Consider the following 69,462-nt stretch of genomic DNA (forward strand, 5'->3'; position numbering starts at 1 on the left):
GCTGCCAAGAGGCCAGACCCAGGAGACAGTCGGGCTTCTCCGCAGGGGCAGCAGCAACGATTTCCTATCGGTGCACTTGGCTAAGCAGGATCAGATTCCCATTTTCCCAAGGGAGCTGCCCATGAGCGTCTTGACCGTAGGCGGCCGGGAATTGCAGGAGGGTGAGGTCACGCAACAGACCCCCTCTCGGAAGATGACAGTGAACAAGCACGCAGAAGTGCTAGCTTTGGACTTAATGGACAATGACCCTGTGGGCAGCCAGCGCCGGGGAGATCTCACCTTTGGAGATGCAGACGGCAAGGAGCACTGCAGGAAAGAAGGAGAATCCTCAGGATCGCACCACATCAGCTCCCCAGGCGGATGGAACGACGCAGAGGCGGGGATGCAGGAAGAGAAACTGAGCCAACTCACCAAAGAGGACACTTTTACCCAGAACATACGGAGGGACTTGAGGGAGAAAAAGGGGGCAGGGGAAGGGCTTGCCGAGAAAGAGGGGTTACTCTTTAGCAATGATGCCCGGTATATGCCCCAGGACTCCCTCAGAGGGAAGATTCTCAGGCAATATCATGACAACCCCACGGAGGGGCATGCAGTACATGTCTTCACGAGGCTCACACCCAGTAAGGCCAGTCTTGGGCGAAACCCCAGAGCCTTCCCAGAGCAGGGGGAGGGGGAGATTGGGGGACCACCTATTGAGGCATGGGGTGAGAGGAGGGAGACAGTACACCAACAACTGGATGGAGACGTGGCAAGGAGCAATGAGGCTTACAAGGAGGGGGCAGACCATCACGGGGGACTGGAGAAGGTCTTCCACGGAGGGGACAGGGTCTGGCTGTGGTCAGAAGGCCTTCCCATGGGGGGAAGGGGGAAGAAGCTGGCACCCAGAAGGCTGGGGCCCTTCAAGGTTCTGACACTGATCAACCCTGTCACCTTCAGGGGGGAAGCACCTACAGCGAGAAAGGTCCATCCCGTGGGTCACAGGTCTTTGCTCTCACACTTTAGGGAAAGCCCAAGGTTCAGAGGACGTGACACACATCCAACACAAGACGCTGACAGGAGGGAGGGGGAGGAAATCACACAAAAGACACTAGAGAGAAGGGTGGAGGGAGAAGGCAGCCAAGAGGTTCCAGAAAGAAAGGAAGAGGAGGAGGTCTACAGTGCCACAGCGAGCCCGGGCTCCCGGTGGGGGGAGGGGGGGGGTTAAAATGTCTGATGGCCAGGCAGGGCACTCCTGCTTCCCAAAACGCGGAGGCAACCACGCACACCATGCAAGGGGAGGACCGCACACTGGAACTGCACGCTCCTTTCTCCCACAGACCCAAACCACCACACGTCAGTAGCACAGGGAACACAGAGGGGGAGGGCGATCCCAGGTGGGGAGCAGGGGAGACGCAGACCCAAGGAGCCCTCCGGGAATCGGAAGCAATTTTCCAGAGGGAGGAGGAGGATGACAACGGAAGGAACTACACGGACCAGCCACACAGCACCGACTGGGAACAGGATTTTACACACACTACAGAGGAGGAAGACCTGTCAGGCTTCCAGCCCTCTTTACAGACATCAGACCAGGCAAACCAGGCCTCAGAAAGGGGGGGGGGAGCCTGGAGGGGGGGTGGATGTAAGAGAGAGGGCTTGCAGAGAGCAGCCCACTCTGCTTACTTCCATCCGATGGGAGAGCAGCAGCAAGTCTGGGAGTTCAAATCAGGAACAGGAAGGGTTAAGACGGGTCCAGGGCTCTGCAGAGTCCTGGTGGCTCAGCTCCAGGTTGGTAGCAGGGAAGCAGGGGAGGAGCTAGCTTCAGCAGGGGCTGGAAAGGAGGGAGGAGAGGGAACGGCACATCAGGAGCCTGGTTTGGGACCACGGAGGACCCATAGAGCAAGGAGGAGGGGCGTTTGGAGTCTTAAAAGGGGGGTCAGAGCCCACGAGACGCCATTGTGGGCTTCTGCCCCATGCAGAGCAGACATGATTTGAGACATCTCACCACTGTATATAGCATGCACAATAAAACTATGAAAATCCAGAGGATGTGTGGAGTGCTTACTCAGGAGTAGCCAACACCCCATCTGTGACAGGATGCAATCTCAAAAATGACAGAATGATCTCAATACGAATCCAAGGCAGACCTTTTAACATCACAGTAATCCAAGTTTATGCACCAACTACCGGTGCTGAAGAAAGTGAAATTGACCAATTCTATGAAGACCTACAACACCTTCTAGAAATGACACCAAAGAAGGATGTTCTTCTCATTACAGGGGACTGGAATGCTAAAGTAGGGAATCAAGAGATAAAAGGAACAACTGGCAAGTTTGGCCTTGGAGTTCAAAATGAAGCAGGGCAAAGGCTAATAGAGTTCTGTCAAGAGAACAAGCTGGTCATCACAAACACTCTCTTCCAACAACACAAGAGACGACTCTACACATGGATATCACCAAATGGACAGCATCGAAATCAGATTGATTATATTCTCTGCAGCCAAAGATGGAGAAGCTCTATACAGTCAGCAAAAACAAGACCTGGAGCGGACTGTAACTCAGATCATCAGCTTCTTATAGCAAAATTCCAGCTTAAACTGAAGAAAGTAGGAAAAACCACTGGGCCAGTAAGATACAATCTGAATCAAATCCCTTATGAATACACAGTGGAAGTGAGGAACAGGTTTAAGGATTTAGATTTGGTGGACAGAGTGCCTGAAGAACTATGGATGGAGGCTCGTAACATTATACAGGAGGCAGCAATGAAAACCATCCCAAGGAAAAGGAAATGCAAGAAAGCAAAATGGCTGTCCAACGAGGCCTTACAAATAGCGGAGGAGAGGAGGCAAGCAAAATGCAAGGGAGATAGGGAAAGATACAGGAAACTGAATGCAGATTTCCAAAAAACAGCAAGGAGAGACAAGAGGGTCTTCTTAAATGAGCAATGCAAAGAAATAGAGGAAAACAATAGAATGGGGAAAACCAGAGATCTGTTCAAGAAAATTGGAGATATGAAAGGAACATTTCGTACAAAGATTACCATAATAAAGGACAAAACTGGTAAGGACCTAACAGAAGCAGAAGACATCAAGAAGAGGTGGCAAGAATACACAGAGGAATTATACCAGAAAGATATGGAGGTCTCGTACACCTCAGGTAGTGTGGTTGCTGACCTTGAGCCAGACATCTTGGAGAGTGAAGTCAAATGGGCCTTAGAAAGCATTGCTAATAACAAGGCCAGTGGAAGTGATGATATTCCAGCTGAACTGTTTAAAATTTTAAAAGATGATGCTGTTAAGGTGCTACACCCAATATGCCAGCAAGTTTGGAAAACTCAGCAATGGCCAGAGGATTGGAGAAGATCAGTCTACATCCCAATTCCAAAGAAGGGCAGTGCCAAAGAATGCTGCAACTACCGCACAATTGCGCTCATTTCACACGCTAGCAAGGTTATGCTTAAAATTCTACAAGGCAGGCTTAGGCAGTATGTGGACCGAGAACTCCCAGAAGTGCAAGCTGGATTTCGAAAGGGCAGAGGAACCAGAGACCAAATAGCAAACATGCGCTGGATTATGGAGAAAGCTAGAGAGTTCCAGAAAAACGTCTACTTCTGCTTCATTGACTATGCAAAAGCCTTTGACTGTGTCGACCACAGCAAACTATGGCAAGTTCTTAAAGAAATGGGAGTGCCTGATCACCTCATCTGTCTCCTGAGAAATCTCTATGTGGGACAAGAAGCTACAGTTAGAACTGGATATGGAACAACTGATTGGTTCAAAATTGGGAAAGGAGTACGACAAGGTTGTATATTGTCTCCCTGCTTATTTAACTTATATGCAGAATTCATCATGCGAAAGGCTGGACTAGATGAATCCCAAGCCGGAATTAAGATTGCCGGAAGAAATATCAACAACCTCAGATATGCAGATGACACAACCTTGATGGCAGAAAGCGAGGAGGAATTAAAGAACCTTTTAATGAGGGTGAAAGAGGAGAGCGCAAAATATGGTCTGAAGCTCAACATCAAAAAAACCAAGATCATGGCCACTGGTCCCATCACCTCCTGGCAAATAGAAGGGGAAGAAATGGAGGCAGTGAGAGATTTTACTTTCTTGGGCTCCTTGATCACTGCAGATGGTGACAGCAGTCACGAAATTAAAAGACGCCTGCTTCTTGGGAGAAAAGCAATGACAAACCTAGACAGCATCTTAAAAAGCAGAGACATCACCTTGCCGACAAAGGTCCGTATAGTTAAAGCTATGGTTTTCCCAGTAGTGATGTATGGAAGTGAGAGTTGGACCATAAAGAAGGCTGATCGCCGAAGAATTGATGCTTTCGAATTATGGTGCTGGAGGAGACTCTTGAGAGTCCCATGGACTGCAAGAAGATCAAACCTATCCATTCTTAAGGAAATCAGCCCTGAGTGCTCCCTGGAAGGACAGATCGTGAAGCTGAGGCTCCAATACTTTGGCCACCTCATGAGAAGAGAAGAATCCTTGGAAAAGACCCTGATGTTGGGAAAGATGGAGGGCACTAGGAGAAGGGGACGACAGAGGACAAGATGGTTGGACAGTGTTCTCGAAGCTACGAACATGAGTTTGACCAAACTGCGGGAGGCAGTGCAAGACAGGAGTGCCTGGCGTGCTCTGGTCCATGGGGTCACGAAGAGTCGGACACGACTAAACGACTAAACAACAACAACATGCATACTTTGGGACCTTCTCTGGTAGTGACTGCAATTTGTTTTAAGCTGATTTATCTACATTGTTACCATCCTGGGACTTGGGGGGAATTATTATTTAAACTGTTTTTTAGAACTGCTCCTTGTTTTTAGCTGCTGTTGGTTTCATGTGCTAGTTTGTTTCATTTTTAGGTTACATTTTTGACTTATTTTGTGTTGTGTGGACTTTGTGAAAGCAGCCCTGTGTACTTTTGTAGAAAAAATGTTATCATCATTAGCAGAGTTGACAAATTGTAAGAACATGGTGTGATAGTTAGTGCCAGAACAGGGCTCTGGAGGTCCAGATTCAAATTTCCACTCAGCCAAGAAGCAGACTGAGTGAGCTTGGGCTACTTGCAGGGTTATTATGAAGTGCAAAAAGTGGGAAGGATTGCCTTGTGCCCCTTCGATAAAAGGAGGGATAGGAATGCAATGAATCCATAAATACTGTATAAAGAGTAGCTGGTATTGTGATAAATTGCACCTGAACATCAAAGCTCCATTCAACTTGTCCTGGTTGACGCAGCCCCCAATGATTTCTCTCCCCCCACCTCGAATCTAGCTAATCTTTCTTTCCAAGCTTCTCTTTCACATGCAGGGGAAGTCCCAATCTCACCGAGGGTTTGAGCCCCATCATCGGCTACCCTCCCCTGGTTTAGCCAGCCCATCAAAGCCGTTCCTGGGGTGTGGCTGCTGTCCCATGTCAGGAGCCACGGGTGAGAGCTAAGTGCAAGGTGGGGGACCAAAGGGAGGATGATGTGTGCCCCCCCCACCAGAGGTACTACCCCTGCAACACTCCACACACTGGCCTTCAATTGCAATTAGAATCAGAATTATAGTCAGAATGGCACACCCAGGGGTCATCTAGTCCAACCCCCTGCAATGCAGGAACAAAGCATCGGATTCAAAAAATTAAAGGGATTAAAAAAGTTGCTAGCAATAAGCAGGGGGAAATAAACAAAACAAAAGCAGGGCCAGATTTAGGTTTGATGAGGCCCTAAGCCAGGCATCCCCAAACTTCGGCCCTCCAGATGTTTTGGACTACAATTCCCATCATCCCTGATCACTGGTCCTGTTAGCTAGGGATCTGGGAGTTGTAGGCCAAAACATCTGGAGGGCCACAGTTTGGGGATGCCTGCCCTAAGCTACTGAAGGTAATGGGGCCCTTTATATGTCCAGCTGTGCTTTGCCAGCAACAAATTGTGACTTTTTTGTGTTGAATATATGCTATATGGTAATAGGTATCTAAAGCCATTTGCACATAACAAAATCCTCTCTTTTTTCTTTAAATATTTTTGGGGGGCCCCAAGAGAGTGGGGCCCTAAACCAGTGTTTCTCAACCACTGTTCCCTGGTGTGCCGTGGGAGAATTACTTTATATATAGTCAATATAGGCACAGAGTTAATTTTTTTAACATTTTCTAATGGTGGTGTGCCTCGTGATTTTTTTCATGAAACAAGTGTGCCTTTGCCCAAAAAAGGTTGAGAAACACTGCCCTAAACTATAGCTTGTTTAGCTTTCGCCTCAGCCTGCCTAATACGATAGGACCGGCCCTGCTCCTCCTGCCCGTCCTGCAGCTAGGTTGTGAAATCGGCGCCTCTTGACCCTTCGGGGACCCGCTCAGTCCCCCGTCCTTCCCTTGGGAAGGCGAAGGCGGAGCCACCGCGCAGCAGCAGAACCAGAAAGGGCCATGGCTCGGCTGGGAAACGGAGGAGGGCTCTTGCTGCGGCGCCTTCTCTCGCAGCTCTCCCGCTCCGCGCAGGGGGCGACGCTGCGGGTCTCCCAGGCGCCGGCTGCAACCTACGGGTAAATTCCCTTTTGAGACGGGGCGGACAGGGGAAGCGGGGGAGGCGGACGAGCTCTGCAGCCTCAGCGACTTAGAGAAGGGAAGGCGGGGGAGGGATGTGCGCGCGCGCAGTCGGTGGCTCCTGAGCACCGGGCGGTGGGCAGAGCGTTGAAGGACGTTGGGGGAGAAGCGTGCGTGCCTAACGTGGAAGGTTATAGAGGATAGCGCGCAGCCCAGTGGTTCCCAAACTATTTTTCTCTGGGCCACACTTTCACCATAAAGATTTACTCGCGCCACACCGATATTATTATTATTATTATTATTATTATTATTATTATTATTATTATTATTATTATTATTATTATATTTATTTATAAGAAATACACCGGAAAACAAAGAGAAATAACTCCTAGCTATAAATAAATAAAAATACTTGCAGATAGGTGCATAAATCCTGGCCACGCCCATGCTCCTAACAGTGCACTGCTAGTTTTATCAAATGATCACAGGACATCCAGAAAGTACCATGGAAAACAGCTCAGTTGCAGAAGAACAGGAATCCTTACCAAAATTTGATTATAAACAAGCCTCTTACATATGCACCATAAGTGACTCAAGGAGAGGTGTGAGCTTGCAGTATTGCTTGATGCTGTTGCTCTCCTTTTGAGCGTGCCTCTGAGCAGGCGATGTGCTTCCAAAGGCTACAGAACTACATGAGGATCAATGAAAATCAGAACATTTGTTTCCTCTTCCTGCTCTGGCATCTGGCAAGGACAGGGGTCTGCAACCTTTAAGACAAAAAGGAGGGATCCGGCGCTCCACGGCGCCAGGGACGCTTAAGATGGCCCTGTGGCTGAGGGCCCCCAAGTTACTCATATACGTTGTTAACAGAGGTTACCTTTGAAATGTGGCATTGTGGAATTCTGGTATTTTGGTTTGTTCCACTATTTCCACTCTTCATTTCTCCTACCTCCTGATTAAAGTTTGATTAGAGCAAACAGGGTCTAACGCTACCAAGTGAAATGTCAAGCAGTTCCCCTAAATCTCAAAGCCACACTCTTTCCTTTCCTACACTTCCTTCCATTTGTGGGGGGATGCACTCAACCACTCTCCGCCCCCCAACATCATCATCCAGTTAAGCTGGAATTGACCAGAGAAAAGCTCTGGAATGGGGTATTTCAAAGTGGATTTTCCAAGTAACTCTTTGTAGGATTGGGCTACCACTGTCCACAAGACTGTTGTTCTTGCTACAATATTCTAATGTAGCCACCCTTTTGGAATATGGGTTGAAGACAAATATTTTACAGTGTTTTTGCAATTCTAAAATGGCAAGGGTCACAAGACACTTGGACAAAAAAATGTCCAAAGTCCTTTCGTGGCGAAGCACTGACAAAAATCTAGTCCCTATCTTATCAATGTGCAGCGCTATCCAATTGTTGCCCCTATTTTGTGTGATTTGGTTTTCCTTCCCAAATAAACACATGAACGCTGGTTCAATTGCTGGTATCACACTTCCCCGCTCCCCAGACCAATGTCTAGATTAGTGGAGCCGTTATCTTTTTGTGCCTTTGTTAGTCATTAACTCAACAGATTGGTTTCCAGCTACATAGAAGCAAAACAGCAGATACTGACTAAAAGAAGGGAATTGGGGGAAGCAAGGCCATGTTGAGCATTTTATTGGAAGCTCAGGATAATATTATGCATTCTGGGTTCCATTCCTTAAAGAGGTATGACTCCAGAACAGGTGAGTTGGAGTCCAACATTTATCTGTCAGGTGAGCATGACAGAACCCTGGAAGCGAAGTTTTAATATAATTCGAAATGGTTGTGCCGTTCCTTTAAGAGCATCATATCTCAGTTTTACTTTTTTTTCCCTGTACGTATACGCCTATTTAATAACTAAAATACCAGCATGCAATTAGCAAGTGACATTACTTGCTTCACAATGGGGTGCAATTGATAGTTCTGAATTTGGATTGTAAGGAGATCTGTGTGGGAGAAGAAACTCAGATCAAATGAGCTGAAGGATTTGGTTTACGAATGTTGCAATAACGCACTGCTGTTCCTCATCTTTTGTAGAGGACCCGATTTCAAGTCAACAATCCCGGCAGTTAAATCTGTTCTGGAATTCTCCTCTGACCCCCCTCTGGAGCAGAGTTGTGGTGGGGGTGGGGGATGCACAGAGAAAGGAGAGGGAGGGGGGTGTCCACTGCAAAAATCCTTTTTGCAAAATCCTTGCACTTACAGAACCACTTCGCTGGATAGCAGCACTCTGTGTTTCCATATGGGAGGTTGCTTCATTTGTTTATTGCCCAGCAGCTGAAGGCCCATCCTCCTTTAAAAGTTGGCAAAGCAATGAGTAAATCTTTCACAGTCTGCTAAAAGAACAGCCTCAGAGCACAATTCTGTTTTTTCTAATTTTGGGCAACTTCACTCCTATCGTACAGGACAAAAAAATTCCTTCCGTACCTAAAGTGCAAACAACCACACTTTAGCCTTCTTTCATTAACAGCATCAGTCTTAAGAGTAAGACTGGGCAGTCTGAGCTCCAATTTAGGTGTTATAAAGCTAAAATGTTGTGTTTTTTGGGGGGGGCTGATATTTCCACTAGCACTTCAGTAACCTCAGCTAAAGTCGAAGTGAATGGCGTCCGACTACATTATCAGCAAACGGGAAGTGGAAGCCATGCTGTCTTGCTTCTCCCTGGAATGTTAGGTTTGGATCTTTTTGTCTTACCTCTTTGGTCTGTGTCTTATGCTTGTGGTCTTTCTCAGTGATGTTCTTTTCCTCGGTAAGATATACAGTATACACAACAGCCAGGCTTATTCATACCATTCACACTCTTACAGAGTGGCAATGATTTTTTAAAAAATCTTGTAAGGAACTAAGACAACTCAGTCCACCAACTTTTTCTCACAGTGGTCACCTAGACCAGCTGGACTCAAGTACAATTTCCCCCACTTTTGATCCTCACAAACAGGTATTCAGAGTCATCCTGCCTCAGACAGTGGAGATTGGGCATAGCCATTATACAGAAGTAATCCATTTTGTAGCTAAGATATAAAACTCCTTCTGTGCCATTTGTTTAACTCAGGAGCGTTCATGGACTTCTACATGTTTGTTTACCTATATAGGCTAAATATGCAGTTTTTAAGAATGTAGAACTAGAAATGGATTTGAGAGAGGCATTGCTTGCCTGGGTGTAGAGACAATTTTCTTGCCTCTGGTCAAACAGGTGTTTGCAAGGATGCCAAAGGTGAAAAGAGGATGACAGGTGTGCAGGTGAGGAGCAGCACCCCTTAATTCCAAGCTGCTTTCAATTATCCGCAAAAGCTATTGCCTCATCTCTTATTTCAACATAGAGAGGAGCCATAGAAGAGAAGGCCTTTGATGGTTGTTAGCTATTGCTCTGCCCCCCACAGTTAGAGACACTAACGCTTCTGTGCTGAGAACCACAGGAGGGGGGAGGGCTCTTGTGCTCGGGTCCTCAATGTGAGCATCCCATGGGCATCTGTTTGTCCCCTATGAGAACAAGATGTTGGCCGTGATGGGCCATTGGGCTCTTCTTATGCTCGTATTCCACCATGTCTTAGCTGCCAAGTATCCCGTTTTTCGCGGGAAACCCCTGGATTGTAATCTGTTTCCCGCTGTTCTCCCGAATGGAGAAAAATCCTGGAAATCTCCCGGATTTCCTACCTGCCACAGAGCCTCCATTTTGGGTGCTGCTCTGACCATGTGTGGGCACCGGAAATAGGGCAGAGCGGCACCAGAAGTCGCTTCTACGCATGCCCGGCGACCATCACCAAGATGGCCGTTGCCATGCGGCCACCACCAAGATGGCCGCCTCCATGCAGCCACCACCAAGATGGTCACTGCCATGCGGCCACCAAGATGGCTGCCGGGCATGCGTAGAAGCGACTTCCGGTGCCATTCTGCCCTATTTCCGGTGCCCACACATGGTCAGAGCGGCCCCGGAAGTTGCTTCTATGCAACTTCCAGTGCCACGCCCCTGCTGATCCCACAGTTTTCAGCGGAAGACTAGGGAGGTATGCACTATGTGGTCTTCCTTGGTGATGAGAGTTATCACGCAAGCTACACCTGTTCAATTTCCCCCTTTTCTGCAACTGTCAAATGAGTCCTGACCTCTCTTGCACCAAGCCACTACCGTGTAACCAAGGACAATCCTTAGAATGAGTCTGGTGCATTGGGGGGACATTTCCCTGGTCAAAAGGTGTCCTCACACCATTGATTGTAAGCATATGGAGCATAGATATTAAGTACAGTGGTACCTCGGGTTACAAACACTTCGGGTTACAGACTCCGCTAACCTGGAAGTAGTACCTTGGGTCGTTAAGAACTTTGCCCAGGATGAGAACAGAAATCACGCGGCGGTGGTGCGGTGGCAGCGGGAGGCCCCATTAGCTAAAGTGGTACGTCAGGTTAAGAACAGTTTCAGGTTAAGAATGGACCTCCGGAACGAATTAAGTTCGTAACCAGAGGTACCACTGTAAATATAATTGTTGGGGCTTAATTTCCAATTGCTCATCATTGTAAGAGAGTATCTGTGGCTGTGGCCTGTAGTTGTAGGATATTATGTCAGATTTGTAACTCCTTGAGCAGAAAAATAAAGACACAAGGTTGGTTTATTGGGTGGTACCCATAAGGCAGAGTTTCCTTTTAAACTTAAAATGTGCATACCAGTGCTATTTTTCTAGAAAAAGAGGAGCTGGAACTCACCACTGTTCTCTTACAATGGCAATGGTGCCCGTCTGAGAGGTGATGGAACTGAGTTCCGGCTGAAAACAGCCCTGGGCATAACGACTGTCTGTTTTGGTGCAATTCTTTCACTTTTTTTTGTAGGGAGTGGCCAGACCGATTTTGGACCACAGCTGAAGTCTATGAACAAGCAGCAATTCACAGTTGTAGCCTGGGATCCTCGGGGGTATGGAAAGTCAATCCCCCCACTTCGAGATTTCCCTGAAGATTTTTTTGAGAGAGATGCAAAAGATGCCGTGGACTTGATGCAGGTAAATTTGTCCTTCTAAGGAACACCCTTTGGAGAACTGAAGTGTTCCCTCCCCATAGCTGCCAAGTTATCCCTTATTTTAAAGGATTTTCCCTTATGCTGAATAGGCTTCCTCACGAGAAAAGGGAAAACTTGGCAGCTATGCCCCTCCCTGGGGTTTTAGAATGTTAGTTGTGGGAGTAAACACAGCAAGCAAAACTTTTTATTTTTTTGAGCCTCAAAGTTTGTGGCTCAGAAACTTTATGCAAATGATTAACTGTTTAGTAGCAGGATACCTCTATTGCATGGACCCAGGTGGCGCTGTGGTTAAACCACTGAGCCTAGGGCTTGCTGATCAGAAGGTTGGCGGTTCGAATCCCTGTGACGGGGTGAGCTCCCGTTGCTTGGTCCCAGCTCCTGCCAACCTAGCAGTTCGAAAGCACGTCAAAATGCAAGTAGATAAATAGGAAGGTAAACGGCGTTTCCATGTGCTGCTCTGGTTTGCCAGAAGCGGCTTTGTCATGCTGGCCACATGACCTGGAAGCTACACGCCGGCTCCCTCGGCCAATAATGTGAGATGAGCGCGCAACCCCAGAGTCTGTCATGACTGGACCTAATGGTCAGGGGTCCCTTTACCTTTACCTCTATTGCAGGATACCTCTGCCTCGTTTTTGCTTTAGCAACCTATTCCTTTCAAAGACTATTCAGCTTAATTCCTTTTTTAAAAAACTCACCATTATATATAGCCTATTCAAACACAAAAACAAGTGTAAGGTACTAGCACCCAAACTGCATGTCACTAAAACTTTCAGTTCATTTGCATGTAATTGAAGGAAACAACTTCAGGTACATGGTAGGGAGTGCTGAATCTTATTCCCTAATAACTCTTAACAGCCAGCCTTACTTCTGGAGACAAACACCTGGAGAAACACAAAGAGGATTGGGGAGAGTGAATGAGGACCAAATGGGTTGGCCTAAATGGTTAAGGCAAATAATTTTAGCCCTACACTCTGGTGACCCAATTAATCTCCCCTCCACCTCCACAATGAGCATAGTTCTTGTCCTAGCATGTGGCAATGAACCCTCATAGGATGTTCTAGTAGCCTTCATACACACCTACCATCATAGCTTGGCACCAGCCATCATGACTGAAGTGGCAGGCCTCTCAATGCTTCGCAGAAGCATTTAGCAGGATTGGCACCCTATGAGGCAAGATGTATGGGCTACTCTCACTCAAAGCACAAGGGGATGGCTGTCATCCCTACTCTATTTCACTTTTACAAAGGTTTGGATATTACTTTAGATCACGGTTTCCCAAATTTGGCTCTCCAGCTGTTTTTGGACTACATCTCCTATCATCCCTGTGGGATGATAGGAATTGTAGTCTGAAAAACAGCTGGAGACTCAAGTTTGGGAAAGACAGCTTTAGATGATCTGGAAGAAGGGAGCTGCCTACCCTTCTTGTAGGTTGTCAGGATACAGTACGGGAGTGGCTAATCTGTGACCCTCCAGATATTGCTGGACTACAACTCCCATCTTTCCTGACCATTGGCTGAGCTGGTGGATGCTCAAGACCAGGCACCCCCAAACTGCGGCCCTCCAGATGTTTTGGCCTACAACTCCCATGATCCCTAGCTAACAGGATCAGTGGTCAGGGATGATGGGAATTGTAGTCCAAAACATCTGGAGGGCCGAAGTTTGGGGATGCCTGCTCAAGACCATCAACACCTGAAGGGCCACAAGGTAGCAACCCCTGATCTAGCAAGCCTCCAGTACCATAGGTGAAATTTAGTAGGTGCAACATAGCCAAACTCCCACCACTTGTAAATTCCCTCGATTTCGGTGGGGAAGGGTTGCTTCTGAAGAGACTTGTGCCTTCAGGTAAGGCCATTCAGCTGTAAACATCAGTTATTTCCAGTCTGTTTCCCTGTACTAAACAAGGTACTGAAGTTTAAGAAGTTCTCCTTGCTGGGATGGAGTGACGGGGGAATAACAGCACTCATTGCTGCTGCAAAGAATCCAAATCTTATCCACAAAATGGTGGTTTGGGGAGCCAATTCCACTGTTTCAGAGGAGGACGTGAAACTTTACAATGGTATGTATCAGATGAATGTAGAAAGGGTACGCTGAAGTTTTTCTTTAATTTTCTTTTCTAAACAATCATAAACATTTCAAAAATTGAAGTAATGTAAGCTCGACGAATTCACGATTCAGCTATATTCCTAGCTGTCAGAAAGGAAGTTTGGTTACTAGTTGTGAAACTTAATACTCCAATATAGCAAAAATGCATTACTATGAAAATATTATAAAGGTCTATTATAAGAAAATCTTTCTCCACTGCACTCATAATGTATGTGAGGAGAAAATGGATTATCCACCTTTTTAGCTCCTGACAATACTTGCTGTTTTCCCATTAAATAGTTAGCGATAAATCATAAAAATATTGTTTTGCACCAGCTGAATAAGCAGCAAATAGAATTAAAAGCCTTATTGAATGAAGTATCATGGATTGTGATTACAGAAAAGAAAAAAAATGTTTTAAGGAACAGTTGAATCGCTCTTGAACAGAAATGAGGGGGGCTTTTCTAGATTTCAAATCTGCTTTCGATTTAATACCAAGGGATAGCCTTTGGGGAAAGCTTGGCACCACAAGCATATAAAGACGCTTATTGCGCCTTATCCGTAGTCTATATGAAAACACTAGGATCAGGGTAAGATGTGATCGACAGGAAATTCAAACTTATCACGGGGTTAAACAAGGGTGCGCTCTTGCACCAACACTATTTAATTTCTATATTAATTCTTTAGCAGGAAATATGGCGAAAGAAAATGCCCTCCCACCCAAACTAGCAGGTATGCCCCTCCCGGTCCTCTTGTATGTGGACGATGCAGTCCTACTTTCTTTTTCCTGCGTTGGTTTAAGGAAACTTCTGAGATCACTTGCTAATTATTGTCAAGCTGAACAGTTATCAATTAATTACAGTAAATCTAAAATTATGGTGTTTTCAAAAGAAAAGAAGAAAACATAAATGGAGAATTGATAGTCATCCAATGAGCAGGTAGCAACCTTCAAATACCTGGGAATAATACTTCCGCAACTTATCTATGGATCCCAGGTTTGCAGTTTCAAAAATTTCGCTCCCCTGGAGGCATTTCAAACTACATTTTTTTGTTGCCTACTAGGGGTCCCCCCCTGCATTTCCAATATACCTGTCAGTGCACGGCTGTGGACTCGAAAGATAGACTATTGGCTAAAACTCATTCCCCCCCCCCCGACTGGGCTGGCTCCACTAACATTACTAGATACCTATCATTCCAATTGGAAAGACACTCTGTATGAAAAGTTAAGAAGCCACAGACCTTGATAGCGGCGGGATATGAGAGAGCCAGAAACCAAGTGCGCCGACGAATCAGGGACGTGGAGCTGCAATGTCATATGGGCAAAATGGACAAACACGCTGAAATAAGAGATTATGGGAGAGGGTTCTCTACTGCAAATTATCTGACAAAATTAAAAATACCTAAGTATAGACATTCCTTCTCCATGGCCAGATTTAATGTAATAATAATAATAATAATAATAATAATAATAATAATAATAATAATAATAATTTATTTATACCCCGCCCATCTGGCCGGGTTCCCCCAACCACTCTGGGCGGCTTCCAACAAAACATTAAAATACAGAAATAAAACATTAAAAGCTTCCCTAAACAGGGCTGCCTTGAGATGCCTTCTAAAGGTCTGGTAATTGTTGTTCTCTTTGACCTCTGGTGGGAGGGCATTCCACAGGGTGGGTGCCACTACCAAGAAGGCCCTCTGCCTGGTTCCCTGTAACTTGGCTTCTCGTAGCGAGGGAACCGCCAGAAGACCCTCGGTGCTGGACCTCAGTGTCCGGGCAGAACAATAGGGGTGGAGACGCTCCTTCAGGTATACTGGACCGAGGCCATTTAGGGCTTTAAAGATCAACACCAACACTTTGAATTGTGCTCGGAAACGTACTGGGAGCCAATGTAGGTCTTTCAAGACGAGTGTTATGTGGTCTCGGTGGCCGCTCCCAGTCACCAGTCTAGCTGCCGCATTCTGGGTTAGTTGTAGTTTCCGGGTCACCTTCAAAGGTAGCCCCACGTAGAGCGCATTGCAGTACTCCAAGCGAGAGATAACTAGAGCATGCACCACTCTGGCAAGACAGTCCGCGGGCAGGTAGGGACTCAGCCTGTGTACCAGATGGAGCTGATAAACAGCTGTCCTGGACACAGAATTGACCTGTGCCTCCATGGACAGCTGTGAGTCCAAAATGACTCCCAGGCTGCACACCTGGTCCTTCAGGGGCACAGTTACCCCATTCAGAACCAGGGAATCCTTCACACCTGCCCGCCTCCTGTCCCCCACAAACAGTACCTCTGTCTTGTCAAGATTCAAACTCAAGCTGTTAGCCGCCATCCATCCTCCAACTGCCTCCAGACACTCACACAGGACCTTCACCGCCTTCACTGGTTCTGATTTGAAAGAGAGATAGAGCTGGGTATCATCCGCATACTGATGAACACCCAGCCCAAACCCCCTGATGATCTCTCCCAGCGGCTGCATATAGATATTAAAAAGCATGGGGGAGAGAACGGAACCCTGAGGCACCCCACAAGTGAGTGCCCAGGGGTCTGAACACTCATCCCCCACCACCACTTTCTGAACACGGCCCAGAAGGAAGGAGCGGAACCACTGCATGACAGTGCCCCTAGCTCCCAAGCCCTCAGTCCAGAAGGATGTTATGGTCGATGATGTCAAAAGCCGCTGAGAGATCCAGCAGAACTAGGAAACAGCTCTCACCTTTGTCCCTAGCCCGCCGGAGATCATCGACCAGTGCAACCAAGGCAGTTTCAGTCCCATGATGAGGCCTGAATCCCGACTGGAAGGGATCCAAATGGTCCGCTTCTTCCAGGCGTGCCTGGAGTTGTTCAGCAACCACTCGCTCAATCACCTTGCCCAGGAATGGAAGATTTGAGACTGGGCGATAGTTGGCCATATTGGCCGCATCTAAAGACGGTTTTTAAAGAAGTGGTTTAATAACCGCCTCTTTCAGCGGGTCTGGGAAGGCTCCCTCACAGAGAGAAGCATTCACCAACCCGCGAAGCCCATCGCCCAGCCCTTCCCGGCTAGCTTTTATAAAAGCCAGGATGGACAAGGGTCAAGGAGACAGGTGGTTGGTTTCACTCGTCCAAGCAGCCTGTCCACATCCTCGGAGGTAACAGGTTGTACTCCCCTCTGCCATGTTGCAAGGCAGGTACGAGGGTAAACCTTATGAGACACGTATTTGCCCATGTGGCTCATTGGAAGTAGAAACAAATACACATGGATTGCTATACTGCAGCCTCTACGAGGATTTACATTTGTCCTTTATTGCCCCAGTTTTACAAAAGTTTAAGTATGAACCAGAACCCCAACACCTGCGAGCCCTGTTAGAGGACAAGGACCCACGAAATCACGACCAATGTTGTAAAATTTTGTGTATCTGCTATTAGACGCAGGAAACAAGAGTTTCCCAATAGCAATTCCCAGGGGAATGCTAACATTTAATCTTATTATGTTTTTTAACTCTAAAGTGTAATTGTTGTTCAATTTGTACTGAAATTGTCCATGGTAACTTTTTATGTTATGCTCTGCCGACTCGCCACATGAGTCGAATTGGTCTGTGACCGTTCAATAAACTTTGATTTGATTTGAAATGAGGGGGTGGGGAGCTACTATAATTAACAACCCTGCAGAAAAAGAATTCAATTTAAAACTAAACATTTGCACATTTTGCTGCTACATTTTTTTTTAAAAAAAAGAAACAACTCTGTAAAAACTTAAATGTGAGAGCTTCTAGCAGTGAGATGAGATCTTAGGATACTGCTGTATTGTTGCTGGTACTTTTAGCTTATTCATAAACGACCAAGCTGAGCAGTGAGGCGGCCAATATGCTAATGACCCCCAATTATTCAGGGTAGGAAAGACAAAAGAAAGGATTGCAAAGAGCTAGAACTGTATTTATCCAAAATGGATGAATGGATGAGAAAATGCCAAGTGCAGTTCAGAGTAAGGGTAAAATGAAGTACTGTACTGTGGAACAAAATATCCTAACTTCACATTATACTGGGATTGCCACACGTCCAGAAATTCTAGGACATGTTCTCTATGGCCACCTGGAGGGAAATTTACATTTTAAAGCAAATGTCTGGGATTTTTAAAAAATAAAATAAAATGGGCACAGGTGGCTCTGATTCAGGCTGTGGCACAGCTTGGGTTCTGTTGTAGCCACGGGTGGTTTGGGCTTGGCAGCGGCAGACAGCATGGGGGCTATTAGGTGAATGCCCCCCCTCAAATCTCAACAACTATTTATGTCTGTATTTTTACCAACCCTACTATACACTGGTGGGGCCCGAGCTAATAGTTACTGACCAAGAAAGGGATTGAAGGAGGTGAGGGAAAGCTCAATTTAAATGCTGATCCAGTGTTTTAAGTGCTGTGGAAATGGCAAAATTCTAGTTCGCAAGATAGGATACAGTAGAGTTCGAAAAAGTGAAACAAAAATGATTAAGGGCGGGGCTAAATCCAGTCTATTATGGGAAAAGGTTATGATGTTTGGTGCCTTTTAGCCTAGAAAAAGGTGAGTATTGGGGGCATAATAACGATGTATTAAAATTATCTGGAGAAAGTGGGTAGAAGTTCTCTCTCTCTCTCAAAATACTAGAATAGAGCTGGATTTGTGTTTAATTATGTGAATCAATTTGCATTGACCCTGCCCACTGTTGGCATGAAGCTCTGAAAAGTTAGGCATGGAAGGGGATCGAGGCCCTTGGGCTGCAAAAGGTTCCCCGCTCCTCCATAATGGACAGGATTTTGATACTTCTTTTAATATGCACATTTCATTCCCTTGTCCTCAGCTATCCGTGATGTTTCAAACTGGAGTGAAAGAGCCAGGCAGCCAATGGAAGAAATGTACGGCCACGATTACTTTAGCAAAACCTGCGCAGCCTGGGTGGATGGAATCTCCCAGTTTGCACAAAAGCCAAATGGTAAGAAATCCTGCAGCTAAAAAGAGATAGAGAAGCCAGCAATGATAAGGCCCTGTTTTGTTGCCTTTCAGATCACTATTGTCCATCGCTGTATCTCAGAAGCATCTTTATCCACAAACGTTCTTCCCAAGAGTCTGCCAGCATTTAAAAATCAATGCTGACTTTGTGTGATTAGAGGGAAAAGGTGGGATACAAATGCAATCATTTAAAAATAAGTGAAATATTACAATGGGTCAGATTTAACTAATTCCTTCCATTAGTGGCAGTGCTGGATTTACGTATAAGATGAAACAAACTATCGCTTAGGGCCCCACTCTCTTGGGGGTCCCCAAAAAAATTAAGAAAAAAAAACTGGATGTACATTTCCAAAATATAAGATAAAAAACAAATAAAATAAAACCTACATACAGCAACAGTGTTTTGTGTTGTGTAGGCTCCTATGACATAAGTAATGGGCCCTTTATATGTGATATTTTAGGAAGCAGGCTAGCAGGCGGGGCCCATTACATACCTCATAGGAAAACCCCCAGAGCAGCACTAAGGAGTGGGCAGAATGTCCTGTCAGAGCTGAAATGTTTGCACTGATTCACCTCCTCCCATAGATTATAGCCGCTTTCTGATTATTTAGATCAGAGCTGAGGCTCTCCCTTTAGCAGCTATGAATGAACTTTCCCTCCCAATTCTGTGTCCCTTTGGGATGCGGGTGGCGCTGTGGTCTAAACCACTGAGCCTCTTGGGCTTGCCAATCAGAAGGTTGGCGGTTCAAATCCCCGCAATGGAGTGAGCTCCCGTTGCTCTGTCCCAGCTCCTGCCAACCTAGCAGTTCGAAAGCATGCCAGTGAAAGCAGATAAATAGGTACCGCTGTAGCGGGAGGGTAAACGGCGTTTCCGTGCGCTCTGGTTTCCGTCATGGTGTCCTGTTGCACCAGAAGTGATTTAGTCATGCTGGCCACATGACCTGGAAATCTGTCTGTGGACAAACGTCGGCTCCCTCAGCCTAAAAGCGAGATGAGCACTGCACCCTATAAGTTACCTTTGACTGGACTTAACCGTCCAGGGGTCCTGTACCTTTTACCTTTTGACACAGGGCCGCCATGGGATAAACATTTTGAGTGCAGACTGTTTCTCCAGCTGTCATTTTACCTTCTTTGTCATACGAAGTTTGTTTTTTACTAGTGGCAGTGGTTGGAAAAGCACCATGCTACCTGCAAGGCGAAAGAGGCTTCTGAGCTGCTGAGAGTAGGAATTGGTAGGGGGCGGGGAGAGATTGCTGGATTCACGACAATCTCTCTCTTAAGATTTGGATTGGCAATCCACCTGCAAATGAGGAACTGCCATTTGAACAGTTCTGCAACCTTGAAATAACCGTCATGCTCGCCAGATCCCTACATTTTGCTCGTGGTTCTGCTTTTTTAAGTAAGCAAGCTTGTTGGAACGTCTCACTGGGGAAATGACACACTGCCTAATTGCACACAAGGTATTTCTTCTTTTCTACTCCAGCTTTCAGGGGAAAAAAATTAACGTTCCCTGCTTACACTTCTCTGCTTAAGTCAATCATTGCCAGTCTTGGTTTAAAAAAGCAATAATCGTTTGAGACTAATTTCCAGGAGCTTTTTAAAAAACCGAGCTTTTTAAAAAAGAAAAGCCTTCTGAATGCTAATGGCTGTTCAGTACATCAAGGACAAAGCAGTCAAATCACTTGGAGGGCACAAAATGGGCAGCAAGGCTGGGCAAAGCAACTCTGGCTGCAATCTCCTACCCACATATCCTGGGAGCAGACCCCAATGAACTCAGTGAGACTGACTTCTGGGTAGACCTAGAGCTGCATTATCCCAGTCCCAGCTGGGGAGAAGTAGAGTGGCATATCAGCCACTGCATCCCAGGTTCTGACAACCAGGAGAGAAGAGGTGGAAAAATAAAATTTTTGCTGCACCAGTTCCAGGCCGGCCTAGCTGAGGGATCTGAGAATTGGTTCCTTTGGGGAAACCTGATACCATTTCTGGCCTTTCTGCCAGCTACCACCACCAGAACTTCCAGTTGCTGCTTTCCACACCCACCCCACTAACAGATTTCCACCTTCACCATAGCCTAACACACACACACACACACACACACACACACACACACACACACACCCCTAGCAGTGCAGGAGATTAGGGCTGCTCGGATTATTATTAGCCACTGTTTAATTTCCTGAAGACACTTTCTCAGTGTTCCCAGGCCTTGCCAGGACATATTTTAAACTCTTGTAATGTTGTCCTTTTCTTTGTAAACTGTATATGCTTTCAGGGTGGCGTACAGGTCACAGAACTCAGTAAATTGGGTTATTTGGAACCTAATTTATTTTGTGCGCACAGAACACACAACATCCTACCGGCATTAGCCGAGTCGACATATTCAACTCAAGATTTATAAGTGCCGACACTTGTGATGGGTAATAAAAGGAAACACAGAAGCAAACTGCCCATAAAAGCAAAATAAAATTCCGACACATATTTTTAAGTACAAAAGCTCTTCGATGCAGTTATCAGTACATGCTTGAACAGGTTGTCTAAGAATTCAGAACTACGGGAAATGCTGAGAGGAGGAGGAAGAAAACCCTAGCAATTTTGTCTGAATCAGACTGGCACTCAAGGAATTGTTCTCATTGTGGTAATTCCTGTTCCTGATCCAGTTGCTACTAAACAATTTTCTTGCAGCCAGAATCAACTATTTCATTTCCTTTGCAAGGAGGAAGTAGGTGGTGTTATGCTTCACTGGGGAAATGTGATGCTATTACCAATTCAAAGTAAACGAATAAGGAAATTATCTTGACATTTTTCCCACTTCCCACCCCCAGGTAGTATCTGTGAGTCTTTGCTGCCTCATATTAACTGCCCAACGTTAATAATCCACGGAGAGAAAGATCCCTTGGTTCCACGCTTTCATCCTGAATATCTTCACAAACATATCAAGGGTTCACAGTAAGTCAGTTTTTCTTGGGGAGGTGGGCAGGAGAAACTAAAGCTAAAATTTATGTGAATACAGTGGTACCTTGGGTTAAGAACTTAATTTGTTCTGGAGGTCCGTTCTTAACCCGAGGTAGCACTTTAGCAAATGGGGCCTCTCGCTGCTGTGCGATTTCTGTTCTCATCCTGAAGCAAAGTTCTTAACCTGAGGTACTATTCCTGGGTTAGCAGAGTCTGTAACCTGAAGCGTCTGTAACCCAAGGTACCACTGTAGATTAAAAAGCTTCTCCAGCTGCTCAGAACAAACCACTTTGTAGGCTTCTAGAAGCTACGATCATTTGAAAGAATGCGTCCAGCCACGATATTGTAGAAATACTCACATACAGATCCATCCCACAGGAAAGATTTGGGCGCAGTAGATGCAATTTCTGAGCGCAAGTAGAAAGTGCAACTTGAACAAACCAGCACAAAATTCATTTCGCAATTTCCCGCAATTCAGCAAAGCATCCAGGGTCAGTAACTTGAGATGAAAGCTCAGGGACCTGCTTCCAAAATTAGACACCAGCATTAGGAAGTTAGAAACTGCTAGCAACAGTTTCAGAACTCTAAATGCTGCAAGTCTTTAATGGGACATGGTACAATGGAGGCAATCTATTCTGTAGCAGCTACAAAATAGCTGTCTTGAACGCCCTGCAGTGAATAGCACAGTAATGTTGTCAAGAGTTCAAATGAACCACCTTGCTAAAACAATCCTTAAGGGATCCTTTTTAAAAGGGATCCTTTAAGACTGCGAGCTCAAGTTTCACTGAAACTTGTTTCTAAATTTGCCCACGTCTTGACAGGCACATAAGCCTGCCAATTCAGTGTTTGCTTCGAATGTTGAAATGGCCACAGCAGCTCATAACACTTACATGTGGTGTAGTGGTTAAGAGCGGTAGACTTGTAATCTGGGGAACCGGGTTCGCGTCTCCGCTCCTCCACGTGCAGCTGCTGGGCGACCTTGGGCGAATCACACTTCTCTGAAGTCTCACAGCCCCACTCACCTCAGAGTGTTTGTTGTGGGGGAGGAAGGGAAAGGAGAATGTTAGCCGCTTTGAGACTCCTTCGGGTAGTGATAAAGGGGGATATCAAATCCAAACTCCTCCTCTTCTTCTCTTGCTATGACATGACTCCTCTGCAGTCATGTCCTGCCGATTATGTTGCTCGTTTTCATAAATATATGTATTTTTTGTTTGTTTTTTGAGACATGTCCATTTGAAAAAGATGAGCATGGACTGGGAAATAATTGTAGCATGACCAAAGTCGGACACCTCCATTACTGTCCCTAAATTATGACACAGATGCTTTGAGATGTCAATTCCAAATATGAAAATACAAATCTTTCTAGCAAGCTGGCTTCTTACATGCACTTGGGCAGAGTGTAGGTTTAAGTAATAAATGCTTGCCTTGTTTTCTGTACACCTAGAATTTATCCAATGTTTTGTTGTTTCAGGTTGCATTTGATGCCGGAAGGAAAACATAATTTGCACCTACGCTTTGCAGAGGAATTTAACAGAGTGGTGGAAAAATTTCTTCTATGAAATGTTGCCAGTTGTTACTGAACCACCCTTAGATCTATGGGTATAGCGCAGTACACAAATGTAATAAATAATAATAATTGATGAGCAAATTTTTTTGCTGTTCCTACTCCTGGGGTGGATAGGATGATAAGTCCACTTTAATCAGCTTCATCTGGTATGTGGGAAGAGAAAGGGAATCAATTTTTTTCCTGTTATATATGTATTGCACCAAAGTTGTAACATGCTTCTCATGTCAACAGTTCGGCTGTATCTTAACCTTTCGGGGGTTTTACACTTAAATGAGCATTAAAGTCTGCCTTTTGGCTATTAAGGACTGCTCGTGTTTCTTAGCAACTTTAAAAGGAACATTAGGGAAGTACATTAGTTTTAATAGATGTACAATATGATCTGTCTTGAAGAAAACGGAGTCATTATTCAGAACACATGCCTTTATAGAGTCCTCAATATTTAACACCACACAAAAACCATGGAACAGTTTGCGTTCATGACAAATTCTTAATGTTTACACAAAAATGCCACAAAAAACGTACTTGATCACTGCTCTATTTGCAGTCTACTTGCTGCTTCCATGCCCCCTCATCATCAAGCTTTTTATTCTCTTAAAATGGAAAGGTTTAAAAGCCAGCTTGTTTTCCTTTATAGGGAACATGGGACATACATCATTGCGGAAATAATACCCCATTATAATCTAACTACAGAACCGACGATAAACGGTACAACTCAGTGGCAAAGTCCTCCCTCTAAAGAAAAAGTTCTCCCATGATTCAGTTATGATTTAAGTACCCCTTTGCGGTACGCAGTGCAACAGCAGCAAATGTTGCAATTAAAATTTAAACAGTCGAACATCTAACACACAATTCAGGTTGCAAATTTCTATACTGTGTATTGTGGCAATACAATGACATTTTTTTGAGGGCAGGGAATATCCAAAATTAGCTGAGCATACACTTCTAGAATTCTGTAGAGCGTCCTTCAAATGGTTTGGGCAACGAGGGAATTCAACAGTGAAAGCACCAAGTTGAACTGAAAAAGCATGCATCAGAAGAGCTAAACCGACTGTACCCCAAAATACTACACGAAACCCCCACGATCCTAAGCCTCATCTTCCTCGCCTTCCTCTTCAAACTCTCCCTGCTCATCCGCTGTGGCGTCTTGGTATTGCTGGTATTCGGAGACCAGGTCATTCATGTTGCTCTCGGCCTCGGTGAACTCCATCTCATCCATGCCCTCTCCGGTGTACCAGTGCAGGAAGGCCTTGCGGCGGAACATGGCTGTGAACTGCTCGGAGATCCTCTTGAAGAGCTCCTGGATGGCCGTGCTGTTGCCAATGAAGGTGGCGGACATCTTGAGGCCTCGCGGAGGGATGTCGCACACGGCCGTCTTGACGTTGTTGGGGATCCACTCCACGAAGTAGGAGGAGTTCTTGTTCTGGACGTTGAGCATCTGCTCGTCCACTTCCTTCATGGACATTCTGCCCCGGAAAATGGCCGCCACCGTCAGGTAGCGCCCGTGGCGCGGGTCGCAGGCCGCCATCATGTTCTTCGAATCAAACAATTGCTGGGTCAGCTCTGGCACCGACACGGCCCGGTACTGCTGGCTTCCGCGGCTCGTGAGGGGAGCAAAGCCCGGCATGAAGAAGTGCAGGCGAGGGAATGGCACCATGTTGACCGCCAGCTTGCGGAGGTCGGCATTCAGTTGGCCAGGGAAGCGCAGGCAGGTGGTGACACCGCTCATGGTGGCCGACACCAAGTGGTTGAGGTCCCCGTACGTCGGAGTTGTGAGTTTGAGTGTGCGGAAGCAGATATCGTACAAGGCTTCATTGTCAATACAGAAGGTTTCATCCGTGTTCTCCACTAGCTGGTGGACGGACAGTGTGGCATTGTAGGGCTCCACCACCGTGTCCGACACCTTAGGGGACGGCATCACGCTGAACGTATTCATGATCCGGTCTGGATACTCCTCCCGAATCTTGCTGATGAGGAGTGTTCCCATCCCGGAGCCCGTGCCACCGCCCAGGGAATGGGTCAACTGGAAGCCCTGCAAGCAGTCACAGCTCTCTGATTCCTTCCTTACCACATCCAGCACAGAGTCCACCAGCTCAGCTCCCTCTGTGTAGTGGCCCTTGGCCCAGTTGTTCCCAGCACCGCTCTGGCCTAGAGGAAGAAGCAGAAAGACAAGGATACAGAAACAAATTTAGTAACTATTGATTTCTATCCACTAATGGCATCATGATCTGGTCCAACTGTTCCTCTTATAAGCCACGCCCAGACCCAGACCACAAAACAGTTTTAGTCTGGTTCTCAAATATGGTGTTCAAAGACCCAGCTCTGAAAAAGTACATTGGATCAAATATCGTGAGCTTTCGTACCTTTGGCAATTTGAGGGTAGGGGATGATGAAACTGACTCAGAGGAAGGGGAGATCTTTGTACCACATCACCTATTTTGCATGCCTGGAGATGTGCCACCTTTCTGCCACCTGGCATAACTAGCCTTGCCCTTGTTTCAGTACATGATCAAAAGTTACAGGGAGAATGTATAGGATTAGTCAAACATTCCTCATAGTTGAATTCAAGTGTCTCCCAGGACAGGCAGAAGAGTCAGCGGTTTTGCATAGGGATGAGATTTGCAGAACATTTGGAATGAGAAGGTATGAGCAATCAAGCAGCTGCTTCAAGATACATTGCGCCCCTGTCAAGAAGGGAGACTACAGTCACCGAAAGAATATTACATACCAAAGACAAAATTGTCAGGTCGAAAGATCTGGCCGAATGGTCCAGACCGGACAGAATCCATTGTGCCAGGCTCCAAATCCACAAGGACGGCACGGGGGACATACTTGTTGCCTGCAGGAAGAACAAAACAAAGATTTATGGATGCAGTGACCTCACTAAATTATCTGCAGTCTACTGGGCTCCCGGCAAACCTCAGTGTTACTCAGAAAAGAATTTTATATCAAGTAGCAGCGCTTATTGTAAACAGATCTTCAATGACAATCGCTATTCTCCAAAGTCAGTAAAATCAACAAAACAAAGAAAGCAAGTTTCTGGCATCAGCTTCAGAAAAAAGGGCTTCATCATGCTCTAGCCTTGGTCCCCAGGCGGGGTATAAATAAATAATAATTATTATTTTTTACTACTACTACTACGGTACTGACACCCGGTGATTGGCAGGTGATACGTCCTGCTCACCTGTCAAGGTTGGCCTGCATGTGCGTGTACATGTGTGCATAGAGACCACAGCAGCCAGAGTCACTTCCCCACCTGTACTTCATAGGTACCCATGGAAAATTTTGTCTGCAAAGTTTTATTATTATGAGGTCATTCACTTTCAATTACAGAAATCAAATAATCTTCAACATTCAGAAAACACATAATTAGGGAGCTTATGGCTGGCAGGCTCCATCTTAGAACAAAGAAATTCTTCCTATTGCCCTCACACAGAGAAAAAATTCTTCTAAGGTGGGGCACAGACATAAAAAATGGGAATACCATCTGTTTATAAAAATAAAAAAGGCTCTCTGCAAGAACTACATATTTATCTGCAGATTTAACTAGTTGGAAGCTGTGCAATCTATCAATCAAGATTTCTGTAAATGGGCAACACACTTCTTCAGAAGCAGTTCCTTAAAAAGACAAGCACTCCATTTTTACCAGCAGCTTCATTGTAGTAAACGTTGATCCTCTCAAGCTGCAAGTCGCTGTCTCCATGGTAGCTGCCTGTCGGGTCAATGCCATGCTCATCGCTGATGACCTCCCAGAACTGAAATGGGAATTTTGGAGAGCTATTTAGCAAGTGCGACAAGAAAGAATGACGAAACACGTGCAGCTGCCGCGGCCACACCTTAGCCACCATGCTGCAAGCACATGACCCACTGCGCCATGACGAGACAGATTCCCTTCACACAAAGCAATGCCAACAGGGCATTAAGAAGGCAGGATTGTTAAATTTCACGGGTGGACATACAGTTGGAGGGGGGGGGCTATTTTAACAAAGAAAGAAGCCAATTGGCTTCCGGCTTTGCACAATCACGCACACACTCAACCAGCTTGAACGCAGCTCTAAATACAGGCTGCATCCTCTGCAGAAGGGCGAGGCAACATAAAAGCTTACCGTTATAACTGGATTGATTCTATTTCTAGCTGGTTAAGGAAGGGGAAATACACTGTGTGAGACGGATGTGGCCACGATGGAAAGCGAAGGCCTTTATTGTTTCCCGCAAGATCTGCCCTATCATGAAGCGGCAGGGAGGGGCAGGGAAAGATGGTCGGCGCATCCGAAGCTTTGCAAAAGAGGGGGCGCATCGTAGACATAACCCCGGGGAGGGTTTTCCTAGTGCTTTGTCCTCCCCCTTCCCCCCTCCTTCAGCTTAATTCTTAGGTGGCGATTAATGCGTTTCATTGGAGACGCAAGAAAAGGAAACGACACTGCTGGTCCCCGCGCAGCCGGCGTTCACGAACAATAGATTCCCCACCCCCACCACCAAATTTCCTTGCCCCCGCTTTCCCATTATACCTTGGCTCCAATCTGATTCCCGCACTGGCCGGCTTGCATGTGCACGATCTCCCGCATGGCTGCGACTTTGTTTCAGGCGATCACCGGCTTGCTACTTTCAGGAAAGAGAAATCTGCGTCTTGCTCGCTCCACAACAGCAGCAAGAAACAAGGGCGCGCCTCGCCCCCTCCCCCCGAGGGCTCCTTTATAGCGGGAGGCGCGTGGCTCCGCCCCTTCCCTTCCCGGCCTCGCGGGGAGTGGGGCGGGGCTAGAGGCACGTAGAAGCTTCCTTGTCTCTCGCTCGAGGGGCGGAGAGGAGAAAGTCCACACCTCCCTCCGCTTATCGCGCCCGAGGGAGGGAGTGGGTGGGACGGCAGCGGCGGCCTGGCTTGGACTGGCATCGCCTCGCGCACGTAAGCAGCTAGTTTCTTAGGGGCGACCCTAATATTGAAAAGCGGGTCCTCGCTGTGCCGGCTGTTTGTCTTTTCAGCGGGGGTTTTATTTTTGCACCAGCCTGCAGCAGCAGAGACCATTTTGATGCGCTCAAAAGTTTTCTTTCCCCCAGATCCAAAAGCAGATAGACTGTTGTGGGCCCGGGAGCTCAGTCTTCGGGAAAGGTTGCGTTTTTCTGCTGCGGTGAGAAATCTCCGATTTTTCCCTTCCCCACCCAGCCTTTTCACATCATGGTTCATCCAATGAGTGGGAATGTGGGATTGTTAAGAAAGGGCTCACGCTGCCTGCCGGGAAAATCCTGTTCAATAGCATGCCTAACTGCTGGCTTCATACTACAGTACTCTGATGAAAGAATGAGAAAAGAGCAGGCTGTGGAGTGGGAAAAGCAGCTGTTTTGCCGATAACTTGAGGGGATTTGGTTGACAAGTGCAGGGCACATAGTTCCAAGTCCCTTTATAAGCGATTTCTTTTATATCCCGGAATTCCCTCCTACTTGTGAGGAGGCGGGGGTGGGTGGGAGCCTTGACCAGGTAGTTTGAGATTTAACCTGCCTACCTTTCAATGCAGTTGAGGAAGCAATGACATAATCTGGCTCCCATAGCCTTCCTTTTCTGTTTCAAGACTTGCATCCAAGATACTATCATTAGGATTGTAGCCTCCCTTTTTTCTTTACTAGTGTGGGGTGATTGGTCTTTACACCTTTGGTTGTGACTGAATGGGACTCTCATTGGGGAGAGTAACATGTCAAGGGACTAGTAGAGATTTTGAAACACACCTGTTATATGACTGTTTTTCCTTTTCTGTTGTGTTTCATGCTGTCTCCCCATTGCCATGTCGGCAATTTGGCCGTCCCGGGGGCCAGTTGTCAGACTGCTCCCACAGGCCAGATATGTGATTGCTCTCACAAACGTGATGAACAACACACAAGTCAGTAAATAAGGCTAAACTGCTTTATTTACATATAAACAAACTGGGAGCTCTACATCATGGCTCCCTCTCTCTGGCATCACAGCCAGTAAAGAGAAAGGACAAAGGAACAACAGTCCCACGTAAACATCCTGTCTACGTCACTTCCACTCTGTGGGAATGAAAACACATACAGTCATATGATGCACAATAACCCTATGATTGCAGACAGGGAATGAATCCTAACATGCCATTGTTTCTTCCTTCCCCCTCTCATACCCTTAGTTCCATACGGGTGTGAGCAGAGTGTTCCTCGCCTCTGCTGAAGTTCATGTGCATCTATGATCACGGCCTTCTCTAGCATTGTGTGGAGATGCCGCATATTCCAGGGGGCCTCTGGACAGAACATAGCGTTATGAGTTTGTGGGGACCAGACTCCCCTAAATTCCTGGGTCCAGTAAATGTTTTTTAAAAAGCCAGGCGAGTTTCTGGGAGATGAGCCATTTAGAGAACAAAGAGCCATTAGGGAAGCAAAGAGAGGAAGCTCTGTGCCAGATGGCAAATAGAAAGGGCCCCTCCTTCAACTCAGAGTGAATTTGAAGACAAAGCCAGAGTTTGAAGCAAAGTTTGAGAGCTGGCTGTGATGTGAGCGAGATACTGGAGAAAAAGCAGCAAGCAGAGTGTCAGGGAGCTGTGGCTGATTTCTGCTTGAATCCAAGGCTACAGCTGCGGGAGAAACAAGACCCTTTTGGGGTGTTAATGCTGTAAGCCCCTCCATCATATCCTCAGGTTGTATATAATGTTGAGGAAAGTAGGAGAGGATATATTGATTAAGTATTATCCCTCCTCACTCACGCTAGTGAGCAAGCAGCAGAGCACATTCCCTTGCAGGTTGCTGGAAGCAAGCTGATGATTTGTTATAATCGTTTAAGTTAAGCAATCCAGTCTGGCTTGTCCAGTCTGGATTGTTCCTGGCAAACTGTCCCTTTTATTTCTCTCCTAAAATAATAATAACACGACAGTCTTGTTTAGAAGTAAGAGTAAAGTTTACTTACATTCAGTTCACAGTAGTATTCTGAAGGCAGGCTTTATCTTGTGGTTACAATTATATTTGTAGAGAAAAGAAGTCTCAGCTAGGCCTCAGACTTTCTACCTTGTGGCTTCCATCCTCTGTAAGGATGAGCCATGTGCCGGCTAAGTGCCAGAAGAGGAGTCCGAAAGGATAAAATGGGGGGGGGGGGAGATGGCTGCGTGACTAGCCTAGGGTCTGCTAGGGTCACACCCATCAACCTGGTCACACACGGTGTCCTCCCTGTTTGCAGGGCCGGTGCATCCATTCAAGTGACCTAGGCAGCTGCCTAGGGCGCCAGAATGGAGGGGGCGCTGGCCAGCCTGCCCGCCCCCCCCCCGGTGCTGAGCGGCTTCAGGCTGCTCTCCAGAGGCACGCGCGTGTCTCTGGAGAGCGGCCTGAAGCCACTCTAGAGCTGACAGGTGCAGTGGAGGCAGCCCCAGGCTTACGCTCCCCGCGCGAAGCTCCGGAGGCATGCGGGAGCGCGAGCCTGAGGCCACCTTGCTGCGCCTGTCAGCTGTAGAGCAGCTTAAGGCTGCTCTCCCGAGGTGCACGCATGCCTCTGGAGAGCGGCCTGAAGCCGCTCTACAGGCTACAGCTGACAGGCGCAGTGGAGGCAGCCCCAGGCTCATGCGCGAAGCTCCGGAGGCGAGCGGGAGCCTGTGACCACCTCCCCGCGCCTCTCAGCTGGTTTTTATTTTTATTTTTTCTACTTTTTATTTTTTTCTACTTTTTATTTTTATTTTTTCTATTTCTACTATTTTCTTATTTTTTTATTTTGGGGGGGGGCGCCAGAAGGTGATCTTGCCTGGGGCGCAAAAAACCCTAGCACCGACCCTGCCTGTTTGGAGCAACATTCCCCTGTGTATTCACTCTAGGCAACAGGAAATTTTCTAGTTGACTGCTTCAGTGATGATATATCCCACAAAAGACACCCCAGTCTCTGCTGTGCCTCATTTCAAGTAGGAAACATGGACCCTCGGTAAGTGTCTGAAACCCCTGGAATCTCACACATCTTGGAGACTGGGGTGACATGCAACAGTATTTAGCTGCATATCTTCTTCTTCTTCTTGGCTACTTATGATTCTGTCAGCCAACATGCTGAGTTTAAAAGCTCAAAGAGGCATATTTGAAAGGCTGTGCATATAAGTCATATTGCCTTGGTTTTACTTATCACATCTGCTTTCTCTTTAAGAATAAATATTTTTTATTGAAAGTTTGTATATTTTCCAGTTATACTTTCACCAATAAAATAATGCAATCATTGGCTTCCCTTCTTCAGCTCCCATGGTTCTTTTAAGTTTCCCATCATTACTGCATATTCTATTCTAACCGTCTAAATTGCCCCCCTTTAAATATTACCTCAGCATGATTTTTTACTGTTGAATTTACCTTAATCCTGCTAGTGTTTTCACTTGTTTACAATTATTTCCCCATAATTCCCCTATCCTGCTGGTTAGACCCACTGATTTTGCATACTCCATCATCTTGAACTGCCATTTTTCCTTCTTTGGATCTTCTCCCACCCTCCATTTTATCCCATCTGCTTTCTAATTTCCTGCATTTTCAAACTTAAATGACAAAAAAATGCAAACATACTCACTGTGTTTATTTTAAGGCCATGGAGTCCTGTTGGGCAACAAACTATTTTAGTGCTTATAGAGAGCTCTTTTTAATGAGCTGTTTGATTTTAATGATTTGTTACTTTTTGTTTGCTGAAATTGCCTGGAGATGAAAGCTTCCTTTGAGGGATCACCCAGAAGTCCCTTCTGCCCAAGAGACTCTACCTTGAAAGTCAGCTTATATTTTTGCAGCTTTCCTTGCTGTTGTGTGCAACTTTATTCCCTCTGTGTACCAAGGGACAAGCACTTCATTGCCTCTACCAAGGAAAGGCTATGCACACCAGCTTGCCTTTGAAGACACACGCACTTGATGTCTGAACATCAGGGACGCATGCAGAGATGTGGCTCCGCATCACCATTCCACATTTGGTGCCTCATTGCACGATGCATGCAAGGTTAACGTTCTTGAGATCCGTGGGCATCCATGCGGCAGCAAGGACATCTTCCGCCACAAAAATCATAACCCCCAGATCACCGTCCTTGGTTGAGAAAAAGAGCAAGTTTTTAGCATGCTTTGTGAGAAATTAACCTGCTCCCACCTTTGTGATTTAGCATGCTTTCACTTTTCGGCGTTTTAAGTCAATGAATGAAATCAGACCAACGACTAACACTTATGAAAGATGATCCATCCAATTAGTTGGTAAACCAAGGTCCCACTGTACTATATTTCTAAGCCAGGTCTTTGGGCTTGTTTTTTTACTCTGTCAACATTTTTGAATATTACTCTGTTTACAAAAAGGAAACCAAGTCTGTTATGTCAATATTTCCAAAGTCAGGACAGTGGCTGGAAGTGTGTGGGTTATATCCATCCTGCAAAGCATCCCTGTTTTCTTCTACTCATGTTGCCGAAGCAAGAATGTTGCATAGGACAGCCCTGATGTGTAGTCTAATGTTTTTAACCTAGTGTTTGGCGGCAGCAGGGGGGGGGGTTACTTTGGAAAAGCAGCATGCAGGCTTTAAAACCTAAAATGGCTCGGGACTGCAATACCTCAAGGACTGCCTCTTCCCATATAAACATACCCAGATCCTGAGATCATCTTCTGAGGCCCTTCTTTGTGTTCCCCCTCCTCAAGGGGTCCGGAGGGTGGAAACACAAGAACAGGCATTCTGTGCAGTGGCCCTCCTTTTTGCTCTCCCCAAGAATGTTTGCCTAGCACCTTCATTATACACCTTTAGGCGCCAGCCAAAGCGTTCCTTTTTAACGAGGCCTTTGGTTGATCTGATTGACAATCCTATGTCCTTTTAAAATGAGGTGGTTTTGTGGAGGGTGGCTACTGGTTTGTGGTTTTTATTTTTATGATGCATTTTGTGGTTTTCTTTCTTAATTTTATTCTGTGAATCACCCCGAGACACCAGGTATAGGGTGGTATATAAATTCAATAAAAGAATTAAAAAGTAAAGTAAAAATAGCACCAGTGCAATTAAGGGCTGGAGAAGTTGAAGGCAGCCAGAGAAAAGGCTGAGTGTTTCATTGAGCCACCAGCAGTTGGACAGCAGGTCTATCCATTGAGAACCAGTAGATGCGAAGTGCATGTTTCTCAGATGCCAAGTCTACCCAGGCTCCATCACTGCTCTGTCACCAGATATGCTACACCTGTTATTTGATACTAGTAATGTTTATTAGGCGTAAGCGCAACCATGGAAAAAGGCCAGCTACTGCTCATGCACCCAGATACAAAATGTGGTGAGATGTTTTCTCATAAGGATGCAGAAGGGCATTAGCAGCTTGTATAACAAAAATACGCACCCTTAAGCCCCTTGAATTAAATATCTGTAAGTACAGTGGTACTTAATCCGTTCCAGAAGTCTGAGGAGATGGGGCTGTGGGATCAGCCAGAGTGATCCCTTGTAGGCTGTTGAGAAGATCAGCAGGAACACTGGATTGCAGGTGTGAGGCCCGTTGATCATAGGATGCCACACATACTATCGCTTTTTGGGGAACACTGCCACCCACCCAATTATTTCATACGGCAGGCATGTCCAACTGGTCAATTGCGATCTACCGGTCGATCATGGGGCGTCCCTGGTCGATTATGTGATCCTGATAGATCACCCAAAAAAGCTCAACAACTTTTGTCAATCCAATGGTTAGATCACTGCCAGTTTTTTTTATAGTGGGAGTAGATTGCAATATCTTGGGAGTTGGACATGCCTGATCTAGGGAATGAAGAATACATTCCTGCCCCAGTCCTAGGAAGGCGGTAACGTCTTTCTTTTTTTTTGTTCACCCTGCAGCAGCAGCAGCAGCACAGCATGAAGGAAAACTTTTCTCTGTGGAGAGCGAAAGGACAGGTGTTGACACTTCCTCGGTTAAACAGGCAGGTTCTGCACAGTGTCTCAGCAAAAGATATTCTGAGCAGCCCCTCCTCCAAGGTTTCAGGTGCATGTAGTGATCTGAAGGAGAACCTCAAGTCTTACCATCACTGACTGTAATCTTCTGCGTTCTCATGAAGCTTCCGAGGCACAGGCCCAATCTTGTTTTCCTGTAATTATGATAATCATTTATGATACCTTCAAGCAATTGGTTTTAGGCTGAGGTCTTGACTCTCCTCTTTGAAGATGAGTGAGATTAGGTGTGTTTTAATATATATATATATAAAACCTGACTAAATTAATTGCAAAAGAAAACAATTCCTCACTGTAATGAAAATGAGTGCAGTTCTTGAATTGAGTAGTGGTAGGCCAGTTACTTAGACACAACCTCTATGGAGGGACCATCTGCAGGAGAAATGAAATTTGTGCTGTAATTCTCCTTTCATCAAGCAGGGGTAGAGTAGCAACTTACATTTCAATGGACAACAGTACTCCTTAATGTCAGGGCAATTTGGGCTATAGTTTTATTACGAAGCTATTGAAAACCTGTTTCTGGCCATTTCCTTCAAAGTATACTCCAGCTTCTTTAAAGAGGGATGTGGATGCTGTGACCTCCCAAGTGATGTTGGATTAAATCTCCCACTCGCCATGCTCACTGGGGCTGGTGGGAGTTGGAATCCAACAATATCTGGAAGACAACAGGTCCCTCATCGCTCAATGAGGAAACGCACCAAGAAGCCCAAGGATGACAATCAACATTATCTTTTAACGAAGTGTTAGCACCCCAAGGAGATCATAATCATCTAAATATATTTCAAAATGTGTAGAGGTGTTCTCAGGTTGTTCTTCAATGGGCTTTCCAAACTACTATTTCTAGATTCCAGAATTTTCAATACGGCTTACGTAGTTAGCTTTCCTGTCTATGGAGCAGCAGACAAGTCTTTATTTCAGATAAACTACGATAAAAGTAAGCTCTGCAGAAATGTATAAAAATTATAAATTTTTATAAATTTATAATTTTTATAAAACGGCTGCAGTACAATTGCGTTATCAATAGTTTTACACATATAGCTGAAGGACAACAGTAGTCTTAACAAGGAAGGAAGTATATTCTTAAGGGTAAAATTTAATAAGTTCACTTTCAGCCCCAATTTAAAGGGTGGAGATCTTCATAGCACCCACTTTTCATTATTATGGTGAAATGTTCTCATGACCTATAGAAGTGCTTCCAAATCAAATGGTTTGGGCAATGAGGGAAATCAACAGTAAAAGCACCAAGTTGAACTGAAAAAGCATGCAGCACTAGAGTTGAACAAACACTGCCCCATAACACTTGCCCCACTGCACGAAACCCCCACAATCCTAAGCCTCGTCTTCCTCGCCTTCCTCTTCAAACTCTCCCTGCTCATCCGCTGTGGCGTCTTGATATTGCTGGTATTCGGAGACCAGGTCATTCATGTTGCTCTCGGCCTCGGTGAACTCCATCTCATCCATGCCCTCTCCGGTGTACCAGTGCAGGAAGGCCTTGCGGCGGAACATGGCTGTGAACTGCTCAGAGATCCTCTTGAAGAGCTCCTGGATGGCCGTGCTGTTGCCAATGAAGGTGGCGGACATCTTGAGGCCTCGCGGAGGGATGTCGCACACGGCCGTCTTGACGTTGTTGGGGATCCACTCCACAAAATAGCTGCTGTTCTTGTTCTGGACGTTGAGCATCTGCTCGTCCACTTCCTTCATGGACATTCTGCCCCGGAAAATGGCCGCCACCGTCAGGTAGCGCCCGTGGCGCGGGTCGCAGGCCGCCATCATGTTCTTCGAATCAAACAATTGTTGGGTCAGCTCTGGCACCGACACGGCCCGGTACTGCTGGCTTCCGCGGCTCGTGAGGGGAGCAAAGCCCGGCATGAAGAAGTGCAGGCGAGGGAATGGCACCATGTTGACCGCCAGCTTGCGGAGGTCGGCATTCAGTTGGCCAGGGAAGCGCAGGCAGGTGGTGACACCGCTCATGGTGGCCGACACCAAGTGGTTGAGGTCCCCGTATGTCGGAGTTGTGAGTTTGAGTGTGCGGAAGCAGATATCGTACAAGGCTTCATTGTCAATACAGAAGGTTTCATCCGTGTTCTCCACTAGCTGGTGGACGGACAGCGTGGCATTGTAGGGCTCCACCACCGTGTCTGACACCTTAGGGGACGGCATCACGCTGAACGTATTCATGATCCGGTCGGGATACTCCTCCCGAATCTTGCTGATGAGGAGTGTCCCCAGTCCGGAGCCTGTGCCACCGCCCAGGGAATGGGTCAACTGGAAGCCCTGCAGGCAGTCGCAGTTCTCAGACTCCTTCCTTACCACATCCAGCACAGAGTCCACCAGCTCAGCTCCCTCTGTGTAGTGGCCCTTGGCCCAGTTGTTCCCAGCACCGCTCTGGCCTAGAGGAAGAAGCAGAAAGACAAGGATACAGAAACAAATTTAGTAACTATTGATTTCTGGCATAACTAGCCTTGGCCTTATGCCACCTGGCATAACTACCCTGTTTCTCATATTTTAAGGCATCCCCATAAAATAAGCCATAGCAGGATTTTTAAGCATTCAAGGAATATAAGCCATACCCCGAAAATAAGACATAGTGATAGGAGCAGCAGCAATGCCGGCCGCGGCAGGAGGAGGAGGAAGAAAATAAGACATCCCTTGACAATAAGCCATAGTGTGTGTTTTTTGAGGAAAAAATAAATATAAGACGTGTCTTATAATATGAGAAACACGGTAGCCTTGCCCTTGTTTCAGTACATGATCAAAAGTTACAGGGAGAATGTACAGGATTAGTCAAACATTCCTCATAGTTGAATTCAAGTGTCTCTCAGGACAGGCAGAAAAGTCAGAGGTTTTGCATAGGGATGAGATTTGCAGAACATTTGGAATGAGTAGGTATGAGCAATCGAGCAGCTGCTTCAAGATACATTGCGCTCCTGTCAAGAAGGGAGACTACAGTCACCGAAAGAATATTACATACCAAAGACAAAATTGTCAGGCCGAAAGATCTGGCCGAATGGTCCAGACCGGACAGAATCCATTGTGCCAGGCTCCAAGTCCACAAGGATGGCACGGGGGACATACTTGTTGCCTGCGGGAAGAACAAAAGAACAATTTATGGATGCAGTGACCTTACTAAATTATCTGCAGTCTACTGGGCTCCTGGCAACCCTCACAGTTACTCAGAAAAAAAATTTTATATCAAGTAGCAGCACTAATTGTGAACAGATTTTGAATCAACCGCTATACTCCAAGGTGTTCAGTCAGTAAAATCAACAAAACAAAGAAAGCAGGTTTCTGACATCAGCTTCAGAAAAAAGGCCTTAATCATGCTCTAGCCATGGTTACTGTATTTTTTGTTCCATAGGACGCACCTAGTTTTTAGAGGAGGAAAAAAAGAAAAAATATTTTGCTTTTTTGAATTGTCCTAGGCATAGCAGCCAACTCCTAGAGGCCTAGGTGCCTTTGCCCCCCATTAAATATTGGAGGAAGTTGCCCCCCCATGTTGATGGGCATTGTCATTCAAGAATCTTCTTTCTTGAAGCAATGGATTCAAACTTCAAGAAAGAAGATTCCACCTAAACATTAGGAAGAACTTCCTGACAGTAAGAGCTGTTCGGCAGTGGAATTTGCTACCAAGGAGTGTGGTGGAGTCTCCTTCTTTGGAGGTCTTTAAGCAGAGGCTTCACAGCCATATGTCAAGAATGCTTTGATGGTGTTTCCTGCTTGGCAGGGGGTTGGACTGGATGGCCCTTGTGGTCTCTTCCAACTCTATGAATTACACGGGTGTCAAACACAAGGCCCGGGGGCCAAATCCGGCCCGCCAGACCTCGTCATGTGGCCCGCCGAGCGCCCCAGCCTGCGGGACCCAGCAGCGGGACCTTGCTGCTGAAGTGCTGCGCCGACAAAGCGCCGACAAACAGCTGGGGCCTGGGGATGTTAGAAAGGCGCTGCGTGGAGCGCCCCGAGCCACTGCAGGAGAAGGAGGAGGCAGCTTGCCGGGTCAGGGCCCAGCAGCGCCGCACGGAGAGTGCCGAGCCTCTGGGACGCAGCAGTGCTCTGTAGCACTTTGAACCGTCCTCCTCCTGCCACAGCTCGGCGCCTGGAAACGGCTGCTGCTGCTGAAGCACAGACAAAGCACCCAGCAGCGCCGCGTGGAGCTGCATGTAGAAGGACCCCAGCATCTCCACTCCAGGTACCAGTAGCTCTGCAAAGCTCCTGCATGAAACCCTAGCGAGCCTCCACCACCCAGTGCAGTTACCAAAAATCATTTTTCAATAAATTGTACAATAATTGTACATTTGAATATCTACTTGCCATTATTCTGACTATGTTTCTGCTTTCAGAGCTAGTTATTACTGACATTATTACAAAAAAAACAGTAATAATTGAATGCAGTGACAATAATTTATGATAATAAAGAGTGGACACATAGTCCTACAGATACAACCGGCCCTTTGAGGGTGACCAAACTGCTGATGCGGCCCCCGATGAATTTGAGTTTGACACACCTGTTCTATATAGTGTGCATGCACTTTGTCTTGAGATCAATTGCAGCGGTTCTCAACCTGTGGGTCCCCAGATGTTGTTGGAGTACAACTCCCATTATCCCTCAACTCCCATAATCCCTGAGCTCTGGCCTTGCTAGCTGGGGGCGATGGGAGTTGTAGTTCAACATCTGGGGACCTACAGGTTGAGAAAGGCTGATACGGTATGTGAGGTGGGGCTTACCTGCCCCCCCCCAATATTTTATTCAAGTTGGAAGAGGGAGGGAGGGAGGGAGGAAAGTAAGTAAGTAAGTTGGAAGGAGGGGTGGAAGGGGCTCCCTTCCGTCTCTCCTCTCACCTTGCTCACCGTCACGGAAACAGCCCAAGAGCCAATTTCCCACTGCGCTGGCTCTAGCATTAGCCTTCGTGGCTCTGGCTCTCGCATTCGCTCTTTAGGACACAGACTTTTCCCCTCCTTTTGGGGAGGGGGAAAGTGCGTCTTATGGAGTGAAAAATACGGTATGTTTTTACATAGCGGCACCTTTGTACAAACTCTCTCTTTTTGGAAATAAAATATAACTTTATTGAAGTTAAAATGCATATACAAAATAAAAACACATAAACGGAATAGAACATTAGACAACAACACTAACGAAACTAACGACAAATGAAAATAATTAACCAAATAGCTAAATAACGAAATAATGATTACAGAATACAGACAAAAAATTAAAGAAACAAGAAATTAAACCCAAATATATATAAATCATAAATAAATTATAAATAAATCATATCTAGACATAAATATATATATGCATCATATGTAAATCATAATTTAACACAAGAATCATATTATTCTTTCCATCTGACTGTATATATGTACAAAAACCAAAGGATAACAAAAAAGATTTTTTCCCTTCCCCCCCTCCCCCTCCCTTTAAAATTGACTTCCAGTCAACCCTTTACTCTGGTCTTTTTGTTTTTTAGTTTATGTTGTTATACATACTTTTCTCCTCTATTCTTCTTTTGTTCCTTTTTTTGTGCCTTTCATATATCTGCTAAGAGGTTGGTTTTTTCTATTCGTTTTTTTTTAATATTGTTTAAATGAGTTCCAATTTCCCCCCAATTTTTCTTTTTACACCTTTTGTCCTCCCCGCTCTAATTGTTAAATTTTGATAATTTTTCCACCCAATCCTCTTTTTTTGATACTATTTCACTTTTCCGATTCTTTGCGATTAGTGTTCTGCCGACAGCCGTTGCGTGCATAATTAATGCTCTGTCATTGGCCTTTATCTTATCACTTATTATCTCTAATAGAAACATTTCCGGATCTTTTTTGAAAGGGTATTTTAGAATTCTTTTCAATTCATTGTATATTTCATCCCAATTTTTTTTAATTTTTTTGCAGTTCCACCAAATATGTAAATAGGTTCCTAGTTCTTCCTGGCATCTCCTGCATATGTTGTTTAATCCTTTGTACATCTTAGCCAAGTTTTCTTTCAAATCGTAATTGGTCACACACTTCATATCCCGCTTCCATAGATTCTCCCATTTTTCTATTGTAATCGCTTTTCCAATACAAACTCAGAGGAAAGCATGCATCATTCTTCCCTTGTGTGCAGGGTCTTTCACATCAACCACTATCCAGTCCTTTTAACTTGATATGCACCTGCTCTACCACTGAACTGGTATCTCCCCATACCCCACCCAGCTAAGTTGTGGCCCATCAGCTATCTCAACAGGGGTCTTACTACGTTTCCAAGCATAATTAAAGTGTTGGTGCTGACCTTTAAAGCCCTAAACAGCCTCAGCCCAATATACCTGAAGGAGCGTCTCCACCCCCATCATTCAACCTGAATACCAAGGTTCAGCTCCAAAGACCTTCTGGCAGTTCCCTCACTGCGAGAAGTGAGGTTGCAGGGAACTAGACAGAGGGCCTTCTCAGTAGTGGCGCCCACCCTGTGAAACACCCTCCCATCAGATGTCAAGGAAATAAGCAACTACAGTGGTACCTCCAGATGCAAATGAGATCCGTTCCGGAACTCCAGCTGCATCCTGAGGAATTCGCAAATGGAGGTGCAACTTCTGCGCATGAGCGTGTGGCAAAACCCGGAAAAATACTTCGGGGTTTGCTGTGTTTGCATCCTGAAAGATACGCAAACAGACGTATGCATATCTAGAGGTACCACTGTATCTGACTTTTAGAAAACATCTGAAGGCAGCCCTGTTTAGGAAATATTTTAGTATTTGATCTTTTACCATGTTTTTAATGTTCTGCTGGGAGCCGCCCAGAGTGGCTGGGGAAATACAGCCAGGTGGGCAGGGTATAAATAAAAAAATATTACTACTATTACCACTACTACCACCTGACACCCGGTGATTGGCAGGTGGTATATCCTGCTCACCTGTCAAGGTTGGCCTGCATGTGCACATATGTGCATAGAGACAGCAGCAGCCAGGTTATTATTACGAGGTTATTCGATTTCAATTACAGAAATAATAAATAACCTTTCACATCCAGAAGCAAACAATGTCAATGTCCCCTCCTCAGCACAAAAAACCTGTTTTTATTAATTAAATTAAATTAAATTAATTAATTTAATTAATTTAATTCCTTTTCTGGCCCCATCCCAGACAGATAAAGAGGAATTTTAAATCCTTTAGTACAGCACCAAATTATTGGCCAGGTTTGTATTTTTCTTCTTCTTACCAAGTCTGTATTTTTAGTTTGAAAACACATAATTAGGGAGCTTATGACAGGCAGGCTCCATCTTAGAACAAAGATGGAAATTCTTCTAAGGTGGGGCTGGACACCAAAAATAGGAAGAGCACCCGTTTATAAAAATAAAAAGGCTCTTTGCAAGTACTATATATTTATCTGCAGATTTAACTAGTTGTAAGCTTTGCAATCTATCAATCAAGATTTCTGTAAATGGGCAACAGACTTCTTTCCGGAGGCAGCTAGAAGCAGTTCCTTAAAAAGACAAGCACTCCATTTTTACCAGCAGCTTCATTGTAGTAGACGCTGATCCTCTCAAGCTGCAGGTCGCTGTCTCCATGGTAGCTGCCTGTCGGGTCAATGCCATGCTCATCGCTGATGACCTCCCAGAACTGAAATGGGAATTTTGGAGAGCTATTTAGCAAGTGCGACGAGAAAGAATGACGAAACACGTGCAGCTGCTGCGGCCACACCTTAGCCACCATACTGCAAGCACATGACCCACTGCGCCATGACGAGACAGATTCCCTTCACACAAAGCAATGCCAACAGGGCATTAAGAAGGCAGGATTGTTACATTTCACGGGTGGACATACTGTTGGAGGAGGGGGGGGGAGCTAGTTTAACAAAGAAAGAAGCCAATTGGCTTCCGGCTTTGCACAATCACGCACACACTCAACCAGCTTGAACGCAGCTCTAAATACAGGCTGCATCCTCTGCAGAGGGGCGAGGCAACACAAAAGCTTACCGTTATAACTGGATTGATTCTAGTTCTAGCTGGTTAAGGAAGGGGAAATACACTGTGTGAAACGGATGTGGCCACGATGGAAAGCGAAGGCCTTCATTGTTTCCCGCAAGATCTGCCCTATCATGAAGCGGCAGGGAGGGGCAGGGAAAGATGGCGCATCCGCAGCTTTGCAAAAAAGGGGGGCGCATCGTAGACATAACCACGGGGAGGGTTTTCCTAGTGCTTTGTCCTCCCCCTTCCCCCCTCCTTCAGCTTAATTCTTAGGTGGCGATTAATGCGTTTCACTGGAGACGCAAGAAAGGTAAACGATACGGCTGGTCCCCGCACAGCCGGGTTCACGAACAATAGATTCCCCACCCCCACCACCAAATTCCTTTGCCCCCGCTTTCCCATTATACCTTGGCTCCAATCTGATTCCCGCACTGGCCGGCTTGCATGTGCACGATCTCCCGCATGGCTGCGACTTTGTTTCAGGCGATCACCCGCTTGCTACTTTCAGGAAAGAGAAATCTGCGTCTTGCTCGCTCGACAACAGCAGCAGGAAACAAGGGCGCGCCTCTCCCCGAGGGCTCTTTTATAGCGGGAGGCGCGTGGCTCCGCCCCTTCCCCTCCCTTCCTTTCCCGGCCTGGCGGGAGCGGAGCGGGGCGGAGCTAAAGGCACGTAGAAGCTTCCTTGTCTCTCGCTCGAGGGGCGGAGAGGAGAAAGTCCACACCTCCCTCCGATTCTCGCGCCCGAGGGAGGTAGTGGGTGGGACGGCGGCGGCGGCGGCCTGGATTGGACTGGCATCGCCCTGCGCACGTAAGCAGCTACGGTAGTTTCTTAGGGGCGACCCTAATATTGAAAAGCGGGTCCTCGCTGTGCCGGCTTTTTGTCTTTTCAGCGGGCTTTTTATTTTTGCACCTGCCTGCAGCAAATACCATTTTGATGCGCTCGAATGTTTTCTTTCCCCCAGATCCAAAAGCAGAAAGACATGTGGCACTAATATATCCTTAAAATGCTTATAATACACACACCGCATTAACCCATCCAATCCAGGTGCTGATTGCACATTCATAGAGTCAATTGCTGATCTAACTTCCTCCTCTGTTATGTTGTTGTTTAGTCGTGTCCGACTCTTCGTGACCCCATGGACGCCCCATGGACGCACGACAGACTCTCCTGTCTTCCACTGCCTCCCGCAGTTTGGACAGACGCATGTTGGTGGCTTCGAGAACACACTGTCCAACCATGTCGTCCTCTGTCGTCCCCTTTCCACCTGTGCCCTCCATCTTTCCCAACATCAGGGTCTTTTCCAGGGAGTCTTCTCTTCTCATGAGGTGGCCAAAGTATTGGAGCCTCAGCTTCAGGATCTGTCCTTCCAGTGAGCACTCAGGGCTGATTTCCTTCAGAATGGATAGGTTTGATCTTTTTGCAGTCCATGGGACTCTCAAGCATCTCCTCCAGCACCATAATTCAAAAGCATCAATTCTTTGGCGATCAGCCTTCTTTATGGTCCAGCTCTGACTTCCATACATCACTACTGGGAAAACCATAGCTTTAACTATGCGGACCTTTGTCGGCAAGGTGATGTCTCTGCTTTTTAAGTTCTGGTTACAGGTAGGTAGCCGTGTTGGTCTGGGTCGAAGTAAAATAAAAAATTCCTTCAGTAGCACCTTAAAGACCAACTAAGTTTTTATTTTGGTATGAGCTTTCGTGTGCATGCACACTTCTTCAGATAGCTAGGTATCTGACGAAGTGTGCATGCACACGAAAGCTCATACCAAAATAAATACTTAGTTAGTCTTTAAGGTGCTACTGAAGGAATTTTTTTATTCTGCTTTTTAAGATGCTGTCTAGGTTTGTCATTGCTTTTCTCCCAAGAAGCAGGCCTCTTTTAATTTCATGACTGCTGTCACCATCTGCAGTGATCATGGAACCCAAGAAAGTAAAATCTCTCACTGCCTCCATTTCTTCCCCTTCTATTTACCAGGCGGTGATGGGACCAGTGGCCATGATCTTAGTTTTTTTGATGTTGAGCTTCAGACCATATTTTGCGCTCTCCTCTTTCACCCTCATTAAAAAGTTCTTTAATTCCTCCTCACTTTCTGCCATCAAGGTTGTGTCATCAGCATATCTGAAGTCCAGCCTTTTGCATGATGAATTCTGCATGTAAGTTAAATAAGCAGGGAGACAATATACAGCCTTGTCGTATCCCTTTCCCAATTTTGAACCAATCAGTTATTCCGTATCCAGTTCTAACTGTAGCTTCTTGTCCCACATAGAGATTTCTCAGGAGACAGTTGAGGTGATCAGGCACTCCCATTTCTTTAAGAACTTGCCATAGTTTGCTGTGGTCGACACAGTCAAAGGCTTTTGTGTAGTCAATGAAGCAGAAGTAGATGTTTTTCTGGAACTCTCTGGCTTTCTCCATAATCCAGCGCATGTTTGCAATTTGGTCTCTAGTTCCTCTGCTCCTTTGAAATCCAGCTTGCAGTTCTGGGAGTTCTCAGTCAACATACTGCTTAAGCCTGCCTTGTAGAATTTTAAGCATAACCTTGCTAGTGTGTGAAATGAGCGCAATTGTGCGGTAATTGGAACATTCTTTGGCACTGCCCTTCTTTGGGATTGGGATGTATACTGATCTTCTCCAATCCTCTGGCCACTGCTGAGTTTTCCAAACTTGCTGGCATATTGAGTGTAGCACCTTAACAGCATCATCTTTTAAAATTTTAAATAGTTCAGCTGGAATATCATCACTTCCACTGGCCTTGTTATTAGCAGTGCTTTCTAAGGCCCATTTGACTTCACTCTCCAAGATGTCTGGCTCAAGGTCAGCAGCCACACTACCTGGGGTGTACGATACCTCCATATCTTTCTGGTATAATTCCTCTGTGTATTCTTGCCACCTCTTCTTGATGTCTTCTGCTTCTGTTAGGTCCTTTCCACTTTTGTCCTTTATTATGATAATCTTTGTACGAAATGTTCCTTTCAGATCTCAAATTTTCTTGAACAGATCTCTGGTTTTTCCCATTCTGTTGTTTTCCTCTATTTCTTTGCATTGCTCATTTAAGAAGGCCCTCTTGTCTCTCCTTGCTATTTTTTTGGAAGTCTGCATTCAATTTCCTGTATCTTTCACTATATCCCTCGCATTTTGCTTGCCTTCTCTCCCCCGCTATTTGTAAGGCCTCACTGGACAGCCACTTTGCTTTCTTGCATTTCCTTTTCATTGGGATGGTTTCGTTGCTGCCTCCTGTATAATGTTATGAGCCTCTTATCTAATTCCCTTCTATTTTCACATATTTCTGGGAGCTCCTGTCCTTCACAAAATTTATCAACATCTTCATCATTAATTCATTTAATTCCATACAATCTATTATAAAATCCTAAAAAGGTCTCCAATATCTTCTTAGGGTTTATATATACAGTGGTACCTCTACTTACGAATAACTCTACTTACGAATGTTTCTACTTACAAACGGAGCTCCATCCGCCATCTTGGATGCGGTTTAGATAGGATATTTTCTACTTACGAATTTTTAGATAGGGTTGCTTCGACTTACAAATTTTTTCTCCCAATGCATTCCTATGGGATTCGACTTACATATTTTTTCAACTTACGAATGTGCGTTCGGAATGCATTAAATTCATAAGTAGAGGTACCACTGTATTATTTACACAATGGGTCCGTCTGATTGGCTGATTCTGCTTTCCTCCTGGAGCCTGATTGGGCTGCTCCTGCAAGCCTATCAGGTTGTTGCATTCTAGGATCCTACCTTCCTATTGTTCCAGGATCCAAGCTTAGTACATAACAGCTTACGAGTGTGGGGTGCTTGGTCTTTACACCTTTGGTTGTTACTGAATGGGACTCTCATTGGGGAGAGTAACATGTCAAGGGACTAGTAGAGATTTTGAAGCACACCTGTTATATGACTGCTTTTTTCTTTTAAAAAACCCCTTCCAGATCAGAATGGTTACAAAAAGTGGTTGAATATGCAGAACTAGCCCAATTATCCCAAAAAATGAAAGGTAAGTCAAAACAAGCATTCATTGTAAGATGGGAAGTTTTCAAAATATATCTTAAGAATAACTGTTGCAGTATGAACTGGGTCGCTGCCTTCGAATAACCTCTGTACCTGTACGAAGTAATAAACAATGACTCAGGGGAAATAATATTTTATTATAAATTGAATGGATAGGTTTATGCATTAAGTTTGTAAATATTAAATGAAAGATGGAGAAGACGGGAAGTTAGATGTGCTTAAAGAAGGTTTACAGTCAGAACATATTAATTTATTTTTTGTGGACTTTGTAAATGTATGGTTTTCTTTTTAGATACAGTTTTTAAGCACAATAAAGCATTTTTTTATTTAAAAAAAATCCTGCTAGGGTTTTCACTTGTATACAATTATTTCCCCATAATCCCCCTATTCTGCTGGTTAGACCCACTGATTTTGCATACTCCATCATCTTGAACTGCCATTCTTCCTTCTTTGGATCTTCTCCCACCCTCCATTTTATCCCATCTGCTTTCTAATTTCCTGCATTTTCAAACTTAAATGACAAAAAAATGCAAACATACTCTCTCTGTTTATTTTAAGGCCATGGAGTCCTTTTGAACAACAAACTATTTTAGTGCTTTAATGAGCTGTTTGATTTTAATGATTTGTTACTTTTTGTTTTCTGAAATTGCCTGGAGATGAAAGCTTCCTTTGAGGGATCACCCAGAAGTCCCTTCTGCCCAAGGGACTCTAGCTTGAAAGTCAGCTTATATTCTTGCAGCCCTCCTTGCTGTTGTGTGCAACTTTATTCCCTCTGTGTACCAAGGGACAAGCACTTCATTGCCTCTACCAAGGAAAGGCTATGCACACCAGCTTTCCTTTGAATTCACCCGCACTTAATGTCTGAACATCAGGGATGCATGCAGAGATGTGGCTCTGCAGCACCATTCCACATTTGGTGTCTCATTGCATGCAAGGTTAATGTTCTTGAGATCTGTGGGCATCCATGCGGCAGCAAGGACATCTTCCACCACAAAAATCATAACCCCCAGATCACCATCCTTGGTTGAGAAAAAGAGCAAGTTTTTAGCATGCTTTGTGATTTAGCATGCTCTCACTTTTCGGCATTTTAAGTCAATGAATGAAATCAGACTAGCACTTAGGAAAGATGATCCATCCAATTAGTCAAGGCTAGAGTGAAACACCGATTATCTACAGTTTTGGTTTGCTATTAATCCTTTGCTGCAGGTGTGTTTGGGGGGAAGAAGTTATTCCTGCTGACAGTGCAGGTATACAGGATTTTAGTGCAGCTGTGCTTGGGGAGCAGTGTGTCACCTCAAAAAACAAAATGCAGCAGCAAAGACAGGAATGTACTATATTCTCAGATGCCAAGTCTACCCAGGCTCCATCACTGCTCTGTCACCAGATATGCTAGACTTGTTATCTGATATTGGTAATGTTTATTTGGCGTAAGCTCACCCACGGAAAAAGGCCAATAACTGCTCATGCACCCAGATACAAAATGCGGTGAGATGTTTTCTCATAAGGATGCAGAAGGGCATTAGCAGCTTGTATAACAAAAATATGGACTCCTTAGCTCATTGAATTTAATGTCTCTAAGTATTGCTTGATTCTAAAAATGGAGTACAAAATCGGGGAAAACGTGTCGTAGTTTTTTTGTTACTACTTATGTATTTTATATTTAGCTCCAGCCCTCCTGTTGGTTGAAAGAGGACAAAATGTTTATATTCAAAATGTTTTCCCAGGGACAATGAAATGTGGTACTTCAAAGGAAAAGATAATGACCTGAGGAGATGGTGCTGTGGTTCTTGGCTGTGGGATCATCCAGAGCATGGGTAGGCAAACTAAGGCCCAGGGGCCGAATCCAGCCCAATCTCCTCCTACGTAAATCTAGCCCGTGGACAGTCTGGGAATCAGCGTGTTTTTACATGAGTAGAATGTGTGTTTTTATTTAAAATGCATCTCTGGGTTATTTGTGGGGCATAGGAACTCATTCATTTTTTCCCTTCAAAATATAGTCCGTCCGTCCGTCCCCCAAGATCTGAGGGACAGTGGACCGGCCCCCTGATGAAAAAGTTTGCTGACCCCTGACCCAGAGTGATCCCTTGTAGGCTGTTGAGAGGATCAGCAGGAACATTTATACACTCACACATGCTGCTTAAACAGAGATGGTGCTGTGGTCTAAACCATTGAGCACCTTGGGCTTGCTGATCAGAAAGTCGGCGGTTCGGATCCCCACAACGGGGTGAGCTCCTGTTGCTCTATCGCAGCTCCTGCCAACCTAGCGGTTCAAAAGCACGTCAAAGTGCAAGTAGATAAATAGGTACCACTCCGGCGGGAAAGTAAATGGCATTTCTGTGCGCTCTGACTTCTGCCACGGTGTCCTGTTGCGCCAGAAGCAGTTCAGTCATGCTGGCCACATGACCCAGAAAGCTGTCTGTGGACAAACACCAGCTCCCTCGGCCTGAAAGCGAAATGAGCACCACAACCCCATAGTCGCCTTTGACTGGGCTTAATCGTTCAGGGGTCCTTTACCTTTACCTTTTACCTGCAACACATGCTATTGCTTTAGATTATAAATGTTTTAAGGGAATTGGGGAAAGGGGAACCTAACTCCACCACCGATGCTCAAGATTAAAATACCCCATAAAAAGTGGTGCCACTCCTCGCTCTCCTGCATTTTACAAAGTTGATCTCTGTTAAAAGGAAGATGTTCAGTAAATGTGTGCATTTCAGATGCTGGGCTTGACATAGCCAAAGAGTTGTAGAACTGGAGGAGTTGGAAGGGACAAAAAGGGTCATCTAGTCCAACCCCCTGCAGTGCAGGAATCACAGCTAAAGAATACCTGACATCTTCCTCACAAGGGAGCTACTGGGATGAGAATTCAAGTTCTGGGATAAAAAACGGAATAGATTTTAGGAACAAATGACAACCCAGCAGATTTTGGTCAGCCACCTCCAAACAACATGGACAAGATGAAGTAAGATGTTTTTGTTATGGTTAGGGGAATTAGCATTGAAATATAGATATTTCAAGGGGCTTGGGAGTGTTTAGCTCCTTTAAAGAAGAACAAGCATAGGCAAAAAAAAGGGCTAGTTTATTAACCCTTGTTCAGTCCTTTACTACCATGTTTTCCAAATTTCACCCTGAATATGGCATTTGTTCATTTGGTACAGGGTTTCTCAAACATGGGTCTCCACTTGTTTTTGGTCTACAATTATCATCATCATTCCTAACCACTGATTCTGCTAGCTAGGGATGATGGGAGTTGTAGTTCAAGAGCAACTAGAGCAGGCATCCCCAAACTGCAGCCCTCTAGATTTTTTGGCCTACAACTCCCATGATCCCTAGCTAACAGGACCAGTGGTCAGGGATGATGGGAACTGTAGTCCAAAACATCTGGAGGGCCGAAGTTTAGGGATGCCTGAACTAGAGACATGGGCGTACCCAGGGGGCAGGGGGGGCAACTGCCCCCGAAGCTAAAAAGGAGGGGGGGAAGACAGCTCACAGCACGCACTTTTGTCCTTCTCATTCGGGTACACGATCTTGCCGCAGCGGGCACAGCGTAAGACCCCAGCGGAAGACAGACAGACCCCAGCGGAAGGCAGTGGTGGGAGTTGCCCCCGGCTGCCTGGAAAAGGATGGAAAGCTGTGTCTGTGGCAAGGCTTGTAACACTACAGAAGCGAGCGGGAGGAGGAAGAGGAAGAGGGCGTGAGGGAAAGAGAGAGAGAGAGAGAGAGAGCGCACAGATCAGCCTACCATCGGTGCGCACTGTTTTTTTCCAGGGTAAAAAGAGCAGAGGCCGGCGGGGAGGAGTTGCGGAGAACCGCGTGACTGCCCCCTCCCCTCCGGGGGGCGTTGATGTTGACCACGCCTCCTGGGAGGATCCCGGCTACGTCATTGCCAGCCAGCCAATTGGGTGGCTGGGGGTGGGGGCGTGGCTTGCCCCCCCTAGTTTTGATCCTGGGTACGCCCATGAAGTTTGGGAAACACTGCCCCCCCCCCCATTATTCCCTGGGAATGCAGAAAAAAAGGTTCCTGTCCCAGTCCTAGGAAGGTGGTGAAGGAAACCATGTTTTTCTTTTTTACCCTGCAGCAGCAGCACAGCATGAAGGAAAACTGTTCTCTGTGGAGAGCAAAAGGACAGGTGTTGAGACTTCCTCGGTTAAACAGGCAGGTTCTGCACAGTGTCTCAGCAAAAGATATTCTGAGCAGCCACTCCTCCAAGGTTTCAGGCGCATGTAGTGATCTGAAGGAGAACCTCGAGTCTTACCATCACTGACTGTAATCTTCTGCGTTCTCATGAAGCTTCAGAGGCACAGGCCCAATCTTGTTTTCCTGTAATTATGATAATCATTTATGATACCTTCAAGCAATTGGTTTTAGGCTGAGGTCTTGACTCGCCTCTTTGAAGATGAGTGTGATTAGGGGTGTGTGTGTGTGTGTGTGTGTGTGTGTGTGTGTGTGTACACTGTATATATATATAGGTAAAGGGCCCCCTGACCATCAGGTCCAGTCGTGTCCGACTCTGGGGTTGCGGCGCTCATCTCGCTCTATAGGCCGAGGGAGCCGGCATTTGTCCGCAGGCAGCTTCCGGGTCATGTGGCCAGCATGACAAAGCTCCTTCTGGCAAACCAGAGCAGTGCACGGAAACACTGTTTACCTTCCCTATTTATCTACTTGCACTTTGATGTGCTTTTGAACTGCTAGGTGTGCAGGAGCTGGGACTGAGCAATGGGAGCTCACCCCATTGCAGGGATTCGAACCGCCAACCTTCTGATCAGCAAGCCCTAGACTCTGTGGTTTAACCCATAGCGCCACCTGGGTCCCTGCAAGTTTATATATATACTAGCTGACCTGGCCACACGTTGCTGTGGTTCTTTCCTGTGATCCCCCCCACCCTGTCCCGATCCATGACGTATCCTGCCCCTCCTCCCTCCACCCCGGCTCATCCCTGTGTTTCGGTAGGATACCCTTTCCTCTGTTGTCCCTGGGGAGTGTTGGCCCCTCCCCCATGTATCTCCATACCTTGGCCCCCACCCTTGGAGAAGGAACTGTTAGGTTCTGGGTTTTATTTCCCAGCATGCACTTCTGTCTGAGCCCTCTGTTGTCCCCTCCCCCCTGTATCTCCATACATTGGCCCCTGCACATGTAGATTAAGGATGGGGGGTGATGATGTGTCGTGGGACGCAGAGAACTACTTAAAAAATTCTGAGGGGGGGGTCAAATAGCGAAGCCCCATAGCCCCGTAGCAACAAACAGGCCCAGACAGAAGGAAGGGGGTCATATGGGCCACTTTGTGCGGGCCTCCGAATCTAAAGGGGGGCCCGGTCTGCATATTAACAATCAGTAAAATGGAAAAAGTAACAAAAGGGTTAAAAACAGGGCCACATTATCTAATCTACCTGGCCCGGGCCTCTGTGTGGCCCTGCAAGTGCCTGGCAACAGAAGGCACGTTCTGAAGCACCCGAGTTGTTCAGTTCCATAAAAAACCCAGGAAGTGGCAAGGGGAAAGTAGGGGATTGTAAATGGGGTGGGGGGGTGGCCACTGCAAATATCTGAGGACTTAAACTGGGGAGAGAAAGTGCATGGTTGTTTGTTTGTTTTTTAAAGACACAGAGGCTTACAATCAGTTGTTTCTCCTAAAATAAGACATCCCCTGAAAATAAGCCAATGTGGGGTTTTTTAAGGAAAAATAAATATAAGACAGTGTCTTATTTTTGGAGAAACATGGTAAAGCCTAGGTTAAAAGGGGCACGACTGTCCTTACTTAAAATGGCCGCCGGGAGCCTCACATGTGACACAACGCCCACTAAATTACAAAGCGAAAACCCCTCGCTGTGCCCCCAAGGGTGTGTTGGGAGAAATGATGAACGACTGCCTAATGCTGCCAGGCGTTTATTAATGCAGCCGCCAGGAGAGGCTTTGGGCTTGGGGTGGAATGGCTGTTTTGGTGGCTGTTGGACAGTTGCTCCCCCCACCCTCCGTCAGCCCATGACCTATTTGGGCTTCTCCTCCCCCCACCTCCCACCCAGGGCTCCATTCGGGATAGTATTTAAAGGGCTGTAGAGCGGAGGCCTAGTCTGTAAAATGGAGCCAAGGCCTCCTGTTTTACAGGATCTCGTGGTGGAGGCGGGGTTTGTGGGTGTGGCTCGTTGTTGTGGCTAATCCCTGTGACTGCCCCCTCCATGACTGGCGTATCTCATGACGTTTTGAAGGATGGTATTTATTTTTGAAGGATGGCATTTGTATTTTGGTGGGAGATTTGGGGGGGGGGTAGTGGTGCTAAATTGTAAAGTAAAAACCCCTTGCCGTGCCCCCAAGTGCATTGCTGTGGGTTATCTACCCCCCCCCCCCGGGGCTAGTGGAGGCCTAGCAGCCTGGCAGGGCCTAGGGGTTTGATAATGGCTGACTTGGTGGTTTCAGTTGCTTGGTTGATGATGTCATTTGATTTGTGGGTGTGGCTTAGATTTCACAGGAAGGGAGGGGGTGTACTGTGGGAGGAATTCCACTTGAGGGCGCGGTTTGACTTGGTGGAAAACCAGGTCTACACCTACCCAGGTGTGTGATTTGAGGTTTTTTTGTCCCCAGCAACCCTCGGGGAGTGGCCTGGATCGTTGTGTCAAAATTTCAGGACGATCGGTTAAGCGGTTACGGAGAACATAGTGGCCGACAATTTCAATATTTTTACATTTATATATATATATATAGATAAACTTGACTAAATTAACTGCAAAAGAAAACAATTCCTCACTGTAATGAACTGAGTAGTGATAGGCCAGCGACGTAGACACAACCTCTATTGAGGGACCATCTGCAGGAAAAATGAAATTTGTGCTGCAATTCTTGTTTCATCAAGGAGTAGCAACTTAATTTTCAATGGACAAGAGTACTCTTTAATGTCAGGGCAATTTGGGCTATAGAGTTATTACAAAACTGTTGAAAACCTGTTTCTGGCCATTTCCTTCAAAGTATACTCCAGCTTCCTTAAATAGGGATGTGGATTCTGTGACCTCCCAAGTGATGCTGGACTAAATCTCCCACTCGCCATGCTCACTGGGGCTGATGGGAGTTGGAATCCAACAATATCTGGAAGACAACAGGTCCCTCATCGCTCAATTAGGAAACGCACCAAGAAACCTAAGGATGACAATCAACATTATCTTTTAACATAGTGTTAGCGCCCAAAGGAGAACATAATCTAAATTTGTTACAGAGCAACATGTCTGATGATTATTCCTTGGTCAAATAACTTTTCCAGTGCCAAACATTAATTGGAAGAGTATGAAGCATTCTGATAACGGGTCCAGTTCATTCACATTTTATTTACTTGCATGACAGCTGCAACACTTCTGTCACAGAAGTAGCATAATAATTTCCCACTGTTCCCTGACTTGGCTTCATTTCTGCTCTGCAGTTTTACAACAGAATAAAAGAATCCAGACAACAGTGTGAAACACAAATGCCTTTTATGTTTGTATCAGACATTTAGACAGAAGACCTTGTCATAACTCTTTTGCAACTACTGTTTCACAACGAGTAAATCTGCTGACAAAGCCAGCAGAGAAAGCACCAAGTTGAACTGAAAAAGCATGCATCAGCAGAGCTGAACAGACTGTGTCCCAAAACACTTGCCCCATTGCACTAAACTTGCCCCACTGCACAAAACCCCTGCGATCCTAAGCCTCGTCCTCCTCGCCTTCCTCTTCAAACTCTCCCTGCTCATCCGCTGTGGCGTCTTGGTATTGCTGGTATTCGGAGACCAGGTCATTCATGTTGCTCTCGGCCTCGGTGAACTCCATCTCATCCATGCCCTCTCCGGTGTACCAGTGCAGGAAGGCCTTGCGGCGGAACATGGCTGTGAACTGCTCAGAGATCCTCTTGAAGAGCTCCTGGATGGCCGTGCTGTTGCCAATGAAGGTGGCGGACATCTTGAGGCCTCGCGGAGGGATGTCGCACACGGCCGTCTTGACGTTGTTGGGGATCCACTCCACGAAGTAGGAGGAGTTCTTGTTCTGGACGTTGAGCATCTGCTCGTCCACTTCCTTCATGGACATTCTGCCCCGGAAAATGGCCGCCACTGTCAGGTAGCGCCCGTGGCGCGGGTCGCAGGCCGCCATCATGTTCTTAGAATCAAACATCTGCTGGGTCAGTTCTGGCACTGTCAGGGCTCGGTATTGCTGGCTTCCGCGGCTCGTGAGAGGAGCAAAGCCCGGCATGAAGAAGTGCAGGCGAGGGAATGGCACCATGTTGACCGCCAGCTTGCGGAGGTCGGCATTCAGTTGGCCAGGGAAGCGAAGGCAGGTGGTGACGCCGCTCATGGTGGCTGACACCAAATGGTTGAGGTCCCCGTACGTCGGAGTTGTGAGTTTGAGTGTGCGGAAGCAGATATCGTACAAGGCCTCATTGTCAATACAGTAGGTTTCATCTGTGTTCTCCACCAGCTGGTGGACGGACAGTGTGGCATTGTAGGGCTCCACCACTGTGTCCGACACCTTAGGGGATGGCATCACGCTGAACGTGTTCATTATCCGGTCGGGATACTCCTCCCGGATCTTGCTGATGAGGAGTGTCCCCATCCCAGAGCCCGTGCCACCGCCCAGGGAATGGGTCAACTGGAAGCCCTGCAAGCAGTCACAGCTCTCCGATTCCTTCCTTACCACATCCAGCACAGAGTCCACCAGCTCAGCTCCCTCCGTGTAGTGGCCCTTGGCCCAGTTATTCCCAGCACCACTCTGGCCTAGAGGAAGAAGTGGAAAGGTGATGAATCGGCAGAAGCTACAGCTGCCACCACTCTCAATTTGTAAAGGGTGGAACTGCTAAAGCAAACCAGCTTGAGCGGGAATGTACATTTCTTTTTAGATTTTGGTTATGACCTCTTCCGGGGGGCACAGTCTGTAACAGCCCTTAGAAATGGTTCTGCTGAGTTCTTGGGTAAGCATAGTGCATTCATCAAGTGCTAGAACATTGGTATTTCCCTCATGTATCTTCTCCAAATATTTATTTGCATGCAAACACTAAACCGCATGGCCAATAAATTTGCATGCAACAGGGACCATGGTCAATCTAGCATAGTGTCAGGTCTGCAGGCATGTACAGGAGTTTCCAATAAGAATTAATGAGCCTCTGGCATGTTTATAGTCTGTTTCTTTACAATAACACAAAGAGAGCAGCACTGAGCCAACATCTCTCAAGGTATCAGTTGTTCACTCTGAATCTCCTCTACTTTCGCAGCAAGAAGCACGCCAATTCCCTGTCCTTCTGCCCCTGTGCTTTCGTTGCTCCTTAATCCTTTCCTGCCTCCTAGTCCAAGGGGAGGGAGGAACATCGCTGCCACTCTCAAAGAAAGAGCCTTCCAAAGGCTAGCTCCCTCCTGGTTGCCTAGCAACTTTATCAGGGCTGTCTATTTCCTCCTCCAACTGCGAGGTTTCTTAATCTACTATTCTCTCTGTTACTGGGAACATTGAAGGAAGGGGGGGCAATTACTCCCTTCCTCCTCTGTTAAAGGCTGCTCTGTCTGTGACTGCCTGCCTTCCTTGTCCATGTCAGACCAGTCTCTGCCATCCGACACTGGTCAGCCCCTGACACATCGAATCATATAACTGTAGAGCTGGAAGGGACACCAAGGGTCATCTAGTCCAACCCCCTGCAATGCAGGAATATTTCACCCGTGTGCCTCAAACTCACAACCCTGCGATCAAGCATCTCATGCTTTATCGACTGAGCTATCCACAGTGTGTTCTGGTTAAGCTATTAAGGAGAGAGAGAGAAGGCTGCCCTTTCTCCTGTGGCAATATCCATTTCACTGTGGGAGAGATGTAGGAATGATCCCTTGACCCATTTTTCTGCCAATACAGAAGAGGGTTCTTCATCACATGGGAAACAGGAAATGTATACTTGCCCATCCTACTCCTATTGTGAAAGCTCATAATGGCAGAACCCAACGCAGAGATTGATGCCTGACAACTTTAAAGAGGACCGCACATGCTGATGGCAGTAAATGCCAATTGGCTTCAAGCCAAGCTGACTGTAGCACTCATGCTTCGCCTAGTGGAAGGGAGGAGAAGAGGAGGCAATGAAGGTGAACTGGAACAGATAGGCAAATTTCTAGGCAGAGAGGACCTGAGCTTCCGAGTTCATTTTCGCTTGGGCAACCCGTTTTAGAACAGCCACGCTGAAACACCTACCAAAGACAAAGTTGTCGGGTCTAAAGATCTGCCCAAAAGGTCCAGACCTGACAGAGTCCATTGTGCCAGGCTCCAAGTCCACAAGGATGGCACGGGGCACGTACTTGTTACCTGCAGTTGGGGGGGGGGAGACAAAAGAGACTCAGCGTTACAGACCTGCTGTCAGCAGATTTTGTGGGCTGGGGAGGGAGGGGAATCTGCACAAAACCCAACACAAGGCAGCTCCTGTGCTCTTGGCAACCTCATTACTATTCACCAGAGAGAGACGGCAACTTTCTAAACAGATAAAAGGAGTGGGGGGAGGTGCAGATTTAAAGGGAACAGCCTAATGAAACCAGGCTTGAATTTTAAGTAGGCATTAAAGCGTTGCCAAGGATTTCAATAGCTGCTTAAAGGCCCCGGCTTGCCAGGGTTTTGTCACGCTGCTCTCCCAGTGCCCATGACATTTTTTGAAGAATCTATCAGCAGCTTACCTCCCTGCCCTCCCTCCCTCCCTCCCTCTCCCTCTCTCTCACACACACACCCCACTCCCTCCCCAAGGTTACCAGTTGCTTCATTGTAGTAGACGTTGATCCTCTCTAGCTGTAGGTCACTGTCTCCGTGGTAGCTGCCGGTGGGGTCAATTCCGTGCTCGTCGCTGATGACTTCCCAGAACTGGAATGGGAATTTTGAAGAGCTGTTAGCAACTGCCTTTGAAATGCCAAGAAGGCTGCTCCTCCCCGCCCCCCCCCAAAAAACCCATGCCGCTTGCTGGCACGCCTTGCCAAAATCCGGTTGTCAGGGCTGCCAGATTCCCAGCTGAGAAGAGCTTCTGCCGTGGGAAATGAGGCAGATCAAAGCAAACCCTTTAACGGCTCTGCCATCCCAGGTGGCTACCTGGACAGCAGTTCGAAGCACAAAGAAACAGCACCACCGCAATACTCCACATGCAACCCACAAAGGAAGCCACAATGCACCAGGATGCCACTGACGGCTCTTTAAAATCTCCGTTTATAATTCTGAAATATGTTGCATGGTGGGTCGTGAGAAAAGGATGGCTGCAGAAAATTCTTCAGTACTGCTTTCCTTTTTAAAAAAATCACTCCTGATGTTTATAGGTATTTTCCTCTGTTCTATCTTTTGTTATTCAAGCCTCTGTCTCAAATGTTCTTGGTTTTGTTCAATTTTAACCATATTTAAAAATTGAATGATAATCTTTCGTTGTGGGGAGGAAAAGGTGCCACCAAGCCCGTGTACACACCCACTTGCGGAGCTAGAAAGGCTATTGTCTCCTGATGCTGTTCTCTCAAACACAAAATCAAACCAGGACCAGTCTCTCTGCCCATGATCATAACCAAAATGGCAGCAAAAAGGTTATCTCCTTGATAAGGAGGTAACCTTAGAAGCTGCTAGGGAAATTCCCTTATGAAAGGACCATTGGCCATGTGTCCCAAGATCTGTGACAATGTTTTCTGAACAAGCACTTACGGTCTAAGGTGGGGTGCTTTATTCCCACTGAAATAATGCCCTGCAATGTCTCAGAAGATTAAAGAACACTTTCCATTCACTTGAGAGTCTCAAGATACATGCTGCATGGACCACACTATTACTGCATAGCCTGCCAAGGTTTTCAAAGCAAATTCAGTATTTCTTCATTCCCTTTCACAAAAGGGAAACAGAAAGCCCAGCGGGGGCAACCATATCCCCAAACAAGTCAAGCTCAAAATAATAGGCTCATATGATCTACCCAAACTGAATTCAGAGAACGCACCTGTGACTGTCTACCTACACAAGGGAAGCAAAGTGGAGACGGAGTATCTTTCATTGAAAGTTAGAATCCCCTTTACTGCAGAATTTAGCCCAATACCGTATTAGGAGTGAGGATACCAGTGAGCCTAGAGATTACTATAGAACCCCTCGATTTACTGAAGGCTATATTGTCTCTGTACCAGGCCAGCATTGAGGGTGTGGCTGGGAATTGAGTTACCAGCTACCCTTACTTGTCAAAAATAAAACAAGTGGCTGGTGAAGCCCAGCCGGATGAGCGGGGTATAAAATTTATTGTTAAAGCACCAGATCCTGAAGTGTGTGTGTGTGTGTGTGTGTGTGTGTGTGTGTGTGTGAGAGAGAGAGAGAGAGAGAGAGAGAGAGAGAGAGAGAGAGAGAGAGAGAGAGAGAGAGACTTGGTGACATGAGCGCCCAAGGCGAGCGCTGACTCAAAGCACGAAGTGGCTACAAGGCGGGATGAGGAAACGCCTTTTTCTGGACACCTTATTAGAGCGCCGGATCCTGCTAGCAGCGCTCACACATAAAAGGCAACAAGAATACATCTCTCAAGATTGTGAGACGAAGACGAGAGAGAGAGAGAGAGAGAGAGAGAGAGAGAGAGAGAGAGAGAGAGAGAGAGAGAGAGAGAGAGAGAGAGAGAGAGAGAGAGAGAGAGAGAGAGAGAGAGAGAGAGAGAGAGAGAGAGAGAGAGAGAGAGAGAGAGAGAGAGAGAGAGAGAGAGAGAGAGAGAGAGAGAGAGAGAGAGAGAGAGAGAGAGAGAGAGAGAACGAGAACACGCTGGGTTGCTGGATAGGCTCCTTCGATACGCAGGAGGCCGAGGTCATTAATACCACCGGAGTTAGAGGCGCATGGAACGCCTGTCATTGGCGACGCCCCGCAGCGCGTGTAACGATAGAGACGCCCTCCTTTCCTCCCCTGCCCTGGTCCAGACCGTACCTTCGCCCCTATCTGGTTGCCACACTGGCCGGCCTGGATGTGCACGATCTCACGCATGGCGACGGCTTGACTCCGGGCTGACCCCCCCCCACTCGCTGGCCGCTTCTGCCTCCGGCTCGCCCACCTGCCTGACCTCGGCTCTCTTCAGCACCAGCAACGAGCAACAGGGAGCGCTTCGGCCGGGAGCTTCCTTTTATACGGGGAGCGCCGATCCCCGCCTTTCTGCAGCCCAAGCCCCACCTACTCCCATTCACAGATGTCTCCTCGGCTCGGGTGATGTAATGCGCCCAGGAGCTGACGGCGAAGCGGGGGGACAGAGCCCAGGGGGGAGACGACGGATCTGCAGAAGTCCGTCCATCCTCTCTCCCCCATCGCCAATTCCCTACCCCACGGTTGATTTTATTTTTATTTTTTTAATAGAATGGATTCAGACATTTGCTCGGAGGTTTATCATATCGTAATTGCTGACCCACCTCTTTTCTCCCTTCGCTACCATTTATTTTTCTGACACATATACTGTATATATATTGGTGTAGCGGGGGTGGGGACAGGGAAGGGAAGCTGCCACCCAAAATCAGTAAAAATCCTATGACCTTTTAAAATGTGCTTTTTGTGGAAGGGGGGCTATTGGGTTGTTGTTTTATTTTTATTATGTATTTTGTGGTTTTATATCTTTATTTTACTATGTGAACCGCCCTTAGAAACCCCCGGTATAGGGCGGTATATAAATTCAACAAATCAATCAAAAATAAATGACTAAATAAAATCAACAACAAAATAAATAAAAATATATAGCCAACTGACGTTCTCCCCCTACCCCTAACAAAAGGCCTGTCCCCAACAAAAATCCTAGCTACGCCCTGCCCCTCCCTGGCTACGCCCATGTATTTAAAGGCGGTTGGAAGCTGCTACAAGTTGAAATGGACAGGAGGAACAGAAACAGCCTCCATCCTCCTCCCTCTCTGTCTCCAGCAGGGCTTCCCCCCCCCCCCCCGACTCTTCTCCTCCTTCTCCTACTCCTACTCCTTCTAAGGATGGAGTGGAGTCGCTTTGTTCTCGACTCCCCCAGTGAGAAAAGATAAGGTGATGGGGTCAGGGACAGAGGAGGAGGGCAAGAGAAAAAGAATCTGCTGCACGCAGCGCTCTGGCATTTGCAGCATTTGCAGCATCCGGCCGCGCCCTCCGGCTCCCCCCCCCAATCCTTTTGTTTCTTAAGAGAAGCCCACCCCCACCCCGTTTGCAGCTGCCAACGCTGCAAGGTGGCTGGCAGGCAGCGCGCTCGGGCGCGGCCTTTGCTGCATTTTCTCTCTCTGTCGTCCTTCTCCCCACGTACTTTCCCTGCCCTATCCCTGTCCAGATCCAGGCCTAGTACCGTATGCAAGGTGCAAAGGCCAGGCCACTCTCTCCCCTGCCTGGCTCCCGCTTTCTGCAGGCAGAAACACGTAACTCGGGGCTCCTGTTTATTAGGGAACGAGCAAGCCCAGTGCGGTGGCTGCCTAACGGTCAGTGACTTGAATGAGGACGAATCCCCCGGTTCGCAAGGTGGGGGGGGAGGGGAAGGAAAGGATCACGGCGCCTTTTAAGCTCTCGAGTCAGATCCACACAGCTATATCTGGGTTGGCACCGGGTGTGGCTGGAAGCAGGCTAGTTCACGTGAACAGAATGAGAAGGAACTGCTGGTCATAGCATACTCACAACTGATCTTGGGGGGGGGGCGGGGACAAAACCCGCAAGGCCCTTTCTCATCCCAGCTACAATGCTCCAAATAATTTGGAATAATAAGTTAAAAACAAAATAAAACCACAAAACTGGTTCGGGGACCATAGCCAAATAAGCGCATTGATTCTTTTTGCTCCTTGGATCAAAGATACAAGGCAATGCATACCTTCAGAAAAAAAAATGGTGAATTTAAGCCATAGCTGCCAAGTTATCCCTTTTTTAAGGGAAATTCCCTTATGCTGAATATGCTTCCTCGTGAGAAAAGGGAAAACTTGGCAGCTATGATTTAAGCCGGATAACTCATTAAAGGGTGACGCTGCTTCCAGAACAAATGCATTCACCCACCAGTCTCAAGAAGATCTTTTGCCCCGTCTGGAGCGTTTTACATGACCTGGGTTATCTAAGCGGTTCACCCAGTATTTCCCTGAGGGGCGATTCAGCCGTGTAGTACAGTAGATGCATCAATCTCGTTTGATTTGCAGGGCGATTGGTATTTGTTTCGTGGATATAATTTTATTGCTGGTGTTATGTTATTCACCGCCATGATTTTTTAAATTGATGATGATGATTGCAAATAAGGTTGCAGAAGGTTCTGGGTTCCTTTTTAAAGTCTTTTCTGAGCATGCAGCGCTTCTTTCCTTCCTTCCCAGCCAATAAACACTGTTGCTAATCGGTGTCTTCACTTTTCCCGTCCACGCCTTGCCCGGAGACAATGATGAGGTCAGCTTCCCATCTTCCAGGGAAGAGAGGCTACATTTCAAGCTGGCAACGGAGCTGCTTTCGAGCAACATAATATCGGGAGGGGTGACTCAGGGCTGCTGCCGGCTGCCTTCTGCCAGATCGTCACTGGGAGGGGAACCCCGCCTTGTCCTGCCCCCCTTCCTCCCTCCCTGCCTGCAAAGAGGATGAAACGATCCAAGACCGGGGGTAACAGTTTGGTATTTGTTCGCTTGCATATTTTGCTGCTGTGCCTGTGGAGGAAGGGAAGACAAGGGGGCGTGAATTGTATCACACCATATTCCTCGCAACACAGCCTGAGTGGTCGGTCGCAGCAGCGCTTTATCTCAAACCTGCTATTAGCAGCAGCAAGGCGTTTCATTCTGTTTCTGTGTGCTCAGCAAAGAAACAAACAACAAAAGCAGGTGCCTAAAAGAAGCAGCTTGTCCCCCCCTCCCCCGTTTTCTAGCCAGCTAGAATTATAACTGTAGTATCACGTTTCGATCTTGTATGTACCCTATATGTACTCCGGGGGTGGGGCAGATCCACCGAATTTAATAGAGCTTTCCCCCCATTCCCATAAAACTATCTATCTAGGAGTGAGGCTTACTGAACACATGGTATCTGAAGAAGTGTGCATGCACACGAAAGCTTATACCAAAATAAAAACTTAGTTGGTCTTTAAGGTGCTACTGAAGGAATTTTTTTATTTTACTTCCACCCAGACCAACAAGGCTACCTACCTGTTACTGAACACAGTGGGACTTCATCATAGCTGCCAAGTTATCCCTTTTTTTAAGGGATTTTCCCTTATGCTGAATGCGAGAAAAGGGAAAACTTGGCAGCTATGGTCTTCATTCAGAAGAAATAAGACAAGCAAACCTGCAAATCCAAGATTACGCTTGGAGTGAACGCTTGGGAGTAAAGCCTCAGAAGTGGAATTGACCTTCAAATAAAATTGGGTGAAATATAATGCTCCTCGTTACTACTTAAGAAGACAATTACCAATTCTTATCCCTTGAGTATTCACTATTTTCAATTCTTACTTATTATTTATAAGATTTATTACCCGCCCTTCTCATGGAAGTCCCAGGGCAAGTTACAACAAATAGAAAATGCAGTTTTGTAGCAGATAAAATGTATAATCTTAAAACACACACAAGTGTTCTAAAATGGAACAGAGCAATATATAATTAAAAAGTGCCAGATATTCTACTAAACTACCAGGCTGGGTGTTTTTTTTATAAAAAACCCCTTACTGTATAAGTAACACAACTCCCAGACTACAGGATTTCCAATTTATTTTAGTCACAGACCAGCATAAGATTAAAAAAATACAGATAACTGAACACATGACTTAAAACAGGTAAGGGATAAAAAACTAGTAATTAAAAGGTGATTATATTGTTGTTTAGTCATTTAGTCCTGTTCGACTCTGCAAACTTAAAAAGATAGAAACAAAGACAAAAGGTTAAAAGGTTATACCCAGATGGGTGGGGTACAAATAAATTATTATTATTATTATTATTATTATTATTATTATTATTATTAGGAAGGGAGTGTGAAGGAGCACAGCTTCTCAGCCCTTTGCCTAAAATCAAGTGTAAAAATAAAAGTATTATCAATAGACACCTATGTATAACCTCATGTTTTCCATAGTTGTGAGACAAGGCTTTGCTGTTTTATTTGCAAATCTTTAGACCTGAGCATAGAATTTTGTCGACAATTTTCTTCTTTATTCCTTCTCCCAGGAACAGAGTAATCCCGCCTTGCCTTATATACCTCAATACAGCACTGTCAAATACCGATTATACAGACAGCATAGGATGCTCTCTGCTGCATGTGAGCCAATTTTGGTCTATTATTGTGATACACACTTCTTCTGTTTGACATGTTTCCTCTAGATAAATGAGGGAACCACAGAATAGCCCTACATGGATATTGTAGTTTGCTGGGTCTGAATGTGCTGGGATTCCTGACAAACTGCCTTTCCAACACATGCACATGTAGGCAGAGGTTTTCCTGTAGTGGGGGAGTGTCTGAAAGAGCATTTAACCACCTGCAGTCTGAAAGAGAGTTGAGCAAAAGCAGGACTATACTGTTCTCATTTGTGTAGGTCGCCTCTTTAAAAAAACTGGACTTTCCAGGCATGTCATCTTGGTGGCAGCAAGGATCAGCCAAACCCCAAACTGCTGTCCTAGATTCACCACCACTCCCGAAAAGGCCTATTATATAATTAACAGTGCAACTTTGATGACACCCAGAGTTGTTGGCATCCGTCTGTCTCGAGAGACAATGGAGTGTGCCTCCAGGGGTGAAGTCAAACCGCTGTGTTAGCAGCACCGAAGTAGCCTCCCTGGGGCACAAGACTGGGCAGAATGTATGAAGGTCCTGGGCTGCCTAGCTAACATGACCCCTTTCTCGGCCTTGCTGATGTGGTCCAAAGGAAAGCAGAGCAAGACGTTTGGCCCCAGCTTGGCTGCAGGAATTGCCAGAAGGAGGCAAACAAGGCGCCATCCAACCTTCTTAGGGATTCCATTCCAGATTTGTGTAGGGTTTACTCCTTAGACTTTTCTTCTCCCAAAGATGTCTTGCAAGGCAGTGGAGGTTGAGGATCTGAGTTTCCCTTCTTCTAGAAGGGCTACCTTCCCAGGTTGACGAACCCCACCTGCCCCTCACTTCCCTCTGCAGCATGTGCTGAATCCGCCTTCTTCACTGTTGGACCCAATGATGCTCTCGTCTGCTCAATCTGCTGGAGCCGGTCTTGGTGTGCAGGGGATGTCCCTGACTAACTGCGGGTTCACTGGCGGAGGAAGAGGCGTGCGGGGGGGGGGAGCACACTGCCCCCGGCAGCTCAATCCCAGTAGGGTGCCATTGCGGCTGCCCCCCCCGCCCGTGTTGGGCACCACGCCCCTGCAGGTGGTGCCCCTGCCCCCATCTGCTCTCCCCCCCCCGGTGCCGGAGCATGAAGCTCCACCGCTGTGCGGGTTTCAAACCCGTCGGCTACCTTCACCTAGTTTGGTCGGCCAGTCAAAGCCATTTCCTGGGGTGTGGCTATTATCATGTGCTGGTTGACAGCTCCTAGGAGCTATAGGCAAGAGCTGAGTGCAGGATGGGGACCAAAGGTGGACAAACTACCCCAGAAGGAGCACGATGGTCCCCCACCAGAGGTACTACCCCTAACACCCTATAGTCCCAACACTCACAGTACTCCTAAGCCAATGAAGCTGTAGTACTAGGTGGTGGACTCTTCTTCCCTGGAGGTTTTTAACAAGGGGTGGGATGAGCATCCACCATGGATGCTTTAGTAGCCTGCATTGCAGGCAGTTGAACTAGATGACCCTTGGGGTCCCTTCCAACTCTACAATTCCATGATTCTATGTAATGGACATAAAGGTCTTCTTTAGATACGAGTTCTGTAATAATGATAATTTATTATTTATACCCCGCCCATCTGACTGGGTTTCCCCAGCCACTTTGGGCGGCTCCCAACAGAATGTTAAAAAAACAACAGCAAACATTAAAAACTTCCCTAAACAGATGTCTTCTAAAAGTCAGTTACAGTATTTGTTTATTTCCTTGACATCTGATGGGAGGGCGTTCCACAGGGTGGGCGCCACCACCGAGAAAGCTCTCTGCCTGGTTCCGTAACCTCACTTCTTGCAGTGAGGGAACTGCCAGAAGGCCATCAGAACTGGACCTCAGTGTCCAGACTGAATGATGGGGGTGGAGACGCTCCTTCAGGTATACTGGGCCAAGGCCGTTTAGGGTTTTAAAGGTCAGCACCAATACATACTTTGAATTGTGCTTGGAAACATACTGGGAGCCAATGTAGGTCTTTCAGGACCAGTGTTATGTGGTCTCGGCAGCCACTCTCAGTCACCAGTCTAGCTGCCACATTCTGGATTAGTTGTAGTTTCCGGTTCACATGCAAAGGTAGCCCCACGTACAGCGCATTGCAGTAGTCCAAGCGGGAGATAACTAGAGCATGCACCACTCTGGCAAGACAGTCTGTAGGAAGGACATGCTGGAGTTGGTGTTGCTCTGTGCCTCAAATACGACGTCATGTCCGGCAGAAAAGAAATCCTGGAAATCTCAAATGGGCCAGACTACTCTTCAGCAGAATCGTTGTTAATACTGGGCCGCAACAGTAATTTAGTCGTGGAGATGTGCCATTGCTCCCCCTGATCAAAACATTCAGGGGGGATCTTGAAGGTGAAGGAGGAAGCTAAGGAATTGTTCCAAAAACTGGGGATATGTAACATTATGTTGGATGCGTAAATAAATAAATAAATGTTGATGGCATTCAGCCCAGAAAAAGTACGTTTAGGTGTACTTTCAAGAAACTGGTCAGCAAGGCAGTGAGCCAGAAAGTCATAAAAGAAGTAGGTGGCAGTGAGAGCAGGGTTGACTATGAAAAAAAAGAAAGCAGCCACAAATGCTGGAAATAAAACATTGCCGATGAATATTGAACAGAAAGTGGGGGGAGGGGAGCGGAAAGCCTGCAATCAATGAAAACCAGCATATTAAAACAGACAGTGGAATGGCAGAAGAAAGCAATGTAACAAACATATTGCCCTCAGCAAGTAGAAGGGGATGAATGCCAATATCTTTTAAGGAAGGAAATTCTATTGCCGAGGTGAAAGATGGAAGGAAAAGTGAAAATAAAGGATGGATCTCAAAACAAAGACCCAGTCAGGAAACTATGGCAAATCAGCACCAACTACTGGATGATAGCAGTTTGATGTAGGTAGTCTCTACAGCTGGTTGCCAGGGCAAGGGACAATGTTGGCAACATTCCCTTTTTAAAAACTTTTGACCCAGGTGGGCTAAGGTTGACAGGTAACTCAGAGCAGCCAATCAGAGCGGAAGGTGCGATTAACACCCTTTTGCTGCAATTCCAGCTTCTCTGATTTCTGCAGCTTGGAGTGATGACGTGACCTCTCTGCTTGGACGTGATGGAGGGCTAGAGAACTAGGGTATCTCAAAGAGACATAAATCCTAATGAATATCCATAAGTCTGTATATATTTGCATATAAGTAAACAATGCTTCTGTAATAAAAAGGCCTAATTTCTTTTTTAGCTGATGTCAGCACATTTTGCACACCTTCTTAGAGGATGCAGTCAATCTGTGGGATTTGTATATATATATATTGTATTAAAACTAATTCATATAAAAAAAAGAAATCTGCCCAGTTACTCCACAGCAGTTAATTTTCTATTGAATGAAAGCTTTTAAATAGTTTTGCCAATTCATTGACTAACACTGAAGCTGTTGTGACCTGCACATATTAGGCCCTCTCCCTCAGTATTTCTCACTGAAATCTCCAAAATTGTTGAAGTGCCCTTATACTACAATACTGCACACTTATCTGAGAGTAAGTCCCATTGAGGTATGTGTGAATGGGCTGCGTATACATGCTTTGACTCTACCCACTGCCAGAATGCAGATCCAGGGCCATCTTTCCCCGGAGGTGCAAGGGGTGCGGGGCACCCAGACGCCAAATTCAGGGGGCGCCAGGCGCTCGCTGCTGAGGCCACCTAATATTATGTTACGTATTGTATTGAGCTGCTATGCGGCTGCAGGGTCAGCGGCACCTTTGACACGACTGATCTCGCATCGTCGGCAGGCCGGGAGTGAAACATTGCAAATTGAGTTTTAATTCCATCACTTACAGTTCAAATTCATTTAGAGAAATTGTTTAAAAAATATGCTTATTTTCTCTGATTGTCGGCATTTTCTTTGACTAACTACTAAGTACTTAGGGCTCTACTACACATGCGTTTCAGCACACGGTTTTAGTTTTCCATTTCTGCAAAAACCCGCATAGAGCACACACTATGAATTCTGTGAACTGCATTTTTTCTTCATTTTGTGACGAATGCTAAGCGAGAAACACATTTTGGAGTAATTAGAAATACATTCCAAAATAGATTTTAAGTGTGGTGTTTGGGGACTAAACTAAATTTGGGGGTGCTGGGCGGATCTTTGCACGCTGGAGGCATATATGCTAAAGACAGCGGTTCCAGCCACTTTCCTCAAGGTAAGCCTGACCTCTGAGGGCAAAGGATATAATGCTGTATGGCACTGTCTATTAGTACAACTCATAGCTCACAGTATAAGCCAATACATGTCTGCTCAGAAATAAATTGATTGTGTTCAATTAGAGGCAGTCTCAGGGAAATAACATATAGTCAAAGCCTGAGTCACTTCACCTTAAAATGCTCCTGGATTGCCTTACCAGATGGAGAAAATTGTATAAACAATAAACACTGGGTTACTTTAATACAATTTGTAGCCCATCACTTTCAATTTTTAGGTTGCATATCTTTTTTAAAAAAATTCTACTATTAAATATTGTATTAAAAATGGCCACTGGTCCCATCACCTCCTGGCAAATAGAAGGGGAAGAAATGGAGTTATTTTACTTTCTTGGGCTCCTTGATCACTGCAGATGGTGACAGCAGTCACGAAATTAAAAGACGCCTGCTTCTTGGGAGAAAAGCAATGACAAACCTAGACAGCATCTTAAAAAGCAGAGACATCACCTTGCCTACAAAGGTCCGTATAGTTAAAGCTATGGTTTTCCCAGTAGTGATGTATGGAAGTGAGAGCTGGACCATAAAGAAGGCTGATCGCCGAAGAATTGATGCTTTTGAATTATGGTGCTGGAGGAGACTCTTGAGAGTCCCATGGACTGCAAGAAGATCAAAGCTATCCATTCTGAAGGAAATCAGCCCTGAGTGCTCACTGGAAGAACAGATCCTGAAGCCGAGGCTCCAATACTTTGGCCACCTCATGAGAAGAGAAGACTCCTTGGAAAAGACCCTGATGTTGGGAAAGATGGAGCGCACAAGGAGAAGGGGACGACAGAGGACGAGATGGTTGGACAGTGTTCTCGAAGCTACGAACATGAGTTTGACCAAACTGCAGGAGGCAGTGGAAGACAGGAGTGCCTGGCGTGCTCTGGTCCATGGGGTCACGAAGAGTCAGACACGGCTAAACAACAACAAATATTTTTTGAAAAAATTCTGCTATTTAATATTGTATTAAAAATAACAGAAAAGACAAACAGAAAATTTGAGCAGTTTGACCTGGCTCAGAAAATTTGACATGGCTCAGAAATAATTTATTATTTATTAGATCTTAACAGAATCAATAAAAACCAAACCCTTTTCTATCCCATTAAAAATGGAACGGGTTTAATTTTCTGAATGCCATCAGCAGAGTCACATTTAAAAGATCCTAATTTTCCCCCTATTTCTGGGGGAAGTGATTGGAAATGGAATGTGCTCTTAAAAGGAAACAAACACTAAACACTATTTCCATATATACCGTATGTTGAGAAGATGCTCCATCATATTCAATACTGATTTCCTCATTGTTCTCAAAAGAGATATTCCACTGGTATTTAAACTGATATTGTTTCTCCAATGCACATTTTTAAAATTCCGTTAGGCAATAAATCTTCATGGTTCTCAATTTTTGTTGCACTTCCCTTTTTCGAGGTCTCCTTTTACTTCCACAGGGACGTCCTTCCTTCCTTCATTGAAACTCTTCCCACAGCTCTGACGCTCAGTCTGGCCATACAGGCCATCAGATTCCACCTTCATCTGCAGTTTCCTAGGCAACCAGCCTAGTCTTGGAAACAACCTGCATTTAAAACAGGATTTCTGCCACCCAGCACCCTGTAACCTTTTCTTTCTTGGCTGCATTCTTCCCTTGCTTAAAAGCAGAGAATATGAAGCATAGCTGCTATGTCCAATTATAGAATTGTCTTATTTCTCGCATACATTGAAAAAAAGACATCTCTTCGAAAGTTGGCTGAAAATCAACTTACAGACCAAATTAATTTTGCTGTCTTTTCCTCGCCACGCACAGGCTACAATCTTCAAATACCAGACACAAAAAGTGATTGTGTAAAGTCATCGGCTTTATCCAGGTCAGTCAGAACTGTCGGATTCTCCGGACATATATCGTAAAAGTGGTTTCTGACTTAAGTAATAGCAGTATTACATATGCTGCAACTCCTCAAGAGGTCCAGAGGGTGGCAACACGAGAACAGGCCTTCTCTGCAGTGGCTCCCCGTCTGTGGAATGCTCTCCCCAGGGAAGTTTGCCTGGCGCCTTCATTATATACCTTTAGGTGCCAGGCGAAAACATTTCTTTTTAACCAGGCCTTTAGTTGATCTGATTGACATCCTATACCCTTTTAAAATGTGACTCTTGTGTG

At 46.1% G+C, this 69,462-nt stretch overlaps 4 protein-coding genes and 1 long non-coding RNA gene across 7 annotated transcripts; 1 reads left to right on the forward strand and 4 right to left on the reverse strand.

Annotated features, from left to right (window-relative positions):
- Positions 1 to 6,325: 6,325 nt before the first annotated feature.
- On the forward strand, positions 6,326 to 23,378 carry BPHL (biphenyl hydrolase like). 2 transcript variants are annotated; one of them, XM_035126378.3, is made up of 8 exons: positions 6,333 to 6,501; positions 9,092 to 9,195; positions 11,341 to 11,507; positions 13,427 to 13,580; positions 14,294 to 14,338; positions 18,409 to 18,540; positions 21,380 to 21,503; positions 22,981 to 23,378. In XM_035126378.3, exons 1-8 carry the CDS (start codon positions 6,386 to 6,388, stop codon positions 23,066 to 23,068), a joined length of 930 nt encoding a protein of 309 aa, XP_034982269.2. In that variant the 5' UTR covers positions 6,333 to 6,385; the 3' UTR covers positions 23,069 to 23,378. The 2 variants fall into 2 exon arrangements, with proteins under 2 accessions (XP_034982270.2, XP_034982269.2); XM_035126379.3 differs by lacking the exon at positions 14,294 to 14,338 and having other exon boundaries at positions 6,326 to 6,501.
- LOC148684765 (uncharacterized) lies at positions 20,860 to 22,921 on the reverse strand. The gene is made up of 2 exons (XR_015951358.1): positions 22,400 to 22,921; positions 20,860 to 22,030 (listed from the first exon to the last, which is right to left on the reverse strand). It is a non-coding gene; the product is annotated as an uncharacterized LOC148684765 (long non-coding RNA).
- Positions 23,379 to 23,481: 103 nt separating the features above from the next.
- Positions 23,482 to 27,740, reverse strand: LOC118090529 (tubulin beta-1 chain). Its single transcript, XM_035126376.3, has 4 exons — positions 27,582 to 27,740; positions 26,720 to 26,828; positions 25,802 to 25,912; positions 23,482 to 25,221 (listed from the first exon to the last, which is right to left on the reverse strand). Exons 1-4 carry the CDS (start codon positions 27,636 to 27,638, stop codon positions 24,161 to 24,163), a joined length of 1,338 nt encoding a protein of 445 aa, XP_034982267.1. The 5' UTR covers positions 27,639 to 27,740; the 3' UTR covers positions 23,482 to 24,160.
- Positions 27,741 to 34,830: 7,090 nt separating this feature from the next.
- On the reverse strand, positions 34,831 to 42,433 carry LOC118090531 (tubulin beta-1 chain). The gene is made up of 4 exons (XM_035126380.3): positions 42,300 to 42,433; positions 41,437 to 41,545; positions 36,928 to 37,038; positions 34,831 to 36,346 (listed from the first exon to the last, which is right to left on the reverse strand). Exons 1-4 carry the CDS (start codon positions 42,354 to 42,356, stop codon positions 35,286 to 35,288), a joined length of 1,338 nt encoding a protein of 445 aa, XP_034982271.1. The 5' UTR covers positions 42,357 to 42,433; the 3' UTR covers positions 34,831 to 35,285.
- A 10,921-nt stretch (positions 42,434 to 53,354) lies between these two features.
- Positions 53,355 to 58,957, reverse strand: LOC118090532 (tubulin beta-2 chain). Of its 2 annotated transcripts, none has more exons than XM_035126381.3 (4): positions 58,793 to 58,957; positions 56,635 to 56,743; positions 56,090 to 56,200; positions 53,355 to 54,642 (listed from the first exon to the last, which is right to left on the reverse strand). In XM_035126381.3, exons 1-4 carry the CDS (start codon positions 58,847 to 58,849, stop codon positions 53,582 to 53,584), a joined length of 1,338 nt encoding a protein of 445 aa, XP_034982272.1. In that variant the 5' UTR covers positions 58,850 to 58,957; the 3' UTR covers positions 53,355 to 53,581. The 2 variants fall into 2 exon arrangements, with proteins under 2 accessions (XP_034982272.1, XP_088531256.1); XM_088675130.1 differs by having other exon boundaries at positions 56,090 to 56,195; positions 56,630 to 56,743.
- Positions 58,958 to 69,462: the final 10,505 nt, after the last annotated feature.

The sequence above is a fragment of the Zootoca vivipara genome, chromosome 8 (genome assembly GCF_965207765.1).
Source record: "Zootoca vivipara chromosome 8, rZooViv2.hap1.1, whole genome shotgun sequence".
NCBI lineage: Eukaryota > Metazoa > Chordata > Lepidosauria > Squamata > Lacertidae > Zootoca > Zootoca vivipara.

What these genes read in the sequence shown, in the direction of transcription:
- BPHL (XM_035126378.3), top strand. Translation starts at nt 6,386, where the DNA reads ATGGCTCGGCTGGGAAACGGAGGAGGGCTCTTGCTGCGGCGCCTTCTC. An exon ending in GCGCCGGCTGCAACCTACGG is followed by an intron (nt 6,502 to 9,091) that starts GTAAATTCCCTT and finishes TATTTCCACTAG; the next exon opens with CACTTCAGTAACCTCAGCTA. An exon ending in CCTCCCACCCAAACTAGCAG is followed by an intron (nt 14,339 to 18,408) that starts GTATGCCCCTCC and finishes CCTTGTCCTCAG; the next exon opens with CTATCCGTGATGTTTCAAAC.
- LOC118090529 (XM_035126376.3), bottom strand. Translation starts at nt 27,638, where the DNA reads ATGCGGGAGATCGTGCACATGCAAGCCGGCCAGTGCGGGAATCAGATT. An exon ending in GGAATCAGATTGGAGCCAAG is followed by an intron (nt 26,829 to 27,581) that starts GTATAATGGGAA and finishes TTCCCATTTCAG; the next exon opens with TTCTGGGAGGTCATCAGCGA. An exon ending in ACCTGACAATTTTGTCTTTG is followed by an intron (nt 25,222 to 25,801) that starts GTATGTAATATT and finishes TTCTTCCTCTAG; the next exon opens with GCCAGAGCGGTGCTGGGAAC.
- LOC118090531 (XM_035126380.3), bottom strand. Translation starts at nt 42,356, where the DNA reads ATGCGGGAGATCGTGCACATGCAAGCCGGCCAGTGCGGGAATCAGATT. An exon ending in CTACTACAATGAAGCTGCTG is followed by an intron (nt 37,039 to 41,436) that starts GTAAAAATGGAG and finishes TTCTTCCCGCAG; the next exon opens with GCAACAAGTATGTCCCCCGT. An exon ending in GCCTGACAATTTTGTCTTTG is followed by an intron (nt 36,347 to 36,927) that starts GTATGTAATATT and finishes TTCTTCCTCTAG; the next exon opens with GCCAGAGCGGTGCTGGGAAC.
- LOC118090532 (XM_035126381.3), bottom strand. Translation starts at nt 58,849, where the DNA reads ATGCGTGAGATCGTGCACATCCAGGCCGGCCAGTGTGGCAACCAGATA. An exon ending in CTACTACAATGAAGCAACTG is followed by an intron (nt 56,201 to 56,634) that starts GTAACCTTGGGG and finishes CCCCAACTGCAG; the next exon opens with GTAACAAGTACGTGCCCCGT. An exon ending in ACCCGACAACTTTGTCTTTG is followed by an intron (nt 54,643 to 56,089) that starts GTAGGTGTTTCA and finishes TTCTTCCTCTAG; the next exon opens with GCCAGAGTGGTGCTGGGAAT.